Here is a 72,089-nt window from a genome sequence, read left to right on the forward strand (position 1 = left end):
TTTATTTATTTATTTATTTATTTATTTTTTGAGACAGAGTCTCGCTCTGTCACCCAGGCTGGAGTGTGGTGGCACAATATCTGCTCATTGCAAGCTCCGCCTCCTGGGTTCACACCATTCTCCTGCCTCAGCCTCCCAAGTAGCTGGTACTACAGGTGCCCACCACCATGCCCAGCTAATTTTTTGTATTTTTTTAGTAGAGACGGGGCTTCACTGTGTTTGCCAGGTTGGTCTCGATCTCCTGACCTCGTGATCCGCCCGCCTTGGCCTCCCAAAGTGCTGGGATTACAGGTGTGAGCCACTGCACCTGGCTTAATTTTTATATAGTCATGCTCATGAGATTTTTTTCCATGGCTTCTGAGGTATTTGATTTTTCTGTAATTTATTTTGGTATAAGGAGGAGTGGCTCTAGCTTTATTATTTATCACTTCTCCAAAAGATTAGCTAGTGGTCTTATCATGATTTTTGTTACCTCTATAGATGGGGAGAAAACCCCAAAGAACATTAAAATTATACCCTACCATGAGATGCTGCAACAGGTTTGAAGGTTAGTTTTGGGGAAAAGAGCAGGAATAACAAAGTGGCACTCCAACTTTCCTCAAAACATCTGCTCATCTTGTATGATTGCTTTTTCTGAACAATATCCAATGCTAATATTTATTTATTTTTATTTTTATTGTTGGCTTTTTTTTTTTTTTTGAGATGGAGTCTCACTCTGTTGAGACGGGGTTTTTCTCTTGTTGCCCAGGCTGGAGTGCAGTGGCTCGATCTTGGCTCATGGCAACCTCTGCCTCCTGGGTTCAAGTGATTCTCCTGCCTCAGCCTCCCAAGTAGCTGGGATGACAGGCATGTGCCACAACGCCTGGCTAATTTTGTATTTTTGGTAGAGACGTGGTTTCTCCATGTTGGTCAGGCTGATCTTGAACTCCTGACCTCAGGTGATCCACCACGCCTGGCAAGCTAATATTTATTAAAATAAGTAATGAAAATTTTCTAATCAATAAGCAACTTAAAAAAGACACTGGTTAGTCCGGGCACGGTGGCTCACACCTGCAATCCCAGCACTTCGGGAGGCTGAGGTGGGTGGATCACGAGGTCAGGAGATCAAGACCATACTGGCTAACATGGTGAAACCCCTCTACTAAAAATACAAAAAATTAGCTGGGTGTGGTAGCACGTGCCTGTAGTCCCAGCTACTCGGGAGGCTGAGGCGGGAGAATCACTTGAACCCAGTAGGCGGAGGTTGCAGTGAGCTGAGATCGCACCACTGCACTCCAGCCTGGGCGACAGAGCAAGACTCCGTATCAAAAAAAAAAAAAAGGGACACTTAAATAAAGTATTGTATTCAGGGTGGAATGCTTTGCAGATGTTGAAAAGAATGAGACAATCAAGTGAAAAGGAAAAAAGAGCACTAAGATTCAGAAGTGTATCGCTATGGTTTGAGTGTGTCCCTCCAAAATTTATGTTGGAATTGAATCCACACTGTGATGGAATTAAGAAGTTGGGTCTTTTGGGAAGTGATTAAGTCACGAGGGCTCTGTGTTCATGATGGGATTAGTGCCCTTATAAAAGGTTGAAGGGAGCTGCCTTGCCCTTTTCGTCATGTCAGGACACAGCAACTAGGTATCATTTACGAAGCAGCGTAAGCCTTACCAGACACTGAATCTGCTGGCAGCTTTATCTTGAACTTCCAAGCCTCCACAATGTATGAAATAAATTTATATTATTATTATTTGCTTTTTTCAGATGGAGCCTCACTCTGTTGCCCAGGCTGGAGTGCAGTGGTGCTATCTCGGCTCACTGCAACCTCCGCCTCCCGGGTTCAAGTGATTCCCCGAGTAGCTGTGATGACAGGTGTGAGCCACCATGCCTGGCTAATTTTTGTATTTTTAGCGGAGAGGGTTTCACCATGTTGGTCAGGTTGGTCTTAAACACCGACCTCATGATCCACCCGCCTCGGCTTCCCGAAGTGCTGGGATTACAGGCGTAAGCCACTGTGCCTGGCTGACCAGACTAATCTTAAAAGTTCTGCGTTTAACATGTTATTCCCGTGCTCAAGAACCTACAACAGGCCGGGCGCGGTGGCTCACGCCTGTAATCCCAGCACTTTGGGAGGCCGAGGTGGGCGGATCACGAGGTCAGGAGATCGAGACCATCCTGGCTAACACGGTGAAACCCCGTCTCTACTAAAAATACAAAAAATTAGCCGGGCGTGGTGGCGGGCGCCTGTAGTCCCAGCTGCTCAGAGGTTGAGGCAGGAGAATGGCGTGAACCCAGGAGGCGGAGCTTGCAGTGAGCCGAGATGGTGCCACTGCACTCCAGCCTGGGCGACAAAGCGAGACTTTGTCTCAAAAAAAAAAAAAAAAAAGAACCTACAACAATTCTTGTTGCATCCATACTCACTCAGTGTCTTCCACCTGATCATCAAGGCTTTCTACATTCTGGCCCAGGTCTTCTGTTCAATCCTAGTATTAAAGGCGTTCTCTCCAACATACCTTGCCATAAGGTCACTTTCCTTACCTTTAACTGAACACACGCAATGGACATTTCCATCTCTGTATGATAGCTTATGTGTTTTGCTCCTTCCTCCTTTTATTTATTTTGTGGGTGCTTCTATGAATTCCTGGGTTAAAATGCTCCTAAAAATCACATTGTCTTAGGCCATACTTGCAGTGCTATAAGGGAATACCTGAACCTGGATAATTTATAAAGAAAATATATATTTTTTTACTTTTAATTGAGACAGGATCTCACTCTGTCACCCAGGCTGGTGTGCAGTGGCATGATTGTGGCTCATTGCAGCCTTGAGCTCCTGGGCTCAAGTGATCTTCCCACCTCGGCCTCTGGAGTAACTGGGACTACAGGCATATGCCACCATGCCCAGCTAATTTTTGTACTTTTTGTAGAGATGGGGTTTTGCCATATTGCCCAGGCTGGTCTCGAACTCCTGGGCTCAAGTGATCCACCCGCCTCGGCCTCCCAAAGTGCTACAACTACAGGCATGAGCTGTGGCACTTGGCCAAGAAAAGAGTTTTACTTGGCTTGTGGTCCTGAAGGCTGTACAAGCATGGAGCCAGCATCTGCTTGGCTACTGGGAAGACCTCAGAGAGCTTTTACTCATGGCAGAAAGCAAAGCAGGAGCAGGAATGTCACATGGCAAGAACAGGAACAAGAGAGTGAGGGGGAAGATGCCATGCCACACACTTTTAAACAGTCAGATCTTACGAGAATTCACTCAGTGTTCTGAGCACAGCACCAAGAGGATGGCACTAAACCATTCATGAGAAATCTGGCCCCATGATCCTATCTCCTCCTACCAGGCCCTACCTCTAGCATTGGGGATTACAATTTAACATGAGATTTAGAGGGGACAACGTCTAAACTGCATCATTTTACCTTGACCCCTCAAATCTCATATTCTTCTCACATTGCTGATTACAATTATCTCCTGCCCATAGTTCCCCAAAGTCTTAATTCATTCTAGCATTAACTCAAAAGTCCCAAGTCCAAAGTTTTATCTGAGACTCAAGCCAAGTTCCTTCCACCTATGAACTTGTAAAATCAAAGACAAGTTATTTACTTCCAAGATACATGGAGATACAGGTATTGGGTAAACATTCCCTTTCCAAAAGGAAGAAATCAGCTAAAAGAAAGGAGCAACAAGCTAGGTGCTGTGGCTCATGCCTGTAATCCCAGCACTTTGGGAGGCTGAGGAGGATGGATCACCTGAGGTCAGGAGTTGGAAACCAGCCTGGCCGACATGGCGAAACCCTGTCTCTACTAAAAATACAAAAATTAGCCGGGCATGGTGGCACATGCCTGTAATCCCAGCTACTCAGGGAGGATGAGGCAGGGGAATAGCTTGAACCTGGGAGATGCAGGTTGCAGTGAGCCGAGATTGCGCCACTGCACTTCAGCCTGGGCAACAGAGCATGACTCCATCTCAAAACAAGTCCCAAGCAAGCCTGAAACCCAGCTGTACACTCATTAAATCTGAAAGCTCCAGAATAATTCTTGACTCCATGTCTCACATCCTTGGCACACTGCTGTGAGGGGCGAGCTCCCAAGCCCTTGGGCAGCCCTGACCTTGTGGCTTGCAGGCTGCTCTCTTGGGTTGGAGTTGAGTGCCTGTGACTTTTCCAAGTGCAGGGTGTGAGCTGCCAGTGGATCTACCACTCTGGGCCTGGAAGGTGGGGGCCCTATTCCCACAGCTTCACTAGGCGGTGCCCCAGTGGGGACTTTGTGTGGGGGTTTGTATTAGGTCATTCCCACATTTTTATAATGAAATACCCAAGGCTGGGTGCAGTGGCTCATGTCTGTAATCCCAGCACCTGGGGAGGCCGAGGCAGGTGGATCACGAGGTCAGAAGTTCAAGACCAGCCTTGCCAAGATGGTGAAATCCCATATCTACTAAAAATACAAAAAATTAGCCAGGTGTGGTGGCAGGCGTCTGTAATCCCAGCTACTCAGGAGGCTGAGGCAGAGAATTTCTTGAACCTGGGAGGCCGAGGTTGCAGTGAGCTGACTTTGTGCCATTGCACTCCAGCCTGGGTGACAGAGTGAAACTGTCAAAAAACAAAAAACAACCTGGGACTGGGTAATTTATAAAGAAAAGAGGTTTAATTGGCTTATGGTTCTGCAGGCTGCACAGGGAGCATAACACAGGCATCTGCTTCTGGGGATACCTCAGGAAGCTTCCAATCATGGCAGAACACTGAAGCGGGAGCAGGCATCTCCTATAGTGGGAGCAGGAGCAAGAGAGAGAGAGCGAAGTGATACACACTTTTGAATAGCCAGATCTCAGAGAAGTCACTCGCTTTTGTGAGGACAGAATCAAGAGGATGATGCTCAACCATTCATGAGAAATCCAATCCCATGATCTGATCACTTCCCACCAGGCCTTACCTCCAATACTGAGGATTACAATTCAATGTGAGATTCAGGCAGGGACACTTTCCAAACTATATTAAAGTTCCAACCTCACATTTCCCCTCTGCACTGCCCTAGTAAAGAGGCTCTTGGTGAGGGCTCTGTCCCTGTGGTAGGCTTCTGCTTAGGCTTTCTTACATATTCTCTGAAATCTAGGGGGAAGCTGCCAAACCTCCTTCACTCTTGCATTCTGAACACCTGCAGGTTTAACACCACATGGAAGCCACCAAGGCTTACAGCTTGCACCCTTCAGAGCTGTGGCCTGAGCTGTAGCTGGGCCCCTTTGAGCTGAGGCTGGGGCTGAAGTGGCTGGATGCAGGAAGCAGCCTCCCAGAGTGGTGCAGGGCAGCAGGACCCTGAGCCTGGCCCCCTAAATCATTCTTAGATCTCTGAAATGCCTTTAAGGTTTTTTTTCTCATTGTCTTGGCTATCAGAACCTGACCCCCTTTCATTTATGCAAATCTCTCTAGCAAGTGGTTGCTCTATAGTCTGCTTGGATTCTTGCCCTGAAAATCGGTTTTTCTTTTCTACCACATGGCTAGGTTGCAAATTTTCCAAACTTTTACATTCTGCCTTCCTTTTAAATATAAGTTCCAATTTTAAGTTATTTCTTTGCTCCTGCATCTGAAGATAGGCTGTTAGAAGCAGCCAGGTTACTTCTTGAACACTTTGCTGCCTAGAAATTTCTTCTGCCAGATACCCTAAGTCATCACTCTTAAGTTCAAACTTCCACAGATTCCTAGGGCGTGAATACTATATAGCCATGTTCCTTGCTAAGGCATAACAAGGGTGACCTTTGTTCTAGTTCTCAATAAGTTCCTCATTTCCATCTGAGATCTCATTAGCCTGGACTTCACTGTCCATATCACCATCAGCATTTTGGTCACAACCATATTTAACCAGTCTCGCAGGAGCCCCTTTTCTTCCTGTCTTCTTGTGAGCCCTCCAAAGTCTTCTAGCCTCTGCCCATCATCCAGTTTCAAAGCTGCTCCCACTTTGTCAGGCATCTTTATAGCAAGGCCCCACTCTGGTACCAATTTTTTGCATTAGGCCATTCTTGCATTGCTATGAAGGAATACCTGAGACTTGGTAATTTATACTGAAAAGAGGTTTCATTGGTTCGCAGTTCTGCAGGATGTGGAAGCATGGAGCCAGCATCTGTTCAGCTTCTGGGAAGGCTTCAGGGAGCTTTTACTTATGGCAGAACGTGAAGTGGGAGCAGGCACATTACACGGTGAGAACAGGAGTAAGGGAGCCAGGGGGAAGATACCATACACTTTAAAAACTTTTAAGCCAGGTGCAGTGGCTCACCCCTGTAATCCCAGCACTTTGGGAGGCCAAGGCGGGTGGATCACCTGAGGTCAGGAGTTCGAGACCAGCCTGACCAACATGGAGAAACCCCATCTCTACTAAAAATACAAAATTAGTCAGGCATGGTGGCACATGCCTGTGATCCCAGCTACTCGGGAGGCTAAGGCAGGAGAATCACTTGAACCTGGGAGGTGGAGGTTGCGGTGAGCCAAGATCACATCATTGCACTCCAGCCTGGGCAACAAGAGTGAAACTCTATCTCAAAAAAATTTTTTTTATATTATTAATATAAAAATAGGGACAGAGTCTCGCTATGTTGTCCATTCTGGTTTTGAACTCCTGGGCTCAAACAATCCTCCTGCCTTGGTCTCTCAAAGTGCTGGGATTACAGGCATGAGCCACTGCACCTGGCCAATACTACAATTTTTTGTTTGTTTTAGACAAGATCTTGCTCTGTCACCCAGGCTGGAGTGCAATGATGCGATCTCAGCTCATTGCAGCCTCCACCTCCTGGGTTCAAGCAATTCTCGTGCCTCAGCCTCCTACGTAGCTGAAATAACAGGCATGTGCCACCACACCCAGCTAACTTTTTTGTATTGTCAGTAGAGATGAAGTTTCGCCATGTTGGCCAGGCTGGTCTTGAACTCCTGGCCTCAAGTGATCTGCCTGCCTCAGCCTCCCAAAGTTCTTGGATTACAGGCATGAGCCACCATGCCCAGCTCTAACATTCTATTTGTTTATTCATCCATTGATGGACACTTGCATTGCCTCCACTTTTTGGCTATTGTGACTAATGCCTTGATGAACATGAGTATATAAATATCTTTTCAAATTCCTGCTTTCTTTTTTTTTTTTGATTTAGATTAATTTTATTGACAAGGTTTATAAGAACAAATTAAATATTTAAAATCGAAGGCCAATTATTAGATCTCATTTAGTTGCTTATTTTGTTCACTTCTATTTACCTTTCCCTAGTGTCTGAGTAACTATCAAACAAGTCAAACCTGTGAAAATACCTGTTAACATTCAACATATATATTTCTGTTCTATGATGCAAAGATATTTTTCAACACTTAATTGGTACATCAAATGTGTCATTCTGTCATAAGCAGCATGTTTTAAAATTCAGATTTAATAAACTGATTTAAGACAGTAAATTGAAAGACAAAATTAGTCTCATTCAGGAGTGGTCCGTTGTGTTGATCATCTAGAATCAACACTGATTAGACAAACTTTAAAAGCCAGAGCCCCAACTCCAGAGAAACATTAAATTTCTTTTTTTTTCTTTTTTTTTTTTTTTTTTGAGACTGAGTCTCGCTCTGTCGCCCAGGCTGGAGTGCAGTGGCCGGATCTCAGCTCACTGCAAGCTCTGCCTCCCGGGTTTACGCCATTCTCCTGCCTCAGCCTCCTGAGTAGCTGGGACTACAGGCGTCCGCCACCTCGCCCGGCTAGTTTTTTTTGTATTTTTAGTAGAGACGGGGTTTCACCATGTTAGCCAGGATGGTCTCGATCTCCTGACCTTGTGATCCGCCCGTCTCGGCCTCCCAAAGTGCTGGGATTACAGGCTTGAGCCACCGCGCCCGGCCCATTAAATTTCTTTAATGTAAAAGTATATTATTTTTGAGACACACTTTGTCAGAGATATCCACGATTACTTGCACATTATATTCTGGCATTATAATCTGGTACTTTAATCGTAATCATGAAGGTGGCTAAGTTTCTGGTAAATATCAGTATTTTATATGGGCAAAAGCAGTTAATAAAAATTGGTTCATTTACTATAAGCCAAATGTGCTTGTACTTAATCCCACCCTTTCCCAAAGTTTTTGAAGCTTTGATATGTTGATTTTTGGTCTGTCCTTAATATAAAACGTACCTACAGACACTTTTACAGAGTTAATACTAAAATTACAAATTGATGACACTTTCGAGCAAAGCAGGATAACTGTCTGTTCCTTCAGTGTTCCATCACTGAATTGACTTTCCATGCTCCATCATACTGTCTGGCTGAACACTGACATTCCATAGTCTACAACTGTAAAGATACCTACCTATGTGAGTTTAAAAAGTGGTCTGCACAAAAGAAATAAAAAAACTTTATATACAACAAATTGTTTTTTAAAAATACAAAAATAACATCTGTCACTTTTGTCATGCTAACAATCTGACATATATACACATGCGAGAAAAGTTCCAATTCAGTCATCTGGACAACTGTAGCTTGTATATTTTTAATATGATGGACACACTGCTGCTGAATTTTCACACTGACAGAGATGTGTATTCAAAATATTTCATATACTAAATACCCAATCTCTGTGTGTATAAATCCCAGTCATAATAGTTTCTGTTCTACTTGATTAAAAGTATGCCTTAAGCTAATATTAAGCGCACTAAAAACCACGACAGTTCAAGAATCTATGACCTTATATAAAGAAACCCAAAATATACAAAATACAACTATAAAAGCAAGGAACAATTAATGCCATGCAAGATTTTAAACTAAAAATGGCATAGAAATGCAATTTAAAATAGCAAACTCAAATTCACATAACACTCAAGATAAAAAGGTCAGCAGTAAGTTCTAATGTTGCTTAACAAGGATTTAGAAAAGGAAATACATTCTCTTTGCTGGTATAATGGTATAAATCAGATCTTTGAATCTATGGGAACGAGTCATCTTCTCTGTCCTCTATCTCAAGAAATTAGCTCTTTTACAGTTGTTTTTATGAAATCTTTCCTTTCAGTTAAATCATAAGTAGGATAATTTTCATAGACCTTTTTGCAAATCTGTTTCATTGTGACTTCTTCCAAGTTAGCACTGGCCAGTAATTTCTTTATTGTTTCCTTTAATTCTTCATCTGTAGGGGGTTTCTTCAACTTTTTAATTAAAGGTTCATCATCTGAACTATCCTCAGACTCACTTTCTTTTTTGGAACTGTTTTAATTCTTCTTGGTGGTGCTGCTATCTGCCTTCTTAACATTGGCACTTTTCACAGATTTTTTACTTTTAGAAGTAGCTTTCTGTTTAGGTTTTTCTCTTTTGGCTGTCTTTTTTGGTGGCTCCTCTTCACTTTCTTTATCGTCATCACCTTGTTTTTCTTTTCATCTTCATCACTACTAGATTCATCTGACAGAATTTCAGGACATTTGGTTCGCTTAGCCTTCCTTGCCATTCCAGAACTGTTCCGTTCCTTTTTACTGCCTTTGCGAGAAGTTTTTTTAGATTTTGGCAATGGTTTGCCAGAAGGCTTTGGATGCATTAAGAAATTCAAGATCCTCTTCACTAGTTCACTATTTACACCTGATCTCTCCAAATCAAGAACCTCACAGATGCTCTTTAACATGGCATTTCTAAATTTTTTCAACATTTCTTCCTTCTTTTTATACTGGACACTTCCTTTTTCAAACGGAAAGCCACTGAACTGACCCACATTCTTCTTTAATGAGGACACAGTGCCTGGCCTGTTGTAAAGCGGTTTGTGTAGATTTCTAAGTTCATCGGTTTTCTTCTTACTTAGAAAAAAATGTATCCTCTCAATTTCACAAAGTTTCTGCCCCTTTCCTTGTGCAATTGTAAATGGCTCTCTCTGTAAGGAAGAGACTTGCATTGTCAGCCTCTCTACTTTCTTCTTTTCCCTCTTGCCTTCCACGATGAGACTCTTTTCTTTTTCCTCCTCTTCCTCCTCGTCGTCGTCCTCGTCTTCTTCCTCCTCGCTCTCCTCTCTGGGACCAGGCATTTCGGGTTCTTTCTCGGATGCGGGCTGGGCGGGGGTTCCCTCTCCCTCCGCAGCAGGGGCCGAGGCGGACATGCTGTGAACCGCGGATCCCGGCCACCACGGGCCTGGCACGCGTGGGCACGAGGAGGTTCTGGGAGGCGGCGGCGGCCGACGCCGAGGAGAAGGCGCGCGGGCCGCTGTCTGGCGTGACGCTCGCTGCTGCGCGCTCGGCTCCCCAGAATCAACAAGATTTTCCTGCTTTCAATTCTTTTGTGTATTTACCCAGAAGTGGAATTGTGGGGTCACATGGTCGTTCTATGTTTAATTTTTTGAGGAACCACCATACTGCATTCCACCATGGCAACTTCACATCATTAAAAGGCCATTTATCGGTGATTTAGATCAAGACATTGTGACATACAAATAGAACTTCAAATACCTTAAAGGATGTAGTGAAATTTCCAAAACAAAATTAATTGTACTTTAAAATTCTTTTTTTTTTTTTTTTTTTTTGAGATGGAGACTTGCTCTGTCGCCGAGGCTGGAGTCCACTGGCACGATCTCTGCTTACTGCAACCTCCACCTCCCAGATTCAAACAATTCTCCTGCCTCAGCCTCCTGAGTAGCTGGGACTACAGGTACATGCCACCACGCCTGGCTAATTTTTGTATTTTTAGTAGAGACGGGGTTTCACCATGTTTGTCAGGCTGGTCTCAAACTCCCGACCTCCTGATCCACCTGCCTTGGTCTCCCAAAGTGCTGGGATTATGGTGTGAGCTACCGTGCCTGGCCTTAAAATTCTATATAGAACTTTTAGCAAGATAGCATGTACAATGAAGGATTAGTAAAAATGGTGCTTCAGTACTTTTTCTTGCTTCTCTTCAGAAATAAACCTTTAAAAAGATGTATATAGGTGGGCTAAAAGAAAAACCATTTTTTTCCCCTAAGATGGGGGAATTCAAAGGGTTAATGGCCAGGCATGTTGGCTCACATCTGTAATCGCAGCACTTTGGGTGGCCAAAGTGGGAGGATCACTTGAGTCTAGGATCAATCTGGGCAATACGGCAAGATCCTGTCTCTCTGAAAAAGGAAACAAAAAAAGTGTTAAGGCAGTTAAAATGTTGTGTCCCTGACCACTCACCTTTTTCTCTAAATCCCAGACCTGAGCTGTATTTCTTAGGGCCAAAATGAACTGAAACATAAATTGCTTGGACCCACCTGAGACCAGAGACACTCCTGAGTCTGGAGAACCAACCCAGGAGAGGGGGGCACAGCCATCTGACCTGAGTTATCATATAGTTCTTCTCATTGTCCTATTTTATTTTCTCTACAGTATAAATCACTATTTTATTATTTTATTTTTTGAGACGGAGTCTTGCTCTGTCACCCAGTCTGAAGTGCACTGGCACCATCTTGGCTCACTGCAACCTTCGCCTCCCAAGCAAAGTGAGTCTTTCTGAGTTCAAGCGATTCTTCTGCCTCAGCCTCCCAAGGAGCTGGGATTACAGGTGTGGACCACCATGCCCGGCCTACAAATCGCTATTTTAAATGATCCTGGGTTTTTTTTTTTTTTTTTTTTTTTATGTTTTTCAGTTGTCTTCCTTCATCAGAACGTAAGCTCCATAAAAATCAAGACTGTGTTATTGGCCGGGCGCCGTGGCTCACGCCTGTAATCCTAGCACATTGGGAGGCCGAAGCAGGCAGATCGCTTTGAGCTCATGAGTTCGAGACCAGGCTGGGTAACATGGCAAAACCCCCTTCTCTTAAAACAAAGCAAAACAAAAACCAAAAATTAGCCGGACATGGTGCTATGTGCCTGTGGTCCCAGCTACTCGGGAGGCTGAGGTGTGAGGATCACTTGAGGTGGGGAGACGGGGATTACAGTGAGCTGAGATCGCACCACTGCACTCCAGCCTGGGCGACAGAGTGAGACCTTGTCTGAAAATAAATAAATAAATAAATAAAACGAAATATTTTAAACACTCAGAAAAGCTCCCACTATCCTTATTAACACATCCTAAGATTTTACCACATTGCTTCAAATTTTCTTTTTCTTTTTCTTTTTTTTTAAAGGATAGAGACAAAAATATATAGGAGATGGAGAGGTAGCTAATGTGGCAAGTTTCTGAAAATAGACAGTCTTTATTAACTCATAACACAAATGGTTCAGGTACATCTCTTATATAAACTCAAACTACAGATCCCAGGCAGCACTGCAATAATAGACACGTGGACTGTTCTTTTCTTCTCTGTAAACAGCCAATGAGAGGCAGAGTTTACAAAGGTCTAGGATGACATCTGCTGTATTGACTGTGGCCAGTCTTAAAGCTAGTTGTTGCTATTTGGAACGTGCTGCTCTAATTCAGATTTAAAGAGTTTCTTCCTGTTAATTCGAAGCTCACTGTGCCTCCTGTTTCCGAGGGAAGGAGGACTGATTAAGTCATCTAAATGGATGCAATACTGAATTACAGGTCAGAAGATATTGAAGATTACTACACATTACTGGGATGTGATGAACTATCTTCGGTAAGACAGTGGATAATGTTTTTATCACAACAGTATTCTTTTTCACAATAGTATTTCAAGTTTTTATTTAAGGTTTTAACTTTGAATTTTTGGTCACATTGCCTACAAACCTAACCTTGTATTGTTTTAAAGCACTTTTGGCTCAGAGAAAGTTAAGAATTTAAATGTATGTTGGGTTTTTACTTGAATAGTGTCCTATGGGAATTTTATGGAAGCTTCTGATTAAATGTGTATATTCTGGCACGTGGCCATATGCTCTGTTTCACAATATAGTATATTAAAAATAAATATTTAAAATTTTATTGTAATTTCTGATGGCAGTGTTTCACAGTATACATAAGCTATACCTTTATTATGGTGACTCATAATTGAGGTGAAACGAAATTTCTTATAAAATTAGGGATTTAAATATATTTTATTAAAATGTGTACTCCTATGTGAGCAGTCAAAATATAAACCAAGAAGCATCCTTTTATGTTAATATTTCAAATTGTGTGACAGAAATTGCTTCTTGAAAGGGTGGCTTCTGAAACAAAATGTGTGCAAACTCTGTAGCTGTTCACTGGATCTGTAAGAAAACAAAATTTTTAACGTTCCCAATAAACAATTATAAAGGTTGTAGAGGTTTTTAAAATTATGGAAAAATAATTTATAATTCCCTCTCCCAAGGATAACACTATTGATATTTTGGCATATTAATCTCCAGTCTTCTTTCTATGTATATTCTTTAAAGACATGTTTGGGAGGATATTATATGTACTTGTTGATTCCTGCTTTTTACCCATTTATATTATAACAAGGACTTTTCCATGCTATTAAACTTCCCTTGTACACTTCTTTTTTTTTTTTTTTTTGAGACGGAGTCTCGCTCTGTAGCCCAGGCTGGAGTGCAGTGGCCGGATCTCAGCTCACTGCAAGCTCCGCCTCCCGGGTTTACTCCATTCTCCTGCCTCAGCCTCCCAAGTAGCTGGGACTACAGGCGCCCGCCACCTCGCCCGGCTAGTTTTTTATGTATTTTTAGTAGAGACGGGGTTTCACCGTGTTCGCCAGGATGGTCTCGATCTCCTGACCTCGTGATCCGCCTGTCTCGGCCTCCCAAAGTGCTGGGATTACAGGCTTGAGCCACCGCGCCCGGCCTTTTTTTTTTTTTTTTTTTGAGACGGAGTCTCGCTCTGTAGCCCAGGCTGGAGTGCAGTGGCCGGATCTCAGCTCACTGCAAGCTCCGCCTCCCGGGTTCACGCCATTCTCCGGCCTCAGCCTCCCGAGTAGCTGGGACTACAGGCGCCCGCCACCTCGCCCGGCTAGTTTTTTGTATTTCTTAGTAGAGACGGGGTTTCACCGTGTTATCCAGGATGGTCTCGATCTCGTGACCTCGTGATCCACCCGTCTCGGCCTCCCAAAGTGCTGGGATTACAGGCTTGAGCCACCGCGCCCGGCCCTTGTACACTTCTTAGTGGTTGCAAAATATTTTATTTTACTGTGTTACCACAGCTGAATTATTCTCTTATTGTTAAATATTTTATTTATTTCAAATTTTTCAATATTTCAAATAATGTTGAGATTAATATAAAATATACTCATTATTAAATTATACATTATTAAATCATGTTATTAGGATATATTTATGTTTTATAATTAATATATTTTATTTATTTTTATTAAAATCTAAGTCGTAAAATTAACATTTTAAAGCAAAATATTTTTATATTTATTGTGTTTCATAAAGGCATAGTTCATTAATAAAATGTACTTAGTTTTGTTTTAAGAATAGAATGCATTATTGGATACAAAGGATTAAAATCTCTATTTTTGCCATGCTGAGGAAGTTATCTTAGACACGTTGAAATTAAAAAACTGCCTCGCCCCCATAATAGCTTATAATGGTCTTTCAGTTGCATAGTTCTTCTCAAGAATGTGTTACCCTTGTTTATGTTGGTGGTGATTTGCTTATAGCAATTGAGAAAGCTTATTACCATTTTTACCATGTGTTTCACAGTTGAAATTATACTATTATCAAACGATTTTTGAAGGAATACTTTAAAATCAAAGGAATATAATTTAACTTGATAAGGCTCACGATTTGGATTTAAAAAAATACATGCTAGCCTATAAAGTAAGGGTCATTATATCTCCATTATCTTGTGACCTATTTAGTCAGTCTTTTTTTTTTTTTTTTTTTTTTTAATTTTACTTTAAGTTCTGGGATACATGTGCAGAATGTGCAGGTTTGTTACACAGGTATACATGTGCCATGGTGGTTTGTTGCACCTATCAACCCATCATCTAGGTTTTAAGCCTCGCATACATTAGGTATTTGTCCTAATACTGTCCTTTCCCTTGCCCCCCACCCCCCGACAGGCCCTGGTGTGTGATGTTCCCCTCCCTGTGTCCATGTGTTCTCATTGTTCAACTCCCACTTATGAGACAGAACATGTGGTGTTTGGTTTTCTGTTCCTGTGTTAGTTTGCTGAGAATGATGGTTTCCAGCTTCATCCATGTCCCTGCAAAGGACATGAACTCATTCTTTTTTATGGCTGCATAGTCAGTCTTTTGAAGTTTTGCTATTGTCTTTTCAGTCTACATAGAAGGGGGATTCATTCTGGACAGCCTAACAGAAAATAATCTCATTGTTAATGTGTAATATTCAAAATATGGTTACCAGGTGGAGTCATACTTCCTTGTCTCAATTTTCCTTTTACTGGATATATTTTACTAGTCTGTCAATAGCATATCATATTTAGATAACAATTATTTATTTTTAACGAAATGTTTGTCATAATATTGTCACTTCTTTGTATATATATATATCATTTTTTCTCTCTCTTTTTTTTTTTTTTAGACGAAGTCTCGCTCTGTTGCCAGGCTGGAGCGCAGTGGCATAATCTCGGGTCTCTGCAATCTCCACCTCCTGGGTTCAAGCGATTCTCCTGCCTCAGCCTCCTGAGTAGCTGGGACTATAGGCACGTGCCACCATACCTAGCTAATTTTCATATTTTTAGTAGAGACGGGGTTTCACTGTGTTGGCCAGGATGGTCTCAATCTCTTGACCTCCTGATCTGCCTACCTTGGCCTCCTAAAGTGCTGGGATTACAGGTGTGAGCCTCCGCACCTGGCTTTTCTCTTCTTTTTATAGGTATGCTTCTCATTAAAAAAATATTTTTATGACACCTTTTACTAATATGACATTTCCTTTACTTGATTTATATTGGATAAATTGCCTTTATTTCAGGTATTCCTTCATTTGATGCTCTAAAATTAACCAGAACTCATCATGCCCAAAAGCATTTTAGCTGTTATAATTTCAAAACAATTTGATATTTTAATTTTACTTATCACAATTGAATTGAGACACCCATGTAATACTTTTGCTTTGGTATATAGTTCTTACAATTTCAAGTTCGTGCTGGAAATTGATTAAAGTTATATATTTGATTCTCCTGCTTCAGCCTTCTGAGTAGCAGGGATTATAGGTGCATGCCACCACACCCAGCTAATTTTTGTATTTTTGTACAGATGAGCTTTCACCGTGTTGTCCAGGCTGGTCTCAAACTCCTGACCTCAAGTGATCTGCCCACCTTGGCCTCCCAAAGTGTTGGGATTACAGGTGTGAGCCACCGTGCCCAGCCTCTATGCCTCAGTTTTCTAACCTGTAAATGGGAGTAAATAGTACCCACCTCATAGAGTTGTGGGGATTAAATAATATATGATATATAAAGTACTTTGAGCAGTGCCTGGTGCAGAGTGCTAAGTTGTTGTGGTTGTGGTTGTGGCTGTTGTTTTGGCCCCCACAGTGTTACTGTGCACTTGGAACTTAGTACACTTATCCTATCCTTGAGTTTGCATTATTTTAAAGATGTTTTATTTTGCAGTAATTTTTGACTTACATAAAAGTTGTAAAAATAGTACACAGAGTTCCTATATACCCTTAACCCAGCTTCCCTTTATGTTAGCATCATACCTAATGAAAGTACAATGATCAAAATCAGAAATTAAAAAAAAATTGTAGCTCTGAGGCATTTTATTATAAAAACTTCGTACTCATACACATAAACTAAAATGAACTTAAAATTCATCATACATTTACTTCATTTTTTAGCTTGACCTTCTAGTAAATCTCTAGCTTCACTGATTTTGACTGCTATGATTTAAGAGTATAATTTATTGCAGGGCGCGGTGGCTCACGCCTGTAATCCCAGCACTTTGGGAGGCCGAGACGGGCGGATCACGAGGTCAGGAGATCGAGACCATCCTGGCTAATGCAGTGAAACCCCGTCTCTACTAAAAATACAAAAAAATTAGCCGGGCGTGGTAGCGGGCGCCTGTAGTCCCAACTACTCGGGAGGCTGAGGCAGGAGAATGGTGTGAACCCGGAAGGCGGAGCTTGCAGTGAGCCGAGATTGCGCCACTGTACTCCAGCCTGGGTAACATTGCAAGACTCTGTCTCAAAAAAAAAAAAAAAAAAAGAGTATAATTTATTAATGAGCATCTCTTATTTTCCCTTTATTGGCAGTAGGGCTTACCCTTGGTATTAATGCTCCTTCTTGTTTTGTCATTTTGGGTTCAAACTCACCTCAGTAATAGCCACCACTGAAGGCAGATTTTGGTAGACTTTGAAAAACTTGTTTTTCTTGAGGCTCCATGTGCTCCATGACTTGCAAAACATAACGGCCTGCAAATCCTGCAGCAGCAATGGTTGGTCCAGCTGCTACCATTGTACTGACCATGGTTCTGACTGGGCTTCCCTGCCTCTACCGAGAGCATGGATCATCCCAGCCCAGAGGTCACGGCCAACAACTGCACATCTTTGCCAGAGAGTGACGCAGCCGCTGACCACATGCACAAACCACCAAAAAATCAGAAAATTAACATTGCTACAATTAACCCTACCACGGTCCAGCAAACATTTTTTTGTAAAGGACCAGATAGAGTCAGGACTAGAATGAGGCAAGTAGGGTGTGTAGGATGCAAAATTTAAGGAGGCACTAACATTTAGGGTTGTACACATACAGAAATTTGAGAGAGAGAGAGAGAGAGAGAGAGAGAGAGAGAAAGACAGAGGTAGAGGGAGAGGAAGAGGGAGAGAGAGAGAGGATATTTCCTTAAACCTAGGTGTCCTGCTTGCCTCACCTGGTGCTGATCCTGAGATAGCAAATATTTTAGGCTTTGCAGGCTTTACAGTCTCTGTCCTAACTGCTCAGCTCTGCCATTGGAGAAAACAGCCATAGACGATATGTAAGTGAATGATCTTGGCTGTCTTCCAATAAAGCTTTAATTAAAAAACAGGTAGCAGCAGGCCAGAGTCAGTTAATCCTTGATCTAAATTATAAGTCTTATCTAATTTCATCAGTTTTCCTACTAATGCCCTTTTTCTATTCTGGGATCCAAGCCAGGATCCCTTATTATGCTTTGTTGTCTTGTTCCCTTAGTGACCTCCAATCTGATGCTTTCGTCTACCTTCTTTGTCTTTCATGACCTGGACACTTTGAAGAATACTGGTCAGTTATTTTGTAGAATGTCCCTTAATTTGACTTTGTTTGATATTTTCTCATGATTAGATTAAGGTTGTGCATTTTTGGAAAGAACTCCTCAGAAGTGATGTTGTGCCTTTCTTAGTATCTCATGTGGGGGTGCATGATATGGATGTGCCTTACTGACCTTGAGCACTTCGTTAAGGTGATATCTGTCAGGTGTTTTCTGCTAGGTTTTTCCAGGTAGGGTTGTTATTTTTCCTTTTGTAATTAACAAATATCTTGGGGAAGATACTTTGAGACTGTACTGTTTCTCCTCAAACTTTTACTCACTAAGTTTAGCATCCTTTGGTGGATCTTGCCTGTAACAATTACTACTATGGTGTTTGCCTAATGGTGACTTTCTTTTTCTCATTAATGTTACATTTATTAGTATTCTACAGTAAGGAAATTCTTCAGTAAGGAAAAGCTATCCCTTCTCCCACATTTATTTGTTTATTCGGCTTAGTTTTTATCACTATCAATTAATAGCTACTGTATTTTAAGTGTTATAACCCAAATATTACCATTATTTATTTTGTGTCTCAAATTGTTTCTATTCCTCATGTCTTAATTAATTATCATTTGATTAGAATGATGTAGGAGGATCTCTCATTCATTTAAGAGATATTGCTAGTATCTGGAATTTTGTGGGAAAAATCTAGTTTTTTTTTTTTTGAGACAGAGTCTTACTCTGTCACCCAGGCTGGAGTGCAGTGGCCGGATCTCAGCTCACTGCAAGCTCCACCTCCCGGGTTCATGCCATTCTCCTGCCTCAGCCTCCCGAGTAGTTGGGACTACAGACGCCCGCCACCGCGCCCGGCTAGTTTTTTGTATTTTTAGTAGAGACGGGGTTTCACCTTGTTAGCCAGGATGGTCTCGATCTCCTGACCTCGTGATCCGCCTGTCTCGGCCTCCCAAAGTGCTGGGATTACAGGCTTGAGCCACCGCGCCCGGCCGAAAAATCTAGTTTTAAACCGAGTGAATTAAAATAATATATATCAATTAAATCAGTATTAAAAAGGTGAGACATGGTGCTAGTGTATAAAGAACCTGGTATCCAATTGAGGAGCCAAAGCTAATACACAGGAAACAATTTGAGAACAATTAAGTATTGTGCTGTGTACTGTTCTATAAGTGCAGCAGAAATTAAAGAAAGTCTATCTGAATAGATTTCAGAAAGAGATGGGGCTTGAAATGGCTTTCCTAGATGGCCATAATTTTAATGCACTGTGGGAGAGACAGGGCATTTGTATGGCTAGGAAATCTTGGAGAAGATTCATCCAAGTGGGAATTGGATTAGTCTCCACAGCACACTGGAGTATTTCCTTGCTTAGACAAAAATACTTTGCTGCAGAATATGGAAAAGATAAGTTTCTAAGTTTTAAATTTAAGTTCTAAAATTAATATATGTTCAATGAGGAAATGTGGAATACAAAGAAAGCACAAATAAAAATGTTAACCTACGTGTTTAACATTTTGGAGTATGATTTATACAGGTTAATTATCTGTGCATATATGCTATATCTGTATATGTATATAAATAAGTAAATGCATATGTGTGTATGTATGTATGTATGTATTTTTGAGATGGATTCTTACCCTGTGGTCCAGGCTGGAGTGCAATGGTGCGATCTCAGCTCACTGCAACCTCCACCTCCTGGGTTCAAGCAATCCTCCTATCTCAGCCTCCCAAGTAGCTGGGACTACAGGCATGTGCTACCATGCCCAGCTAATTTTTTGTATCTTTAGTAGAGATGAGGTTTCACCATGTTCGTCAGGGTGGTCTCGAATTCCTGACCTCATGATCCGCCCACCTTGACCTCCCAAAGTGTTGTGATTACAGGCGTGAGCCACCACGCCTGGCCTATGTGTATGTATTTATATGAGTATTTTTGTATGTATTTGGAATCAGACTACATGGGTTCAGTTCCTAGATGTGCTACTTATTAGCTGTGTGACCTTGGGAAAATTCCTTAATTTTTCTATGTCTTGACTTCCTAATCTGCAAAATGAGAATAATGATAGTATTAACCTCATACAGTTGTGGGAATTAAATGAAACACTCTATGTAAAGTGCTTAGAAAAGTGCCTGCCACATATTAAGTTTCAATATTTTTTGAGACAGTCTTGCTCTGTCACTCAGGCTGGAGTGCAGTGGCGCGATCTCAGCTCACTGCAACCTCCGCCTCCCAGGATCAAGCGATTCTTGTGTCTCAGCCTCCCAAGTAGCTGGGACTACAGGCCATGCCAGGCTATTTTTTTATTTTTAGTAGAGACAGGGTTTTGCCATTTGGCAATTGACCAGGCTGGTCTTGAACTCCTGACATCAGGTGATCTGCCCGCCTCAGTATCCCAAAGTGCTGGATTACAGGTGTGAGCCACTGCACCCAGGTCAATAAATTTAAAATAATAATAATTATCATTATTATATACATATATGTTACATAATCCCTTTTGAGATAAGACGTGGATTTAAATTGCACATAATAGTTATATATTATATGCAGTATAACATAATATATTGCACGTAATATCTTACCTTTTCTCATAGAACTATTTAAATTTTCTCAGGTTGTTAAAAATCTTTTATCACAAGATAATTTTTTAAATGACTGAAGTATTCTAACTTACAGTTACATTACAATCAACTCTAACAAATTTCCTATTATTGGACATATAGATTGTAAGAATTAAAGAAAGAGGAGAGAAACACGAAGGGCGGCTCGACAGTCAACAGGGACAGGTTTATTTATTTATTTTTATTTTTTATTTTTTAATTTTTTATTATTTTTTATTTATTTATTTTTTTTTTTTTGAGACGGAGTCTTGCTCTGTCACCCAGGCTGGAGTGCAGTGGCCGGATCTCAGCTCACTGCAAGCTCCGCCTCCCGGGTTTACGCCATTCTCCTGCCTCAGCCTCCCGAGTAGCTGGGACTACAGGCGCCCGCCACCTCGCCCAGCTAGTTTTTTGTATTTTTTAGTAGAGACGGGGTTTCACCGTGTTAGCCAGGATGGTCTCGATCTCCTGACCTCGTGATCCGCCCGTCTCGGCCTCCCAAAGTGCTGGGATTACAGGCTTGAGCCACCGCGCCCGGCTATTTTTTATTTTTTTGAGATGGAGTCTCGCTCTGTCCCCCAGGCTCGAGTGCAGTGGTGCAATCTCGGCTCACTGCAAGCTCCGCCTCCCAGGTTCACGCCATTCTCCTGCCTCAGCCTCCCGAGTAGCTGGGACTACAGGCGCCCGCCACCTCGCCCGGCTAATTTTTTGTATTTTTAGTAGAGACGGGGTTTCACCGTGTTAGCCAGGATGGTCTCAATCTCCTGACCTCGTGATCCACCCGCCTTGACCTCCCAAAGTGCTGGGATTACAGGCGTGAGCCACTGCGCCCGGGCCTGACAGGTTTATTTTGAATAAATCTGAGAGGGGCGGCTGGCTGAGTTAGATTAGAGACGCACTCTCTTACAGACTAAGAGTTTTTAAGGATTCAGGGTGGGAGAGTTTATCAGAGGCTTGGACTGCTTCTCTGTCTCTTTGTTGTGCTTATCTGGGAGGGAGAGTTGTGTGTCTGTTTCCATACATCTTTCTGCAGCTGCAGGCATACCCCTCCAGTCTGCTTTTTGCTTCCCTATCTTGGTACACCTGAAGGGAAAGGAATGTGCTTATTAAGGCCCACTGTTTTACTGGGGTCTATTGTATGAGGGTGAAGTTTGGCAGCTACTCCAGAGACTTTCCCCCACCTCCCTCTGTGCCTGAGCTGTCTTATTTGTGTTTTACTGTCTGCTCTTTCTGGCTGCTTGCAGTTCAAAGAGAAGTGATTTCCTTGAAATGCATGAGGCTAGAAAGGGAGCTGGAATTTAAAGTGGCGGTGTTTGTCTGAGTTAATGGTGCTCCTGCTCTGTCATAGGTTTTTGTTTAAAATTTATATTTTATTCTTGGACCTTCTTACAGCTATTCTTTTCTTACCTCTGATTATCTCCTTAGACAAATTTGTAAAATTGGAATTGTTGAATCAAAGGCTAGGAAATAAATTAAAGGCTCTTCGTATACATGTGTGTATCTATATACAGAGAGATAGAAAATAGAATATTTAACACTTTAAAATTTAAAAACAAGTCTAATTCTCAGTTTTATTTGTTAGATAAGCAGGTTATGGTGACTGATGGTTAAAGACAGCACCCAGAAGGAGGAAACACATAGTTAATTACAGTTCTTAACAGGAAGTCATCTTTTCCTATTATTCGAAGGTGTTCTCAGAAGTTTAACAAAGAAAATAATAGAGTTATTAATCTGGGTTTTATACATATGCCTATCTAATACAGCCTGACTTTGACTGTAAAAGTGAAGACATTTCTTATGAGAGTTGGCTAAGGATGACATGGAGCTGATCTACATATACAGAGATAAATACACACATATATCTATATATATATAGACACACACATATATACACACACACATACAAACATACATGTCTCAATTTTTTTCAAGAAAGTCTTTACCTATTTACGTCCCCACCAGGAGAGCATGAATGTTCATTTCTTTGCACTCTCAGTAACACTGGTCATTACCATCCTTTGGATATTTTGATTTATTTGATTACGAGTAAAGTTGAACATTTTTTGTATGTTTACAGGACAACAGGGTAGGCAGTTTTGCAGACTACTGGACTTGGGTCAGGAAGGCAGGATTTGGTGGACCTTGACATGGAGGGCGTCAGCTCCAACGGACTGTACTTGGCAGTGGGCACATGGAGTAGGGAGACCAGAAGATAAATACAATGTGTTCAAGATAAACTCACCCACTTTACCAGTTTACATAAAGCCAGCTCTGTGGGAGCTTTGTAATAAACTTTATGATAGTAAAGCTATGAAAAATAATATAAGAAAGAAAAAGACTTTCTTATTTTTTTAAAATATGAATTTGTTAAAACCTAGAAAATATAAAGAAGAAAATAACAATCATGCATGTAAACAAACTGAGAATCAACCATTTTGACACATTTGCTTCTATGTACTAAATACTGGAATTTTTTTTTTTTGAGATGGAGTTCCACTCTTGTTGCCCAGGCTGGAGTGCAATGGCATGATCTCGGCTCACTGCACCCTCTGCCTCCTGGGTTCAAGCAATTCTCCAACCTCAGCCTCCTGAGTAGCTGAGATTACAGGCGGCTGTTACCACACCTGGCTAATTTTTATATTTTAGTAGAGATGGGGTTTCTCCATGTTGGTCAGGCTGGTCTCTAACTCCTGACCTCAGGTGATCCACCCACCTCGGCCTCCCAAAGTGCTGGGATTACAGGCATGAGCCACTGTGCCCAGCCCAGAATTTTTTTTTTTTTTTTTTTGAGACAGAGCTCTGCTCTGTCACCCAGGCTAGAGTGCAGTGTCAAAATCTCGGTTCACTGCAATCTCCACCTCCTGGGCTCAAGGAATTCTCCTACCCCAGCCTCCCGAGTAGCTGGGATTACAGGCTCATGCCACCATGCCCAGCTAATTTTTGTATTTTTAGTAGAGACAGAGTTTCACCATGTTGGCCAGGCTGGTTTTGAACTCCTGACCTCAAGTGGTCCACCCACCTCAGCCTCCCAAAGTGCAGGGATTATAGGCATGAGCCACTGCACCCAGCCCAGAATGTTTTCTAGTGGGATAGAAATTAAAAAATAAAACAGCAGCAACAATAAAACCCCAAAACTTTCTACCTTTGATATATAGGTATAATTTTATCTATTTATATTATTTAAAAGCCCTAAGATATATATACATATGCATATATATAAATGCATTAAAAGTGCATCTTTAGGCCAGGTGTGGTGACTCATGCCTGTAATCCCAGCACTTTGGGAAGCCAAGGCAGGCGGATTGCTTGGGCCCAGGAGTGGACAACATGGTAAAACCCCATCTCTACAAAACATACAAAATCAGCTGGGTGTGGTTGCCCATGTCTGTAGTCCCAGCTTTTTGGGAGGCTGAGGTGGGAGGATTGCCTGAGCTCAGGAGGTGGAGGTTGCAGTGAACCAAAATGGCACCACTGCACTCCAGCCTGGGTGACAGAACAAGATGCTGACTCAAAAAAAAAAAAAAAAAAAAAAAAGAAAAAAAGGTATGTCTTCAAGGATATAACGTGTTCTCCTGGGTATATTCCTTGAATGAGGAATAAAAGGATTTTGACTTTTTCACTTTTTTTCTGTAGTGATAGAATGTTTTTCAAAGAGAGTTTGTAAGTATTTATAAATGACTTACTAATTTAAAAATGCTTACTACTACACTCTATAGAATATTTAATAATTTAAAATTTAAAAACAAGTCTAATTCTCAGTTTTATTTGTTATATAAGCAGGTTATGGTGACTGATGGTTAAAGACAGCACCCAGAAAGAGGAAACACATAGTTAATTATAGTTCCTAACAGGAAGTCATCTTTTCCTATTATTCATAGGTGTTCTCAGAAGTTTAACAAAGAAAATAATAGAGTTATTAGTCTGGGTTTTATACATATGCCTATCTAATACAGTCTGACTTTGGTTGTAAAAGTGAAGACATTCCTTATGCGAGTTGACTAATGATGACATGGAACTGATAAAAATATGTTTCTACCATGAATCCTTTGACAATATTCAGCTAAGGTGCTTGAGATTTAATTTCTCAAACAAGAGCTAATTTGTTTTCACTAATTAGTGGTTAGTAAATATGGAACCCCATGATAATTTCCTAAGCCTGATGAATTTGGCCATAGGGCATGGTGACACATGCCCGTAATCCCAGCTCCTTGGGAGGCTGAACCAAGAGGATCACTTGAGCCCAGGAGTTCTGGGCTGTCATGCTGCGCCAACGGGCTGTCCACACTAAGTTCAGCATCAATATGGTGACCTCCTGGGAGTGGGGGACCACTAGGTTGCTTAAGGAGGGGTGAACCAGCCCAGGTTGGAAATGGAGCAGGTCAAAACACCTGTGTTGATCAGTAGTGGGATCGTGCCTGTGGATAGCCACTGCACTCCAGCCTGGGTGACATAGCGAGACTGTCTCTGAAAAGAAAAAAAAAAGAAAGAAAAAACAAAGTTTGACTGTTAAGTTAACAAAAAACTCAGCTCTTTTTAGTAACTATCTGAATGACTTTAGACTTTAACCGCCTATATTTAATAATAGCCACTATTATTGAGTTCTTATGATGATCAGGTTTTGTGTTAAGTGCTCTACTTATATTATTCATCTGATGTAAAGATGAGTAAACCTAGACACATGGATGTTATGTAACTTGCCTAAAGCCTTGTGGCAGAACTGGGATTTCAAACCAAGCCATCTGCCCAGGTGTGGTGGCGCACGCCTATAATCCCAGCACTTTGAGAGGCTGAGGCGGGGGATCACCTAAGGTCAGGAGTTCGAGACCAGCCTGGCCAACATGGTGAAACCCCTACGAAATCTCTAGTAAGTCTCTACTAAAAATACAAAAACTAGCCAGGTGTGGTGGTGGGCACCTGTAATCCCAGCTACTCGGGAGGCTGAGGCAGGAGAATCACTTGAAGCCAGGAGGTGGAGGTTGCAGTGAGCCGAGATCGCACCACTGCACTCCAGACTGGGTGACAGAGCGAGACTCTGTCTCAAAAATAAATAAATAAATAAATAAGTAAATAAATAAATAAAATAAAAATAAATAAAATAAAACCAAGCAGTCAGATTCTAGAGCCACATAACCACTATTGTTTCCCGCTGCTGTCATTGCAATTATAATTAATAAACCCAAGTCTTAATAATTCATGATAATAGGGATTAGATGGGTAAGTGAAATCAAATCAAATCATTGATGCTGCTCAAATCTCATTTTAGTTTGGGCTGGAGTTTCTGTTTTCCAAATCAAAATCTCTAATGAAGCTCCTAATTGGTAATAAAATTATCACGTTTAGATTATGTTCTTTTTCATTTAATTCTGAAATTATTAATATAAAAGAGACCAAAAGACGGGAAGAAGGAGCTTTGTAATAGATAATTTGTAAATTATAACTTATAATTCAGAGACAGTTATCCTTGAGTAATGGTGGCTAAGCATCTTTGAAGAATTTGGATATTTTATATATTCCTAGGAGAAACCTACCTGACCATTTTGGGTATGTATGTATGTATGTATGTATGTATGTATGTATGTATTCATTTATTTATTTAGAGACAGAGTTTCACTGTGTCGTCCAGGCTGGAGTGCAGTGGTGTGATCTTGGCTCACTGTAACCTCTGCCTCCCAGGTTCAAGCGATTCTCCTGCCTCAGCCTCCCGAGTAGCTGCGATTACAGGCACCTGCTACCACATCTGGCTAATTTTTGTAGTTTTAGTAGAGACAGGGTTTCACCATGTTGGCTAGGCTGGCCTCGAACTCCTGACCTTGTGATCTGCCCGCCTCAGCCTCCCAAAGTGCTGGGATGACAGGTGTGAGCCACCATGTCTGGCCTGGATATTTAAATATTTTGAGCTCATAGATCTCTTGGGCCATCATTTAAATTAAGTAGTTAAATTGTCATCACAACAACTATTTCAGTAGGAGCGTTTATTGGATGCTTTCTGAATTTCGTTATTGAGGAAATTATTTCTTAGAGGAAAAAGTCAAAATAGAAATATAGGGATCAAAAAAAGTTGGGTCGATCATGGCTGTTTTGGGGAGGATTGATGCCCCAACTTCTTCCTTTATGACATTTAAGTTTGACCTTTTTTTTTTTTTGAGATAGGGTCTTGCTGTGTTACCCAGGCAGGAGTGCAGTGGTGCCATCATAGCTCACTGCAGCCTTGAACTTCTGGGCTCAAGGGGTCCTCCTGCCTTAGCCTTCCAAGTAAATGGGACTACTGGCATGTGTCACCATGCCCAGCTAATTATTTTATATTTTGTAGAGACTGGATCTCGCTTTGTTGTCCAGGCTGGTCTTATTCCTGGCGATCTGCTTGCCTCAGTCTCCCAAAGTGTTGAGATTACAGGCGTGAGCCACTGCGCCTGGCATGACACCTTATTTTAAACACTGATTTTTGTTTTAGGTTGAACAAATCCTGGCAGAATTTAAAGTCAGAGCTCTGGAATGTCACCCAGACAAGCATCCTGAAAACCCCAAAGCTGGTAAGAATTTAATAAAGGCTATTTCTCAAGAAAATGAGTAGTATATAGAACCAAAAGCCAGTGAATAGTAACTTAATTTTTTCTTGTCTATTTTGCTGAAACGTATTCTTTCTTTGCATTATTGGATGATAGAAAGGGAGAAGGCTGTGCAGGATCTTTTCTAACAGTAGTCGTTTAAGATCCATTTTTCTTTCTGCTATAATGTGTTGCTTTGTGGTTTAAAATTCTTCTAGTTCATGCTTTATTTCACCAGTTATTGAGTGTTAACATAACTTAAGTATATTTGTAACCAGGTGGTTGTCTTTGTTTTGTTTTGTTTTGTTTTTGAGACAGAGTCTCTGTCACCCAGGCTGGAGTGCTATAGTGCGATCATGGCTCACTGCAACCTCTGGCTCCCGGGCTCAAGCGATTCCCCTGCCTCAGCCTCCCGAGTAGCTGGGACTACGGGTGCGCACCACCATGCCCAGCTAATTTTTTTTTTCCTTGTATTTTTTTAGTAGACAGGGTTTCACTATGTTGGGCAGGCTGGTCTCGAACTCCTGACTTCAAGTGATCCGCCCGCCTCGGCCTCCCAGTGCTGGGATTACAGGTGTGTATCCGGCTAGGCGGTTGTCTTGATGAGAAACTTGTGATTTCTTCGTTATTGGGAACCCGAATATATCCATATAGTCATACTTTTGTTTCTTTCCTTCACTATCACTTAAATATGCTTATGCCTATCCAGGCTTGTGAAAAATGTGAACAAACCAATAATCCTTCGGCAATCTGTCTCTCTTCTCTACTTCCCTGCCTCTCTTCTTCTCTTCAGACCCAGACTTCCTGAAAAAGAAGTCCACAGTTGATGTCCCTATTTCCCTTCTCCCTATTTTTCCATTTATTCCACTCTGACTTCCCTAGTTTCTCAGAAATAAACCAAGGACTGCCTGAGTATCAAATCTAGTGGTTACCTTTTGGTACTTATCTCTCCTGAACTTGCATCAAAATTTGGCCCTGGTGACCATACCTTCCTCCTTGAAAGAAAGTTTTTTTCTCCTAGCTGTCAGGATACTATGCACTCGTGGTTCTCCCCCAGCCTCTTTGGGCTGCTTTCTCTCAGTCTCCTTTGTGACTCCTCTGTTGCCCCAAGGTTCCCTCCTAAGCTCTCTTCTGAGCCCACTCCCCATTTTCTCCTGAAGCCTTGTCCAGGTCTGTAGCTTAAATCACCAGCTCTTTTGATGGCCCCCAAATCTATCCTTAACCTAGTTCTCACTCCCCATGTTAAGACTGTAGTTTTGACTGTTTCTGGGAAATTTCCATTTGGAAACATTTCAAAGTCACCCTGTCAAAAATTAGACTCATTATTGTCTTATCACCCCCTCTGAAATCTTGTTTATTTTTCTGTTATCCCATCTCTATGAATGACACCACCATCCATTCAGGTGGTGTCATGGAAGCCTTGTCTCCTTCCTCTCCCTCATGTCCATATCTGGGCAATTGCCAAACACTGTTGCTTTACCTTCCGGGTCTCTTTCCACTGTGTCCTCCTCCCTTCATCCTGGGTGCCATTGCTGTAGGTAAGCCCTCATCATTTCGTGCCTGGATTGCTACAGCATTCTTTAAGTGCTTCTCATTGCAGATTTTTCTTTTTAATTATGGAAGAAAATAATATGCACAAAAAGGAATAAAGAATACTCTAACAGATGTCCACATATGTTCCACCCAGCTTAAAACTTTACCAGTGCAGTTGAAGTCTCTTGTGTTTCCTTACTCTGATTTTATCCTCAGGGTAGGTAATATTATATCTTAATTTTTTTTTTGGAGACGGAGTTTTGCTCTTATTGCCCAGGCTGGAGTGCAATGGCACGATATTGGCTCACTGTAACCTCTGGCTCTTGGGTTCAAGCGATTCTCCTGCCTCAGCCTCCAGAGTAGCTGGTATTACAGGCATGCACCACCATGCCCAGATAATTTTGTATTTTTAATAGAGACGGCATTTCTCCATGTTAGTCAGGCTGGTCTCGAACTCCCGACCTCAGGTGATCTGCCCACCTTGGCCTCCCAAAGTGCTGGGATTACAGGTGTGAGCCACTGCGCCTGGCCTTATATCTTAAATTTGATGGTTATGTTTACTATATGCATATAGCATGTGAGCATATGTGATTTTTCTACAAGGATAATATCATACTAAGACCTATCTATAATTCCACATGGCACAAATCCAAACTCTTCTTTATTTAGAAAATGTTTTCTTTGAGTGGGCACGGTGGCTCACGCCTGTAATTCCAGCACTTTGGGAGGCCGAGGTAGGCGGATCACCTGAGGTCGGGAGTTCAAGACCAGCCTGACCAACATGGAGAAACCCTGACTCTACTAAAAATACAAAATTAGCCAGGTGTAGTGGCGCATGCCTGTAATCCCAGCTACTCGGGAGGCTGAGGCAGGGGAACTGCTTGAACCCAGGAGGTGGAGGTTGTGGTGAGCAGAGGTTGCGCCATTGCACTCCAGCCTGGGCAACAAGAGCGAAACTTCATCTCAAAAAAAAGAAAAGAAAAAAAAAAAAGAAAATGTTTTCCTTGTCTTCAAGTTCTTTATTTATTTTCTCTAGAAATCATTGATTCCTTTGATTTGCAAAAACAGATCATTTTTCTATATGTGAGGTAATCTTTTGTTCGATATTTAACTATTGCTTCTGCTCATTTGTTTTTTTTTATCCTTTTTATTAACTTGTTTAAGGTACCATGAGCAAATAATAAGTGTGAGCTTGATAAATTTGTGCATATGTATAACCGGGTTAACCACTGCCCAGACAGATGTGGAACATCTTCGCACCCCAGAAATTCCTTTCACTTCTTGTTCAAAGTCAGCACCCTCTCTCATTTTTTGATCTCTATCACCATTGACTAGTTTTGCAGTTTTGGATTTCATATAAATCAAATCATACGGTATGTACTCTTTTGTGTGTAGCTTCTTTTGCTTCGCATTATGTCTGTGATGTACTGTGCGGTAGTTCATCCTTTGTCATTGTTGATAATTTAGGCACAAATCCCTTCATGCTGTGTACCTTAATTCTCCATCCCCTTTTGCTTTCCTTTGCTGTGCCTAGAATTTCATGTTTCAGCCACTCAGAACTACAATAGTTCCTTCATGTGCCCTGCTCTTTCTATACCCCAGCCCTCTATGCTTGATGCTTTCTGCCTGGAACACTCTGTGGCTCACACATGTCCCTGACTACTTGGCCAGGTTGTGTTTCTGTGTCAGGTCTCAGCTGACCATCAGTTGGGAAGTCCCGTGTGTCCCACCTACCAAGAGCACCCTGTACGTCAGGCAGCAGACTGTGTGTCACACTGTCTCCTTATTGCATGTTTACTTATTAGTCATTCTGGAAGCTCAGTAAGGCAGACGCCCTGCTTGTCTTGTTCACAGTTGTGTGCCCCTAGTGTGCCACTTACTGAAGAGGACATCTATTCTGCACAATTTCTTGAATAAGTGAATGCATAAACATTTCTCTCTCTCTCTCTCTTTTTTTTTTTTTTTTGCATCAGTCTCACTCTGTTGCCCAGGCTGGAGTGCCGTGGCACAATCTCGGCTCACTGCAACCTCCGCTTCCCAGGTTCAAACAATTCTTGTCCCTCAGCCTCCTGAGAAGCTGGGATTACAGGCATGAGCCATCACACCTGGCTAATTTTTGTATTTTTGGTGCAAAAGGGGTTTCACCATGTTTGCCAGGCTGGTCTTGATTTCCCAACCACCGGTGATCCGCCTGCCTCAGCCTCCCAAAGGGCTGGGATTATAGGCATGAGCCACCCAGCTGGGCCTGAACATTTCTTTCTTTTTTTTTTTTTTTTTGAGACAGAGTCTCACTCTGTCGCCCAGTCTGGAGTACAGTGGCGCTATCTCCGCTCATTGCAAGCTCCGCCTCCCGTATTCATGCCATTCTCCTGCCTCAGCCTCCTGAGTAGCTGGGACTACAGGCGCCCACCACCACGCTCGGCTAATTTTTTTGTATTTTTAGTAGAGATGGAGTTTCACCGTGTTAGCCAGGATGGTCTTGATCTCCTGACCTCATGATCCACCCGCCTCGGCCTCCCAAAGTGCTGGGATTACAGGCATGAGCCACCGCGCCCGGCCCCTGGCACAAACATTTCTTTAGAGGACATATTAACTACCTGTCTGAACTGGAGTTAATATTAAGATAGGTGTCCTAGCATAAACTTACAAAAATTGAGGTCAGGTTCGGTGGCTCACGCCTGTAATCCTAGCACTTTGAGAGGCCAAGGTGGGTGGTTCATGTGAGGTCAGGAATTTGAGACCAGCCTAACCAACATGGTGAAACTCTGTCTTTACTAAAAACGCAAAATTAGCTGGGCGTGGTGGCGCATGCCTATAATCCTAGCTACTTGGGAGGCTGAGGCAGGAGAATCGCTTGAACCCGGGAGGCAGATATTGTAGTGAGCCGAGATCATGCCACTGCACTCCAGCCTGGGTAACAAGAGTGAAACTGTGTCTCAAAAAAAAAATTATAAAAATTTGATAAATACTTAAAAACAACCACCACCCAGGTTATTCTTTAACTGGGTTCTTTTCAGTGAAGCATGACTGTGAGTTGTTTCTCTGTCCCTGACAAACAATCTTTATTCAGGATACATGATGAATCACTGTGTAATTATTGCCATTTCTAGTTGCCATAGTGATGGGGGTTTTCATGTATGGGCTGCCTAAGGCGTCTTGTTCAGAGAAACACTGGACTGTGTAAATATTGTTTAAAATGAAAAGGCACACAGACATCAATATCTTCTCTAGTCAGGCATGCATTTGATATATGATTCAACCTTTGGGTAGAGGGTGTTTTTTAATCTATTTAAGCATCCGTTTACTCAGTTTTCATTAATACAACTTTCTGAACATTTATGTGGATCTTTATACACTTGGATGATTAAGGTTACTTAATGATGAAAGTATTTCAAACATACATATGAGACAGGATCTCGCTCTGTCTCCCAGGCTGGAGTGCAGTGGTGCAATCCTGGTTCACTGCAGCCTCAACCTCCCAGGCTCAAGCAATTCTCCCACCTCAGCTTCCCGAGTAGCTGGGACCACACATGCGTGTCACCACACCTGGGTAATTTTTTTGTATTTTTAGTACAGACGGGGTTTGGCCATGTTGCCCAGGCTGGTCTCAAACTCCTGGACTCAAGCAGTCTTCCTTCCTTGGCCTCCCAAAGTGCTGGGATTACAGGAATCAGCTGCTGTGCCTGGCCAGACTATTTCAAAATCTATTTTTTTATTTTCTGGGCAGGACAGAGTCTTGCTCTGTCGCCCAGGCTAGAGTGCAGTGGCACAATCTCAGCTCACTTCAACTTCTGTCTCCTGGGTTTAAGTGATTCTCTTGCCTCAGCCTCCCGAGTAGCTGGAACTATAAGCGTGTGCCACCACGCCCAGCTGATTTTTGTATTTTTAGTGGAAACGGGGTTTCACCATGTTGGCCAGGATGGTCTCAAACACCTGACCTCAAGTGATCCACCTGCGTCAGCCCCCCAAAGTGCCAGGATTACAGGAGTGAGCCACTGCACCCAACCTCAAAATATCTTTAAAAATTCACTTGGATACTGAAGTTTAGCTTGATGGAAATCCAGAATATAGTGGACAGATTGTGAAATGTATCTAATTAAGGTGAAAAGCTAGACAGTAGAGGAACTTTGGGTAGGAGAAATTAAACTCATATCTATACCTTTTTGGTCCGCTAAATATAGCCTGAACTGTTGCCATTGAAATTACTGATGTGGTAGCATGATGGAGTAATGGATATAAACACAGGCTTGTTTGTCTGGATTGCTCCCATTCCACTTACAGTCTAGTTGATCTTGGGCAATCTTTCTGAGCCTCAGCATTCTTGTAGGTAAAGCAGATAGATTAGTAGTATATTACTCCAAGCATCTGCTGTGAAGATTAAATGAAGAGTCCCGCATGTGGGAAGTGCTTAATGGATGCTGGCAATTTTAATTCAGTGGATTGTCTTTCCTTGCTTTTATGTAGCAGCCCGAGGTAGACATTTCACATGATGGGATAGTTTTCTCTTTTTATAAGTAATGATTAGATCATTCTTTTATTCCCTGAAAAAAAAAAAAAAGTAAATCTAAGGCCACTAGAAATCCCTTCCGCTCTGCAGACGTGGGTGCGGCAGACAGGACTGACTTTGCTATAGAAATAGTGTCCCTGATCCCCAGAGCTCCTGGCGGGTGCTCATGCCAGCACTTTGTGTGGGTGACAGTAACTGTTTCAGATTAACACTTTATTAACTTCTCCATGGCTATGAAGAAAGTAGACCTAAGGCTGGGTGTGAAGGCTCACACCTGTAATCCCAGCACTTTGGGAGGCTGAGGTGAGCAGATCATGTGAGGTCAGGAGTTTGAGACAAGCCTGGTCAACATGGTGAAACCTCGTCTCTACTAAAAGTACAAAAAATTAGCTGAGTGTGTTGGTGGGTGCCTGTAATCCCAGCTACTGTGGAGGCTGAGGCAGGAGAATCACATGAACCCAGGAGGCGGTGGTTGCAGTGAGGTGAGATCATGCCACAGTGCTCCAGCCTGGGCTATAGAGAGAGACTCTGTCTCAAAAAAAAAAAAGAAAGAAAGTAAACTTCAGACTAAATTAAGAACCTGTGGAATGGCATTTTTGTTACTGATGTGCAAACTTCAAAGACATTTGGATATTAGAAGAAGGGGAACAATTTATCCTTTGTTAACTAATATCTTTTAATGTCTCAATTTTTTTTTTAACTTTACAGTCTTTACTGTTTTTCCCCATAGAATAAAAGTAATATAATTAATAAATAAATTGGAAGAAAAAGTCTGCTTTTATCTTTCCCTGATAGAGAACTACTATTAACAGTTGGTATATTTTCTTCCAGATTTTTTCAAAGCGTATTTTGATATCATATCATTATTATTTCTCAAGTAATTGTAAATAGCATACATTTAAAATGTGACTGTTATAATGCAAATTCTATTGTGAAATATGAATTTAAAATAACCTCTGTATTTTGAAGGTAGACCCAGGAGTTAAATCAGAATGTCTCGCAAGACTTGCAGCATCATTTGCTCATATAAGCTTACAAAATGAGATCTCTCTTCCCAGAACTGGCACGTGTTTACCTTGTGTGACTCATTTGATTAATTGCTACATTAATGGAAAAATATAAACCCAAACTTACCTTTGTTAAATGTGGTGAAGTGGATGGAACAAGAGAAAGTTCGTGTTATAGGAAAGATAAGGTTTCTTTTTTCTTTCTGCTTATCAACTGTTGTTGAGGGACTTACATCAGAATAATTCTAAGCAGCTTCTTTCATTCTGGGAATTCTGGAAAGTGAAGCCAACAATGACGAAGGTGACTCACAGATAAATACATAAATTTTTACAAGCACCACACGAGTAGCAAGTGGCATGTGCATCCTTGGTGGTAATTTAATAAGCTTTTTATTCCCATTGGAAAAAGTGACATCTCATTTATATAATGGGACATTTACATTGTCGTCAGCAACAGGAAGGATTGCTCTCACTGGACCAAACTGCTATGGCGAGATACTTTTATTCATTCATTTATTTTCCTGTAGCGTTCAATAGCCCCATCTTTTTTTTTTTTTTTGAGACTAAGTATTGTTCTTGTTGCCCAGGCTGGAGTGCAATGGCATGATTATGGCTCACCGAAACCTCCACCTCCTGGGTTCAAGCGATTCTCCTGCCTCAGCCTCCCCAAGTAACTGGGATTACAGGCATGCACCACCATGCCCGGCTTATTTTGTATTTTTAATATAGATGGGGTTTCTCCATGCTGGTCAGGCTGGTCTCGAACTCCTGACCTCAGGTGATCTGCCCATCTCAGCCTCCCAAAGTGCTGGGATTACAGGCATGAGCCACTGCACCCAGCCTCATTTAGCATATTTTCAAGACTCATTCATGTTGTAGCACATATCAACATTTCATTCCTTTTTATGGCTGGAAGATAATTCTTTTATGTGGATATACCATATTTTGTTTATCAATTCACAGTTGATGGACATTTGTGTTATTTTCACTTTTGACTATTATGAATAATGCTGCTATTATATGCTAGTTTTTGTGTGGACATATGTTTTCAATTCTCATGGATATATACCTAGGATTATAAAAGTTGGGTCATATGGCAACTCTGCTTAATATTTTTGAAGAACAGCCAAACTGCTTTTCAAAGTGGCTATACCACTTTACATTCCTACCTGTCACGTGTGACAATTCCAACTTTTTCACATTCTAGACAATTATTATCCTTTAATTTTAGCCATCCTAGTAGGTATAAAGTGGTATCTCACTATGGTTTTGATTTGTATTTCCTCGAGGACTAATTCTGCTCAGGATCTTTTCAGGTGCTTATTGGCTATTTGTATATCTTCTTTGGAGAAATGTTCATTCAAGCCTTTTGTCCATTTTGCATTTGAGTTATTTGTCTTCTTATTGAGTTGTAAATGTTCTTTTTTTTTTTTTTTTTTTTTTTTTTTTGAGACGGAGTCTCGCTCTGTCGCCCAGGCTGGAGTGCAGTGGCGCGATCTCGGCTCACTGCAAGCTCCGCCTCCCGGGTTCACGCCATTCTCCTGCCTCAGCCTCCCGAGTAGCTGGGACTACAGGCACCCACAACCGCGCCCGGCTAATTTTTTGTATTTTTAGTAGAGACGGGGTTTCACCGTGGTCTCGATCTCCTGACCTTGTGATCCGCCCGCCTCGGCCTCCCAAAGTGCTGGGATTACAGGCGTGAGCCACCGCGCCCGGCGTAAATGTTCTTTATAAATTCTAGATATAAGTACCTTATCAGATATATTATTTGCAAATATTTTTTCCCATTCCATGGCTTGTCATTTCACTTTGTTCATGGTATTCTTTGAGACACAAAAGTTTTAATTTTGATGTAGTCCAATTTATCTATTTCTTTTGTTGCTTGTGCTTTTGGTGTCATATCTAAGGAGCTCTTGCCTAAGCTGAGGTCACAAAGATTTATTCCTATGTTTTTTTCTCAGTTTTTTTATGTTTTTAAGTCTTACATTTGGATCTGTGATCCATTTGAGTCAATATTTGTTTATAGCTTAAGGTAGAAATCTAAATTCATGCTTTTTATATATTGATATTCAGTTGTCCTAGCACCATTTGTTGAAAAGACTGATTTTTCTTCATTAAATTGTCTTGGCACTCTTGTTGAAATCAATTGACTGTAAATGTGAGGGGTTTGTTTCTGGATTCTCAATTCTATTCCATTTATAAGTATGTCTATCCTTATGTTAGTACCACACTGTTTTCACTACTGTAGCCTTGTAGTATAAGTTTTGAAATTCAGAGGTGTGAATTCTCCAACTTTGCTCTTATTTTTTTCAAGAGTTATTTTTGGCAATTCTGGGTCCCTTGTATTTGCAAACAGATTTTAGGACTAGATTGTCAATTTCTGCAAAAAAGGCAACTGGGATTTTGATAGCGATTATGTTGAATCTGCAGATCAGTTTGGGGAGTATTATCATTTTAGCAATAGTAAATCTTTATGAACATGGGATGTCTTTTCATTTATTTAGATCTTTTTTAGCGTCTTTTGACAATATTGTGTAGTTCCTTCTTTTGTTCAATTTTTAAAAAATATTATATTCTTCTTGAAGCTTTTTTTTTTTTCTTTTGAGAAAAAGTCTTGCTCTGTCGCCCAGGCAGATTAATGGTGTGGTCTCAGCTCACTGCAACCTCTGCCTCCCAGGTTCAAGTGATTCTCCTGCCTCAGCCTCCTGAGTAGCTGGGATTACAGGCACCTGCCACCATGCCCAACTAATTTTTTTTTTTTTTTTTGTATATTTAGTAGAGACGGGGTGTCACCATGTTGGCCAGGCTGGTCTCGAACTCCTGACCTCATGATCCGCCCGCCTGGGACTCCCAAAGTGCTGGACTACAGGCATGAGCCACCGTGTCTGGCTCTTGATGCTCTTATAAATGGAATTTTCTTAATTTCGCCTTCAGATTGTTCATTGCTAATGTGTAGAGACATCACTGATATTATTTGTATATTGATTTTTTTATTTTTTTGGAGTCTTGCTCTGTCGTCTAGGCTGGAGTGCAGTGGTGTGATCTTGGCTCACTGCAACGTCCACCTCCCAGATTCATGCGATTCTCCTGCCTCAGCCTCCCGAATAGCTGGGATTACAGGCACCTGCCGCCATGCTCAGTTAATTGTCTTCTTGCTGTGTTTTCGCATGGGGGAAACAGAGTGAGCAAGTCATCTGGGTTTCTTTTATGAGGGCACTGATTCCATTCGTGAGGGTTCCACCCTCATGACCTAATCATATCTCAAAAGCCCCATCTCCTAATACTATCATTTTGGGAGTTAGGAATTCAACATGTGAATTTTTGTTTGTTTTGAGATGGAATCTTGCTCTGTCGCACAGGCTGGAGTGCAGTAGTGCGAACTTGGCTGCCTGCAAGCTCCGCCTCACAGGTTTCAATGATTCTCCTGCCTCAGGCTCCTGAGTAGCTGGGATTACAGGCGTGCACTAGCACGCCCGGCTGATTTTTTTTTTTTTTTTTTTTTTTGAGATGGAGTGTACGCTCTGTCACCCAGACTGGAGTCCTGTGGCACAGTCTCGGCTCACTGCAACCTCCACCTCCCAGGTTCAAGCAATTCTCTCCCTCAGCCTCCCGAGTAGCTAGGATTACAGGCGCCTGCCTCCACCTCCAGCTATTTCTTTTTTGTGTGTTTTTAGCAGAGACGGGATTTCACCATCTTGGCCAGGCTGGTCTTGAATTCCTGACCTCGTGATCCACCCACCTCGGCCTCCCAAAGAGCTGGGATTACAGGCGTGAGCCACTGCACCTGGCCTATATATGGATCTTGTATTCTGCTCTGCAGAAGGTTTTTACTTCACTGAGGAGCAGAAGAGATTTTGGAGGTGTTTCTAACAGAGCCATAAAAGGTTTCTATTATATGCCATCTGGTCAAGTAGATTAGTGACAAGCTACCATTTGTCCCAGCATCTACCATGTTATTTATTATACTTAAGGCCTCTCGTTTCTCTTAGGACAAAAAGCAGACCAGCATCCTTAACATGACATCTCAGGCCCTAGTTGATTGAGCTATTGTCTGTCTACTGTATAGCCCCCCATCCCTCATCATTCTGCCCCTAGCATTGTGTCCTCCAGCCACACTGGCAGTTCCTACTTCCTCTAAGTCACCGTGCTCCTTCCTGCTTTAGGGTCTTCAGTTTTACTGTCCTTCTTGCCTAATTACTGCCCTCTCTCACACCCAGCACTAAAAAAGGTAGTTTTCTTCCTACAAGGTAGAACAGTATTTTTTCAATGTTTACAAATGTCTCTTTCCCCTGCTAATAATGTCTATTGTTCACATCTATGTCATCAGCACCAGGAGTAGCATCTGGCACATGACTGAGGCACAATACAGGGAGTGGATAAACTGTGTGCCAAGCACTTTACATCCATGATCTTGCTTGTCCTTTTGATACCCTTTACAAAAGCTTAATGAGGTAAATTGGCCCAAGGTCACATAGCTAGTAAGTGGCAGAGTCATGGTTCTAGTAAGATCAGTTGGATAGTTTTGGAGTTTAAAATATCCCCTCCGAGAAAGAAGTGCTCATTTCTTGATTTGTTTTCCAGTGGAGACTTTTCAGAAACTGCAGAAGGCAAAGGAGATTCTGACCAATGAAGAGAGTCGAGCTCGCTATGACCACTGGCGAAGGAGCCAGATGTCAATGCCGTTCCAGCAGTGGGAAGCTTTGAATGACTCAGTGAAGACGGTGGGTTTCTTGCTGGGGATGACGTGAATTTGTGAAGCTCGGGATGCCCATGGATTAGACTCATGTAGTTGCTTAAAGAGTCATTTGGCAATAGGAGGGAGAAAACCAAGAAGTTAGCAGAGTCTGGATGTAATTTAGTGTCCATAAATCCCATGAAGAGAAACTCACCAGAATAGAAGCAATGAATTTGTGCCAGAAGAGCCTGTGACTACATTTTTTTTTCAGTCTCTTTGGCTGTTTGTTTCAGTATACACACTCCCTGTTATTGCTTACTGTTTTATGAGCTCTAATAAACGTGCTTCTCAAGTTGCTCATGAATTGCTGAGTTTTAACCATTGTAAATTCATATTCTCCATCTTTTTCATTTATGTCAGCTTGTTCTCTTTTTAAGGCTTAGAATTTTCATTAAAAAGGCAGGATCTGATTAGTCAAAGAAAGTCATGAATTATTCCTATTAAACATTCTGGTGAAAGAATTGTTAGACTTTAAAAACATTGTGTTATCTTCTTCATGTCATTAAAAGGCATAAATATCAAAATATTCACTCTAATTACTGTCATATGTTTATTTTGTTCAACATTGACCTTTGTATATTATAGACAAAATGTAATTTTAAATATTTAGGCATGATTTATTACCTAGATTCTCTCCATTGGAACATTTTTCTATGACATGGGACTTATAATACAGAAATTACCTCATAGGTAAGTTTTCAGGGACAGTTATTAGAATTAGTGTATAAAATGATTCACATCTCTTAAATTATAGTCCTTCAGGGTTACATTTAGATTTCCTTCTTCAGAGTTTTTATTTTTGAAGACTTGAGCAAATTGTTGATAAAAGGCCCATAATACTGAAGGGTGTTTTTGAAATAATGGGGAAGAGCAATGAAAAATTCCAAAGTATATAATTAAAGCCACTCTACATAAAGTGTAAGCTGTTTTCTTCTTTGCATTTTGGGAAGAAGTGTGCATTCATGTGGATTTGTTTAAGATGGGCTAATTATTTATGAGAGACTAACCATATGATTATTGTATAAATGCACAAAATTACTAGAGGGAATCTTTCAAAAAATTGTGACTTTATGTATCAAAAAATAAGATTTTTGTCATTTTCGTTGTGTAAATTCAAAATTCCTTTTTGACACTAGCTAAATATTGTTCTACCAACTCTGCATAACCATATTTCCCTGTCTTCTAAGTGTCACACACTGTAACTGCAACTGGATTCCTGACTCTTGCTATTCTATTCTATTCTATTCTATTTATTTATTTATTTATTGAGACAGAGTCTCGCTCTGTCGCCCAGGCTGCAGTGCAGTGGCGCGATCTCGGCTCCCTGCAAGCTCCGCCTCCTGGGTTTGCGCCATTCTCTTGCCTCAGCCTCCCGAGTAACTGGGACTACAGGCACCCGACCCCAAGTCCGGCTAATTTTTTGTATTTTTAGTATTTTCAAAAACTCTTCTCCAAATCCCCACTTGGATTTATATTGCCAACATCTTTCCATTAAATACTAATTTCCTGTCTCCAAACACATCATTTCTGCTTTGAATGTAGCTTAACTGTGAACTGTTTGAGGTTTTACAATAATTACATTTTAGATATTACTGGCTGCATCATTTCTCTTGTCAGCAAAGTTGAAATAGTATGCTGGGCTATATTTGGCTTTAAATTTATTTTTATTAGTGGTACAAAAATGATGAGATGCCTATCTCTCTGCTTCAAATTAGCATTGATTTTTTTTTCTCATATAGTCTTCTTTGTTTGGGCTAAACCTTATTGTTTCTGATATCCTTCTATTTCTCTTCCACAGTGGACTTTGAATCGTATATACCAAGTATTACCTGTTCTATACCTCATTTGATAGACATTCTATAACTTTCCTTTCATTCCTTTTTGTTCTTTTTTTTTTTTTTTTTTGAGACAGAGTCTCACTCTGTCGCCAGGCAGTGGTGCAATATGGACTCACTGCAACCTCCGCCTCCCGAATTCAAGCGATTCTCCTGCCTCAGACTCCTGGGTAGCTGGGACTACAGGCACACAACACCACACCCAGCTAATTTTTTTTGTATTTTTAGTAGAGACAGGGTTTCACCATGTTGACCAGGATGGTCTCCATCTCCTGACCTCGTGATCTGCCTGCCTCGGCCTCCCAAAATGCTGGGATTACAGGTGTGAGCCACCGCCCCCGGCCTCCTTTCTGTCTATGCCTTACAGTAACTTTTGCGTGTGAGAGCCTCACTTCTTTCTATAACATTTTAGTTGTCGCCTTGTCTTTTTGCATATTTCATCTGTTCATCATTTTGCATTTGCTACTCTAGAGACATTAATAACAATGATCATACCTAGTATTGTTCGTCACCTAAGAGATCACGTCTATCATTTTGTAGATAAATGTCACCATTAGGGTGTTTGTGTCAGGTATTCAGTAGTGTCCCCTTTATTCCCAGTTTTGCTTTCCTTGGTTTTAGTTACCTGCAGTCAACCCCAGTGCAAAAATAGGTGAGTATAGTACAATAAAATATTTTGAGAGTGTAAGAGCACATTCACATAACTTTTATGACATATATTGTTATAATTATCCTGGTTTATTATTAGTTATTGTTATTAATCTTTTACTGTGCCTAATTTATAGCTGTGGCCATGCGGGCGTAGTAGGAAGCTTTCCTGATAGGTAGTCTGTGGCCAATTGGACCCACCCCAAAGACACCTTGCCCAGCTGGGAACCAAGAAACAATCAGCAGACAAACAGGCCCACGTGGGGCTGACCCAACCAGCCGTCCCAGAGGCAATCAATTTGTCAAATGATCAGTTCACCAAAAATGTGTTTCCATTAACTCTTTATAAAATTTGTAGCAATTGAAGTGGCATGAGATAGTTTTAACAGCTTATGAGAACTATGCCCATATGGCCACAATTATAAATTAGGCACAGTAAGAGATTAGTAACAATAACTAATAATAAACTAGAACAATGATACCAACATATGTAATAAAAGTTATGTAAATGTGCTCTTACACTCTCTCAAAATATTTTATTGTACTATACTCACCTTGTTTTGGACTGGGGTTGAACTATAAACTTTATCATAGGTGTGTATATATCAGAAAAAGCATAGTATATGTAGAGTTTGGTACTACCCAAGGTTCAGGCATCCACATGGGGTCTTGGAATACCCCTTGAGGATAAGGGTAGACTATCATATATGCCATTCTGACAATAAAACGATTATAACTTTATTATTTCAACTTCAGTGACATGTATCTAAAACGCATGCCCAGCACATTTATACATTTTTTTTTTCTTTTTTTTTTTTTTTTTGAGACGGAGTTTTGCTCTTGTTGCCCAGGCTGGAGTGCAATGGCGCCATCTTGGCTCACTGCAACCTCTGCCTCCCAGGTTCAAGCAATTCTCCTGCCTCAGCCTCACGAGTAGCTGAGATTACAGGCATACGCCACTACGCCCGGCTAATTTTGTATCTTTAGTAGAGACAGGGTTTCTCCATGTTGGTTAGGCTGGTCTCAAACTCCCGACTTCACGTGATCTGCCCACCTCGGCCTCCCAAAGTGTTGAGATTACAGGTGTGAGCCACCACGCCTGGCTAGATTGTTAAATCTCATAAATTCCCTTTCCTTCACACCATCAACCCTGTGTTTCTGCTTTTTATTTAAACAGTATAATCCCTCTGGAAGGAAAAGCATTGTTTGGGAGCATTATTAGTCCCTGTACCCACAAGGCAGGCCAAATCACAGTATACTTTTGTAGCATCACACACAGGATCATATCTTGGGAATTTCCTTTCGGAAAATTCCTCAAATGAGCCATAGCCTCAGGGGTGCCACATTTTTTTAAATTAAAAACTTTAAAAAATTTTCAGTAGTTTTCGGGGTACAAGTGGTGTTATGGTTTGGATTTGTGTCCCGCCCAAATCTCATATTGAATTGGATGAGGGTCCTGATGGGAGGTGATTGGATCATGAGGGTGGATTTCCCCCTTACTTTTTTCATCATAGTGAGTTCTCATGAGATCTGATGGTTTAAAAGTATGTGGCACTGGGGCCGGGCACGGTGGCTCACGCCTGTAATCCCAGCACTTCGGGAGGCCGAGGCAGGTGGATCACGAGGTCAGATCGAGACCATCCTGGCTAACATGGTGAAACCCTGTCTCTACTAAAAATACAAAAAATTAGCCGGGCGTGGTGGCGGGCGCTTGTATTCCCAGCTACTTGGGAGGCTGAGGCAGGAGAATGGCAGGGACCCAGGAGGTAGAGCTTGCAGTGAGCTGAGATCGCACCACTGCACTGCAGCCTGGGCGACAGAGCAAGACTCCGTCTCAAAAAAAAAAAAAAAAAAAAAAGTGTGTGGCACTTCTCCCTTCTCTCTCTTTCCCGCCACCATGTGAAGAAGACCCTTTCTTCCCCTTCACCTTCCACCATGATTGTAAGTTTCCTGAGGCCTCCCAGTCATGCTTCCTGTTAAGCCTGAGGAACTGTGAGTCAATTAAACCTCTTTCCCTCATAAATTACGCAGTCTCAGGTAGTCCTTTACAGCAGTGTGAAACGGACTAATACAAACGGTTTTTAGTCACATGGATGAATTGTATAGTGGTGAAGTCTGAAATTTTAGTGCACCCATCACCTGAGTAGTATACGTTGTACCCAATATGTAGTTTTTTATCCTTCAGTCTCCCTCCCAGCCTCCTACTTTCTGTATATTATACCACTCTGTATGCTTCTGTGTACCCATAGCTTAGCTCCTATTTGTAACGGAGAACATACAATGTTTGGTTTTCCATTCCTAAGTTACTTCATGTAGAACAATGGCCTCCAGCTCCATCTAAGTTGCTGCAAAAGATATAATTTTGTTCTTTTCTAGGGCTGAGTAATATTCCATGGTGTATATATACCAGATTTCTATCATCCAGGAGTGATGCAGCTGAACTGGTATTTTTTTCCCCACACTGTCTATCACTTTACTACCCACTTATTTATTTCTCTTTTCGTTTTCTAGAAGTTCCTCCTGATAGTTTAATTTGTAAAAATATTTTAAGACCTCACCCAGGTCAATGAATATGTTGGTAGTTTAAATTTAGACATGTAGTATTGGTCTGAAAAAAAGGGTTTGGAGTGAGGATTCAGTAATCCAGGTCTTTGGGATCCTGTGATAACCTGAAGAGTTATCCCAGGATTCCAAAGAATCTTAAGGAAATGTATCTTTGTCATGCTAAATGGTTTTACCCACAGAGACCCAGGGTGTGGATGGCTCTCCCTCTAGCACCAAAATATATGGCAGCATGGATTTAGGATGCCTATGGGAAAAAGAAGCCACAGCAAAGGCACAGTCAAAATGAATGGCTGAGAAAAATTCTCATAAGCCGCTAAAACTATCTCATGCCACTTCAGTTGCTACAAATTTTATAAAGAGTTAATGGAAACACATTTTTGGTGAACTGATCATTTGACAAATTGATTGCCTCTGGGCTGGTTGGGTCAGCCCCACGTGGGCCTGTTTGTCTGCTGATTGTTTCTTGGTTCCCAGCTGGGCAAGGTGTCTCTGGGGTGGGTCCAACTGGCCACAGACTACCTATCAGGAAAGCTTCCTACTACGCCCACATGGCCACGGTTTCACCAGCCAGATGGGAAACAGTGTGCAATTCAACACCTTCTGCTAGTTCAAAAGGCAATCTGTCTTAATTGGATGTTATCCAAAAGCAGGTCAGAAATCACCCTGACAAATAAAAAATTCACTCGTGGTGATCGCTGATCCAGGATAATAATAACCAGTCAATTTTGTATAGCTATTTAGCTGATCTATGGCTCGTCTAAGTCAATGGATTTAAAAAAATTTTGTGCCAATGTTTACTGGAATGTAAACCAAATTTTTTATTTCCCTGTGTGTGTGTGTGTGTTTTAATGAATGCTTCACGAATGTGCCTGTTATCTTTGCGCAGGGACCATGATAATCTTCTTGGTATCATTCCAATTTTGGTATATGTGCTACTGAGGCGAGCTCTATTTCCTAGTATTGACGAAGGTCTAGAATGTAAGAAAATGACTTCCTAGAGAAAAAAACAACTCATTTAAGAAAGCTGGTAAACAAGTTAGTTGTGAAGGCAGAATAACAACATAGCAATTTCATAAACTGTTAAGATTAGTGGCCTTTGCACATAGGTTTGCTGTCTGTTTAGTTTTAGTTCCTTCCATGCATATATAGATTTTCTGTCTTGTGCATTTTATTATCTTGCTCTACAGACTCTCCCCTTTCTAGTCTCTCTCTTAGTCGGTATCAATTGCTGTCATTTGATATCTTTTATTGCTGCTGATTCTATTGAAATGAGTAGCTCCATAATAGACTAGTTTGCTTGATGTTAAATGTTGTTCTGTGCAACTAATACCCTTGTGGAGTTGAGATATATGCTTGTGAACACAGAAATGAGTGATTTGCAGACTATCTAACTGTGTCCCAGCAAACAGTGATGCTTAGCATCACTCTGATGTTAGTCCTTTGATTGAACTACAAAGCATGAGAAGCACTTGTATCTGAGGTTAGATACAGTTTGGATATTTCTTCTGTATATTTCTTTAATGAGGATCAGCAGATGTGGGATTCTGATGATAACATATTTTATTCTGATTTACTCACAAAGGAGATGGATAAGACGACTATTTCAGAACATCTTTTCACTGAAACCTTTAAAGCATTTACTGTGGATTAGACATTAATTCTATCTAAGGCAGACCACAGGTACTTTGATTTCAAGAGAGAAGTACTGAGGCACAGAGATCAACACATCATGTACAGGCCACCTTGCTGGCTTGTGAAGCTCACAGTTTACATTTTCAGCTCTCTGGGCCCTGAATTCTTGAACGTCTTATTCCCTGTTTTTCACTAACCTTCGTAGTATCCTTTTGCAGAGGAAGTCACTGGCAGCCGTTTTTATTTTGTGCATATGCAAAAACCAAATCAAAACAACAAATCTAAACCAACAAAGTCAATTTTTTTAATACCAGCTGAGGCATTGCCTCTTTAAAAAATTAACATTTTTATTTTGAAATAAAATCTACAGAGAAATGGGTAGTACTTGCATTTACAATTTAGCAAATGGTTTTGAAGTGTTTACTCTCTAACTATTCCCTTCCCACACATATTGTTGGCACCAGGAATCTCCCTCCTTAAATGTTTTTGCATCGAAACTTCATCTAATTTTAAAAATAGAATATTGTCTTTTTTTTTTTTTTTTTGAGACAGAGTCTCGTTCTGTCATCCAGACTGGAGTGCAGTGGTGCAATACCAACTCACTGCAACTCCCGCCTCCTGGATTCAAGTGATTCTCGTGCCTCAGTCTCCTGGGTAGCTGGGATTACAGGCACATATTACCTTGCCCAACTAATTTTTGTTTTTTTAAGTAGAGATGGGATTTCACCATGTTTGCCAGGCTGGTTTGGAACTCCTGACCTCGTGATCCACCTGCCTCGGACTCCCAAAGTGCTGGGATTACAGGCGTGAGCCACTGCGCCCAGCCTAAAATAGAATGTTTTCTAATTGTAGATATACATAATCTTCTCATAGAAAATTTGGGAAATACAAAAACAAAAGATGTAATTCTGTTACACATATATAACTACAGTTACATTTTGGTACCTTTCATTCCCATTTCTTTTTCTTTTTCTTTCTTTTTTTTTTTTTTTTTTGAGACCGAGTCTTGCTCTGTTGCCCAGGCTGGAGTGCAATTGTGCAATCTTGGCTCACTGCAACCTCCGCCTCCTGGGTTCAAGCAATTCTCCCGCCTCAGCCTCCTGAGTAGCTGGGATTACAGGTGTGCGCCACCACACCCAGCTAATTTTTGTATTTTTAGTAGAGACGGGGGTTTCACCATGTTGGCCAGGATGGTCTCAAACTCCTTGCCTCAGGGTTGCCTCAAGTGATCCACCCACCTTGGCTTCCCAAAGTGCTGGGATTACAAGCATGAACCACTGCGCCCAGCCTCTATTCTTTTTCTTGTTAGGGTGAGAGCTGATTACATTTATTGGTGGCAATGACTGCTTTATGGGGTGGTTCTTGGATCTTGGGGTTGATTAGCCTGTGGACTGGTTATATTTGAAGAAGAGGATTCAGGATGACACTTCTTTGTAGTTGGGAAGAGATAGGTTGAAGGTGGGAATAAATGACTTCTTTGATTTGAATAGGGCAGAGAGCTAGAATATTTATAATTTTAGGGTGTTAAAAGGCTATGTTTCCCTCTAGTCTTGAGTTTTGGTAATAGAACCAGTATGTCACTGTTTCTTAGTACTTCAGGAATAGCTTCCCATAGTATCCAGATGAGGTTTTAAGAAATAGTTAGACATTATTTTGGTTGATGGTAGGGCTAATGATTCCACTTGAAATATTCTTGACACAGCAAATCAAAAGCGCTCTTTTTCACTGTATTCATTTGTTAATTCGTACATCCATCTCTCCATTCATTCATCCATCTGTCCAATTTTTAGATCTAATAGGAAATACATATACAGAACAGAAAATAAAAAAGGTACAGAAGGGTGTATGGTGAAAAGTAACTATTAATAGTTGGATTAATTACTATTTGGATTAATTTGAGTAACTTGTTAATAGTCAAGTCTAACATGTTGTTAGTTAGCGCTACAGTAGTAGGTCAGGTGTTACTACATATCAAACTTTAAATATAGAAAATCATATAACATCAACTTAATTTTTGTATCTCTGCTTTACATTAATTTAGTCCATGCACTGGGCCGTCAGAGGTAAAAAAGACCTGATGCTGGAAGAATCTGACAAGACTCATATCAACAAGATTGAAAATGAGGAATGGAATGAGCAAAGAGAAAGAAAGAAAGAGGAGCTGGCTTCAACCACAGAGAAAACGGAGAAGAAAGAACCCAAGCCCCTGGAGAAGTCAGTCTCTCCGCAAAATTCCGATTCCTCAAGTAAGTCATGTTATATAACTGCAGAATGGAGAAAGTCTGAAATTAAAGAGCTTTGTTTATAATGTATTTATTCTTAACTTTTCCAATTTGCACAGCAGTGCCAAGTTTAAAGATTGGTTTAGCATCTTAAAAGAAACTTAGTATTGACACCGAAACTGGAAGGCATTCCTCAGAAGGGAAACCTTGAGACAATTCTCAGTGTCTTTGGCTTTACTGAAATAACACTAGCTAACATTGATTGAATGTTTATAATGTGCAGGAACACTCTTTACATATATTAGTTTACATTTATTATCTCATTTAATATTAATTTTACATATATTAACTTATTTAATTCTCACTACAAGCTTGTAGGCTGATGTCAATATTATTCTCATTTTATAGATGAGAAAACCAAAGTCCAGGAGGTTGAGTAATTTGCTTAAAGTCATACAGCTTGTATGGGAAGGGAAAGGGGTCTGAACCAAGGCAGGTTGGCTTCAGAGTCAGTGTTCCAAGGCATTGCCCTATCTTGTGATAATGCCTTATTTAATTTAATTTTTTTTTTTTTTTTTGAGATGGAGTCTCACTCTGTCATCTAGGCTAGAGTGCAGTGGCATAATCTCAGCTCATTGCAACCTCTGCCTCCCGGGTTCAAGCGATTCTTATGCCTCAGACTCCCCTGTAGCTGGGATTACAGGCGCCTGCCACGATGCCTGGCTAATTTTTATGTTTTTAGTAGAGATGGGGTTTCACCATATTGGCCAGGCTGATCTTGAACTCCTGACCTCAGGTGATCCTCCTGTGTGGGCCTCCCAAAGTGCTGGGATTACAGGCGTGAGCCACCACGCCCAGCCCAACAATGCCTTATCTGTAAGTAGCTCTCTAGACATTCTGAATCATTTATAAATCCACTGAAGCAGAGTATTATAGAAGTTTACCTCCTGGCTACCAAGCTACACTACCTGAGTTCACATCCTAGCTCTACTGCTTATCATCTGTATTACTTGGCAAAGTTACTTAACTTCTCTAGACCTCAGTTTCTGCATCTATAAAATAGGGATTATAATAGTACTTGCTCATCCAGGTGCATTGCCATGCACTTGTAGTCCTAGCTACTCAGGAGGCTGAGACGGGAGGCTGGCTTGAGGCCAGGAGTTCAAGGCTGCTGTGTGCGATGATCACTCCTGTGATTAGGTGCTTGCATTCCAACCTGGGTGACATAGTGAGACTCCATCTCTTAAATAAAAAATAGTACCTTCTTATAGAGTTACCATGAGGATTAAATGGGGAGATACATACAAAATGCTTAGCACAGCGGTTCACCTGTAGGAAGCCCTAGGTAAATGTTAGCTGTTTGTATCATTTGTCTATCTGACAATCTATCTAGCCATCTGACTAGTTTAGATGTGTTATATATACACACACATTGTAACTGTCCTTCAAATTATGTGTTGATTCTCAGGGTAGTGATGTAACACCCTATTCGAATTTAGCCTTTAAGCAGAACGTTCCTGAACACCCTAGAACACTTGTATTAAAAAAGAAGATAGTTTGATGGCTTGTGGTGGATTATAGTCTTTTGAGAAATAATCACTTCAAATCTCTTTTTGGGGAGAACTTTTACATGTTCTCTTCTTGCTGGGAATGAAGTTTCATAGTGTTTGATTCAGATGTCTCTGTTGGTTACCCAAGAGATGGCTGTGGAGTCTGCACATTGATTGCATCACCCAGTAACTGGAAATGGTTATAATATAACAAACTGATCAAAGGAGAAGCCCGAAATGTAGAAAAACAGTGTTTTAAGCAAACACAGGAGTAAAATCACTCCTCTGCATGTTAACACGATGAATGTTCAGTTATGTGTGTCTTGAACCCCTGGGGGTTCCCTGAGTCATTCTGTTTTTGTCAGATTTAGACCAAGTCTGTGCACACCAGAATTAGGTGTAATGTGGGTGGGGTGAGAGATACTTCAGAGACTCAGGCATAATGCTGAGGCCTCATGAGCCCCTCTTATAGGAAATTTTCCTTCTTTTTAAAAAAATAGTCATTAGATACTGAATAAAAACAAAAGAAGTATAGACTTGCTGTTAAAAAATTCAAAGAATCGGCCGGGCGCGGTGGCTCACGCCTGTAATCCCTGCACTTTGGGAGGCCGAGGCGGGCGGATCACGAGGTCAGTAGATCGAGACCATCCTGGCTAACACGGTGAAACCCCGTCTCTACTAAAATACAAAAAATTAGCCGGGCGAGGTGGCGGGCTCCTGTAGTCCCAGCTACTCCGGAGGCTGAGGCAGGAGAATGGCGTGAACCCGGGAGGCGGAGCTTGCAGTGTGCCGAGATGGTGCCGCTGCACTCCAGCCTGGGCGACAGAGTGAAGACTCCGTCTCAAAAAAAAAAAAAAAAAAAAAAAAAAAAATTCAAAGAATCATATATAGGCAGTAACTTAGTGTCTACCCCAGGCTGCCAACTTTCTCTGCTTCTATTTCTTTTTTTTCTTTTTTTGAGACGGAGTCTCACCCTGTTGCCAGGCTGGAGTGCAGTGGCATAATCCTGGCTCACTGCAACCTCTGCCTCATGGGTTCAAGCGATTCTCCTGCCTCAGCCTCCTGAGTAGCTGAGATTACAGGCACACGCCACCATGCCCGGCTAATTTTTGCATTTTTAGTAGAGACGGGGTTTCACCATGTTGGCCAGGATGGTGTCGATCTCTTGACCTTGTGATCCACCGCCTTGGCCTCCCAAAGTGCTGGGATTACAGGTGTGCGCCACCGTGCCCGGCCAACTCTGCTTCTATTTCTTGAAGTAACCAAGGCTGACACTCAGATGTGTTTCCTTCCACTACTCTCTATGCTAATACAAGTGTGTATATGTGCACTTATGAGAGCTTTAAAAGTAAAGAATGGGGTTATACTGTACACATTTCTCTGTGTTACATGGTGGTTAAGAATGTGGGTTCAGCTTTTCACTGATGAGTTGTATGACCTTGGGCAAGCTAGTTAACCCCTCTGCATCTATGTCTTCTTAATTATATAATGGTCAAAATATTAGTGTCTACCTCATAAGAATTTTTTTTTTTGAGGAGTAAATAACTTAATTGTCTGGGTGCAGTGGCTCACACCTGCAATCCCAGCAATTAGGGAGGGTGAGGTGGGCGGATTGCTTGAGGCCGGGAGTTTGAGACCAACCTGGGCAACATGGCGAAACCATCTCTAAAAAAAATATGAAAATTAGCCAGGAGTGGTGGTGCGTGCCTGTAATCCCAGTTGCTTGAGCCTGGGTGTGTGGGGGGATGTTGAGGCTGCAGTGAGCTGCAATTGCACCTCTGTACTCCAGCCTGGGTGACAGAATGAGATCCTGTCTCTCACACACACACACACACACACACACACACACACACACGTAAAATATTTAGACCAGTACCAGGCACATCGTAAACACTTTTTTAGTGTTAACTTTTATTATTAGGGACTTCTTTTTAAATCCTTACATTCAGAATGAATTCCTGCTTTTTAACAGCTGATAACATTCCACAGTGTGGATATATATTATGTCAAAGTCAAACAAAAATATAGATTCGAACCTCTATGTAAAACATTTTACTTGGGAAAATATATAAAAACTACATTGCAGGCCGGGCTCGGTGGCTCAAGCCTGTAATCCCAGCACTTTGGGAGGCCGAGGCGGGTGGATCACGAGGTCAGGAGATCGAGACCATCCGTGGCTAACATGGTGAAACCCCGTCTCTACTAAAAATACAAAAAAACTAGCCGGACGTGGTGGCGGGCGCCTGTAGTCCCATCTACTCGGAGGCTGAGGCAGGAGAATGGCGTGAACCCAGGAGGCAGAGCTTGCAGTGAGCCGAGATCGCGCCACTGCACCCCAGCCTGGGCGACACAGCGAGACTCTGTCTCAAAAAAAAAAAAAAAAAAAAAAAAAAAAACAACTACATTGCAATTCAGGGCATACACACAGATGGGTGGTCTTTGGTGTGTCTGAAGAACAAATAAAATGTTGTGTGTTTTATTAGAAAGAGAAATGTTACATACTGTTATGAAAGAAAACTCATTGGCACTAGCAAAGATTTTGGAGCTAGCAAGCTCTAATTGGTGAGTGATGGCAATAGGTAAAACTAGCCTTAGAGGCAAGGCAGGTCATTTCAGCAGCTGGCTTGTGATAGAATTCTTGGGCAGGCATTTGTGTCTTGAGTGCTTTTCTTTTCCTCTCCCTGGTTCTTGACTCTAATTTACTTGGGTAATAACAGATAATGCCAATTCATATAATTAATTTTCACATATAATTTACTCAGAACAAATTGTGATACCAGTTTTGATGTCTTCATATTGTGATATGTATGCTTTTTTTTGAAGTGAAGCCAGCCCTGCAGTCGCTTGGGCCTGTACTCCTAGAATTTTGGGAGGCTGAGGTGGGAGAATCGCTTGAGTCCAGGAGTTTGGGACCAGCTTAAGCAACATAGCAAGAGCCCTGTCTCTACAAAAGTAAAAAAAAAACATTAGCTAGGTATTGTGGCGTGTGCCTGTAGTCCCAGCTACTTGGGAGGCTGAGGCAGGAGGATTGCTTCAGCCTGGGGGTTTGAAGCTGCAGTGAGCTATGATCCTGCCACTGTATTCCAGCCTAGGTGACAGAGCAAGACCCTGTGTCTCCCTGTGTCAAAAAAAAAAAAAAAAAAAAAAAAAAAAAAAAGAATGAAGTAGAGGGGATGGGAATCATTGTTCTTTTTTTCTGAAACAGAGTTTCGCTCTTGTTGCCCAGGCTAGAGTGCAGTGGCACCATCTCAGCTCACTGCAACCTCCACCACCCAGGTTCCAGTGATTCTCCTGCCTCAGCCTCCCAAGTAGCTGGGATTACAGGCACCCACCACCACACCCGGCTAATTTTCATGTTTTTATTAGAGATGGGGTTTTACCATGTTGCCCAGTCTGGTTTAGAACTCCTGACCTCAGGTCATCTGCCCACTTTGGCCTCCCAAAGTGCTGAGATTACAGGCATGAGCCACTGCACCCAACTGGGAATCATTGTTCTAAGAAGCTGTTGTTGGAGAATTATGAAATTCTGCCAAAGGTTGCATTTACAAGTATTTTCTTTATGCTGTTTAAAAGATTATTGGCTTTCTGACTAGTGCCTTAAAGCTGGAGTTGGATATATCAAAGCGCTGTTGCATGATTATTTATGATTTCATTTTACTGCAGTGTAAATTTTTGTAATGTCAGCATTTAAGAAATATTATTCCCGTCAACTTTACCAAGCCCTGAGTGGCTTCTTATATATTACTTTTCAGCATATTTGCTAATTTCCTCAAGCAGTGCTAGATATTCACTTTGGAATTTGCCTTTTGATGTCTCTTCTGTGATGAGCAGCCACCAAACAGCCCCCACCACATTCTAATTCTTTATTGCAAACAGTAAAATATGGAGCACTGCATCTGAAAACCACTGTGCGAGACAATCTCATTTTTACTTTCTTTCTGCTTAAATATGCAATAAATATGCATTCTGATAAGTACAGTTCTAGAATAAGATAGTTTCGTGTAACATCTTGGAGTAAAAAAGAGAAAGAAAAATTTTTTTTTTTTGAGAAGGAGTCTTGCTTTGTTCCCCAGGCTGGAGTGCAGTGGCACCATCTTGGCTCACTGCAACCTCTGCCTCCCAGGTTCAAGCTATTCTCCTGCCTCAGCCTCCCAAGTAGCTGGGATTACAGGTACCTGCCACCATGCCTGGCTAATTTTTTGTGTTTTTAGTAGAGACGGAGTTTCACCATGTTGGCCAGGCTGGTCTCGAACTCCTGACCTCGTGATCTGCCCACCTTGGCCAGCCAAAGCACTGGGATTACAGGTGTGAGCCACCGCGTCCCACCAAGAAAAATTTAAATGTATGCAATTATTTTGGTGTGCTGCCATGTCCCTGGGCACTTGCCTTCCTAGGCATTGCCACTCCTGTGGCTCCAACCACAAACATTGTGACTCTGCCAGAGGGCTTGCTCTGGCAATGGAGCCTGCTTGGCAGCAAATCAGCAGGCGGTAAGTGCCAGGAAGTAAATGCCCTTTGGATGACAATAATGAGTGGGAGTGGGAGGCTAAATTCCCCACATCCTTCACCCCTCACATGAGATAACTCTAAAAAGTTTTATATTGTCTCCCAGGGTTCCCCAGTGGGATCATTTGTAGTTACCCATAGTGGTAACTTGTTTGATAATGTACCTTTTCTAGATTTGGTTCTAATTCTGTTAAGGTGCCACCTAGGATCACCTCCCAAATTAGCCACTTTGTTTCAAATTCTTTTTTTTTTTTTTTTGAGACAGAGTCTCATTCTGTCACCCAGGCTGGAGTACAGTGGTGCGATCATGACTCACTGCAGCCTCGACCTCCTGGGCTCAGACGATCCTCTCACCTCAGCCCCCAAATAGCTGGGACTGTAGGTGTGCACCACCACATCCGGCTAATTTTCTATAGAGATGGGGTTTCGCCATGTTGCCCAGGCTGGTCTCAAACTCATGAGGTCAAGTGATCCATTGGCCTCAGCTTCCCAAAGTGCTGGGATTATAGATGTGGGCCACTGTGCCCAACCTGTTTTAAGTTCTTGTCTGCATGTCTGTTTCTACAGGAACCCAAACTAGAAACTACATCCTTTTTTTTTTGATGGAGTCTCACTCCGTTGCCCAGGCTGGAGTGCAGTGGCGTAATCCGGGCTCACTGCAACCTCCACCTCCTGGGTTCAAGCGGTTCTCCTGCCTCAGCCTCCTGAGTAGCTGGGATTGCTGGTGCGTGCCACCATGCCCAGCTAATTTTTGTGTTTTTAGGAGAGATGGGGTTTCGCCATGTTGGTCAGGCTGGTCTCAAACTCCCAACCTCGTGATCCGCCCGCCTTGGCCTCCCAACGTGCTGGGATCACAGGCGTGAGCCACCATGCCTGGCCATAAACTACATCTTTTTAAACAAAAATGACACTTATTTACTATATAAAACGTGAGAAAATATGATCAAGCAAAAGGAAGAACATATAACTCATAATCTTATCATTTAGAGAAATATGTATTATCGATTTTTTTGGTATATTTTCATTTGTGTTAGTATGTTTAAAAGGATCATACTATACATATTTTGTGAGTAAGTTTTAAGTATAGGAACAATTATAGCAATCAGAAACAATTTCCTTTTTGCTTTTTCCCCAAGTGAAAATTCTTTAGATTTGTTTTCTCCAATAATTCTTTAAAAAGTGTCAGTGTAATCTGTTTTTCTGAGATAACCGTTGTTAACTATTCTGTGTATGCTTTTTCTGACTACATATTTATATACTGTATTAAAATATCATATTTATATACTATATATCATATTTATATACTTTATTAAAATATACATATATCATATTTATATACATATTTATATATCATATTTATATACTATATTAAAATATCAATGGAAGCATATTTTATATATTATTCTGTAACCTGCTTTTTCGTTAGCAATATTATTAACATAAAAAGACAAAAGGTATAGCTGTTTATTGCAGAAAAATAAGAAAGTACAGATAAACAAGAGTATAAAAAATGAAAATTGGCCAGGCACAGTGGCTGATGCCTGTAATCCCAGCACTTTGGGAGGCTGAGGCGGGTGGATCACCTGAGGTCAGGAATTTGAGACCAGCCTGACTAACATGGAGAAACCCTGACTCTACTAAAAATACAAAAATTAGCTGAGTGTGGTGGCTCATGCCTATAATCCCAGCACTTGGGAGGCTGAGGCAGGAGAATCGCTTGAACCCGGGAGGCGGAGGTTGTGGTGAGCTGAGATCGCACCATTGCACTCCAGCCTGGGCAACAAGAGCGAAACTCTGTCTCAGATAAACAAACAAATAAACAAAAAAAGAAAATCACATCTATTGTAACAATCCAGGAGTAAATACTATTAATTTTGGTGTACCTTTTCTTATCTGTTTGTTTGTTTTTTGAGAGAGTCTCACTCTATTACCCAGGCTTGAGTGCAGTGGCACACTCTTGGCTCTGCCTCTGGGGCTCAAGTAATCCTCTTGTCTTAGTCTCCTGAGTAGCTGGGACCACAGGCACATGCTACCATGCCCGTCTAATTTTTTGTATTTTTTTATAGAGGCAGGGTTTTGCCATGTTGCCCATGCTGGTCTCGAACTCCTGAGCTCAAGAGATGCACGTGCCTCGGCCTCCCAAAGTGCTATGATTACAGGTGTGAGCCACCATGCCTGGCCTTCTTTTTTTAGATTTAAAAAAATTTCATATAAATACTCATGTAAATAATGAGTTCAGGAATGAGATCATACTATATAAACAGTTTTTTTTTTAACTGTCACTTAGCAATATGCTATGAGCATTTTTCTATGATGGTAAATATTAAAATATTGTTAATGATGATATCAAAACCTTTTAACCAGCTTTCATTTGCTAAAGTTTAGAATGTTTCCTGGTTTGCAAATAAAATTTATAAATGGTATCATTATAAACATCCTTACAGTTAAATTGTTGGGTGCATACATTATTATTTCCTTAGGATACATTTCAAGAAGTAAAATTATTGGGTCAAAGGTTTATACATTTTAACAAGTTTGATAAATATTGCCAAATTGCCTGCCAGAGGAGTTTTGCCAATTTATACTTCTAGTAGAGAAGGAAAATTACCTTCTTTTCCTCTGGTTTTCAACAATGTTGTTTATTGTAACTAAAAAAGAAAAATCTTATTACCATGGAATTCAATTATAGTACTTGTATTTCCAGGGATCCTTTTACCATTGACTTTTAACTTTTGAAAGGTTTTTGAAAACTGTGAAATTTGTTTCGAATTTCTTTGCATGTGAATTGTCAAAATCCCCACCACCGGAGGCATCTATGTATTTCCTCTTATTAAGTATTTAAGCATGTGAGGTCTTATCATCCATATAAATTGTAATTCCTGTTCATAAGAATTCCAGTCTGCTTAAGTTAATCCATTTCTCTAAGATGTTAATAATTCACACCAAAGTCTTACCCTTACATTGTACCTGTTGCAGTGAAATTTTATCCCCAAGCTGTTTTACTGTAACAAGATTGACTTTTCCTACTTCTGATTTTAAATATTTATTTTTTTTCCTTTAAAGGTTTTTCAGATGCAAATGGTTGGCACCTTCGTTTCCGCTGGTCCAAGGATGCTCCCTCAGAACTCCTGAGGAAGTTCAGAAACTATGAAATATGAAATATCTCTGCTTGAAAAATGAGGAAGAGCAAGACTGTCTTCTATGCTGCCAACATGCAATCTTTGTTTATATATTAAAAATGTCATGTTTATATGTCATGTCTGTGAATTGCTGAGTACTAATTGATTCCTCCATCCTTGAATCAGTTCTCATAATGCTTTTTAAATGAGAAAAATTCAGAAGATGAATTTCTCCCAATATTTGAATAAATTAAAGCTCTTAGATACAGAGTAGATTGTATTATATGCTTTTTCCTGTTAACACTACTTATAGAAATCCATTAAAAAATCAATCTCTGTATAGTGTATTTAAATATTTCATCGACATACTGTGATCTCTATTGTGATGGATGTACAAAAAATGTTTTCTTGCCCTTGACTTACAATGAAATGTGAAATTACTTGTCTAAATCCCATGGAGAAAAATAAATAATTTTCCCAAAGTTCATAATGATTTTATAATTCAATTTTTTTTAGGGTCTTGCTCTGTCACTCAAGCTAGAGTGCTGTGGCATAATCATAGCTCAATACAATCTCAAACTCCTGTGCTCAAATTATCCTCCTACCTCAGCCTTTCAAGTAGCTGGGACTAGAGGCACACACCACCATGTCTGGCTAATTTTTTATTTTCTGTAGAGATGAGGTCTTGCTATGTTGCCCAGGCTAGTCTTGAACTCCTGGCCTCAAGTGATCCTCCCATCTTGGCCTCCCAAAGTGCTCGGAAAACAGGCGTGAGCCACCATGCCCGGCCTTGATGGTATTTAAAAAATAATTTGAATAGATATTTCTAATTTAATTTTAAAAGTTATGATTTATTTGAGGAAATTACATATATGTGTGTATATATGTGTGTATATATATGTGTGTGTGTGTGTGTATGTATATATATATATTTTCTTTTTTTTTTTTTTGAGATGGAGTCTCACTCTGTCACCCAGGCTGGAATCCAGCAGCAAGATCTCAGCTCACTGCAAACTCCGTCCCCCAGGTTCAAGTGATTCTCCTGCCTCAGCCTCCCAAGTAGCTGGGATTACAGGTGCCTGCCACCGTGCTGAGCTAAATTTTGTATTTTTAGTACAGATGGGGCTTCACCATCTTGGCCAGGCTGGTCTTGAACTCACATTGTGATCCACCCACCTCGGCCTCCCAAAGTGCTGGGATTACAGGTGTGAGCCACCGTGCCCGACTGGAAATTATGTTTTTACAAGATTTCTTGTGTTATATAAGCAAGTGATATTTTATTTTATTTTTTTGAGATGGAGTCTCACTATGTCTCCCAGGCTGGAGTTCAGTGTTGTGATCTCATCTCACTGCAACCTCCGCCTCCCAGGTGCAAGTGATCCTCCCGCCTCAGCCTCCCAAGTAGCTAGGCTTACAAGAGTGTGCCACCATGCCCGGCTAATTTTTTTGTGTCTTTAGTAGAGACGGGGTTTCACCATGTTGACCAGTCTGGTATCAAATTCCTGACCTCAAGCGATCTGCCCACCTCAGCCTCCCAAAGTGCTGGAATTACAGGCATGAGCCACTGTGCCTGGCTGCAGATGATAAATTTATAAATTACATTCTAACTATGAAAATGAACCTGTTAGGTAACAGAACTGCTTTAGGTTGGAATTATTGATGAAAACATGTAGTCTGTATTTACTTTTTAGCTTGCAAACAAATGAAAAATAAAGAAAAAAAAGGATTTTGGAGTAGAGGTTCCCTAGTCAGTGACAGAGTTTTCACTGGGCTACAGCACACTGAGAAAGATAAGAGTATAGCAAGTGCTATGGTATGAATGTTTATGTTTCTCCCAAATTCACATGCTGAAATCCTAACACCCAAGGTGATGGTATTAGGAGGTGATGACTTTGGGAGGTGATTACGTCATGCGGGCTCACCCTCACGAATGGGATTAGTGCTCTTATGAAAGAGGATTGAGAGAGACAGACCTCTTGCATTCCTTCCACCGTGTGAGGACACAGCAGGAAGTCACCATCTGTAAACCAGAAAGTGGGGCCTCACCAGATAATGTATCTGCCCTGATCTTGGACTTCCCAGTCTCCAGAAATGTGAGAAACAAAATATAGTTGTTTCTAAGCTACCCAGTTTACGGTATTTTGCTAAGTAGCCCAGTGGACTAAGACAGCAATTTTGTTTTCCATTTTTTTCCCACTCCCCTCTCCCACATACAGTGTCTTTTATTATATTTATTTATTTATTTATTGAGACGGAGTGTCTCTCTGTCGCCCAGGCTGGAGTACAGTGGCACAATCTCGGCTCACTGCATGCAACCTCCACCTCCAGGGTTCAAGCAATTCTCCCTGGCTCAGCCTCCTGAGTAGCTAGGATTAAGGTGCCCACCACCACAACTGGCTAACTTTTGTATTTTTAGTAGTCACTCGAGGTTTCACCATGTTGACCAGTCTGGTCTTGAACTCCTGATCTCAGGTGATCCACCTGCCTCGGCCTCCCAAAATGCTGGGATTACAGGTGTGAGCCACCTCCCTGGGCCACCTGTTTTTTTTTGTTTTGTTTTGTTTTTTTTTTTGTAAATTATTTTATTTCTTCCGTGGTGATTTAGAGGGACTATCTTCAAACCAGTACAAATATTTCATAAACAATATCTGGCTGTTTTGTAACCAACTGAGTAATTTGTTGCACAATAAGCCACCTCACATCTTTCACCAAGAAATACATTAAATTTGAATAGTAAAGATGTTACACAATGAATTTGACACGATTAAATTTGCTGTAAATATTTCTTCGGGGGAAAGGACACCACACTACTCAATGAAAAGGAACATTTTTACAGTTCAGAGGTCTTTTATTATTTTTTACACCTATTATGCCATGAATTCATAGGGAATAGATTCCAGTAGCTCAGGTGCCTTCCCATTAGTTCCCACAAAGTACGCTTCTCTGGGTGGAGCAGGCTGGCGCTTCAGTTGAACCCAGGTACCTTTCTCATCGACTTCCTTATTTTTCGGATCATTTTCCTTCACGCGTTTCAGGAGCTATCTTGGCTCTTAGAGTGTTTAATGTGGTCAGCAAGCACATTGATTCTCCTGGCAAGAATCTTGCCCTTAACTCATGTGTTTATAACAATGCCAACAGCATGCTGGGTAACACTGTAGACTCTTCCGGTTTTGCCCTGGTCACTCTTGTGGGGCATTTCTTTTTGAACAGTATCCATTCCCTTATGTCTACAGTGTCACCTTTCTAATAGATTCGCATATATGGGGTCAAAGGAACAAGTCCACGTTTTCTAAAAGGCCTAGAGAACATCTATGGGTGCCTCTCCTCTTCCTTTCCCTTTGTGTTTGTTATTTTGGCGAATTACCGGAACCCGCCAAACAGCAACAGTTGCCTGTTATAATGCCTGCCTCGCCCTTGTAGGCACCCAAATAAATACTATATTGAATAAGTGAAGTTTTGAACCTAAGAATCAGGGTTTTATTTATTTTTTCTCTTTCCCCCAGACTGTCTGATTTATAACACTGATGACTTTTAATGACTTGTCAAAGGCAAAAACACTTCACTCCCGCGTTCCACTCTATTTTTGCTACAGACTCATTTCCCAATTGTCGACAAGATTGAGCACCAGCTCTTGTTTACTTTTCTTTCCCATAATGCCTGAAGCCTCCAACATGAAAAAGAGACGTTTCTCCACTTTAAGGGAGGTTTATGATGGGGCAGGCTTGTACTAAGCACTTTATATACTTGATCCCATTTAACCTAGTAGCAGACCTTTTACACTCAAACACTTAAAAATACTCCCCTGAACTCAAAGTATGAAAAGGGAGAGGACTGTGCTGTGATAACACAGCCTTTTGAATGGAAAGTAAGAGGAAAACAGGACGTTTCTTCAATAATTCAGTTCAGTTCCCCGGTGTGTCCAGCACAACTATAATCTGGTGTGCTTATATAGAATAGCACACTTTCTTTTTTTTTTATTTTTTATTTTTATTATACTTTAAGTTCTAGGGTACATGTGCATAACGTGCAGGTTTGTTACATATGTATACTTGTGCCATGTTGGTGTGCTGCATCCATCAACTCATCAGCACCCATCAACTCGTCATTTACATCAGGAATAACTCCCAATGCAATCCCTTCCCCCTCCCCCCTCCCCATGATAGGCCCCGGTGTGTGATGTTCCCCTTCCCGAGTCCAAGTGATCTCATTGTTCAGTTCCCAGAATAGCACACTTTCAACCCCACTTACTTTTGCATTGTGGTTCAACTTCATGCCATAGCAAACTCATTATGAAAAGATATTTTTACTTAATGATTATTAACCTCTAAAATCAGCAGCTCTAAATGGTGAAGATATTTTCTCATATTTGATACTGACTGAGACACATCTTGAGAACATTATGTGATAAATAATATACTAGCATTTGTGTAGGATACACACACACACACATATATAAAATACACAATATACATATTTTGTAGAGATGGGGTCTTACTGTATTGGCCAGGCTGGTCTCAAACTCCTGGCCTCAAGTGATCCTCCTGCCTTGGCTTCCCAAATTGCTGGGATTTTAGGTGTGAGCCACAACACCTGGCTTGTGTAGGGTATAAAAAGGCTTATGTCATGTTTATGCCCTCAAGGAGCTGATATTCTAGTGAAGTAAGACAGGTATGTGAATCTCTGTCGGTTTAAAAGGAGTATATCAAATTAGTTTGAATACGTAATGTACTTAGAATACAAGGAGTAAGTGCTATGTGTATTAGTTACCATTCTTACTGCATTACTATGTGTTGAGGCACTATTTCTTGCATACCATTCCTTAGATATTCCATTCATTTACACACATATATGTGTTTCTGTTCTTTACACATATGGTAGCATAGTATATCCGCTGCTGAATAACTCCCATTTACTCAGTTAATACATCTTGGGAGTTTTTTCATTTTATTGTGTGAGTGCTGCTTTATTCTTTTTACCTGCTATGTAGCATTCCACTGTGTGGATGAAACATAGTTTTTTCTTTTCTTTTTTTTTGTTTGAGACAGAGCTTTGCTCTTGTCGCCCAGGCTGGAGTGCAATGGCGCCATATCGGCTCACTGCAACCTACACCTCCCGGTTTCGGGCGATTCTTCTGCCTCAGCCTTCCAAGTAGCTGGGATTACAGGTGCCCGCCACCATGCCCAGCTGTTTTGGAACCATACTCTTTTTTTTTTTTTTTCAACTTGTCCTCTATTGATGCCTTTTCAGGCTATTTACAATTTTTTTTTGCAATCACAAATAGCACTGTAATGAACAGCTTTGTAAAAAGTATTTCTTCTATGTAAAGTATACCTGTAGGATAAATGCTTAGCACTGGAATTTCTGGATTAAAGAGTACGTATGTGCATTTAGAATTTGATTACCATATTCTCAAGAAAGCAATAGGTGCAATTTGACAGGTTTCAGAGATCTTAGGTCCACTGAATTGATAAACCCTGGAAACAATGCTTATTCATTAAGATTCTTGCCTTCAGATTTTTTTTCACTCGAAACTGGACTTTGTTGAGTGGCTCAGTCTGAAGCTCTGTGCTTACGAAATAATTTACCCAGCACCTTCACTAGCACCTAATACCAGGGACTGCCCAAGATATAAAGCAATAATAAAACCAGAGTACACATTTCTTCTGGCACCTTCCACAGAGAGAGAGGAAAACAGGGTTTTTTTGTTTTTGTTTTTGTTTTTTTTCCCCCAGTGCTATGGCTACTTGCCTTCTGGGTATCCTGAAATGTTGAAATACAATTTTAAAACATTTTTGCTTTTTTAGGTAAAGGGCAATTCAACAGAGCAATGCTGGAAAACCTAGGCAGAATTCATAATTTCCAATGAATCCAAATAATTTTCAGTACCTGGACATATTCCCAGCCTGACAAAAATATGCTCCTCGATGAGCAAATTAGAAATACAGAAAAGACTTTGCAGATATTCCTTCTATATCACAGAGCTGGATAAGGAGAAGATAAGGTTGTTTTTCTGCTTATGAATTTTCATATCCTTTCCCTGCCCAGATCTGATGGTTGTTACAAGATCAATCACAGCAGCAAGCGTTGATGACTAATACAGTTATTGAGAGGAGTCTTTAATTTCCTGGAGGCAAACACCATTACTTGCCACTTCTACATCACAGACGGGAGTTGCCAGGACTACTGGGGAGTCAGTGATGGAAGAAATTATAAAACTGATGCAATTACTGAGAAAATGATGAAATGTCTCATAATGAAAGGCTTCAATTCCCTTCAATTTCAGGTTCTGTGATATGCATCAGTGTGGCCTTGTCCACAGTATTACTACTTCTCAGTTCTCTGTGGCAACTCACTCTCATTGTGGGAGATTGTTTTGCATCAGGCAGTTCATTCTTACCGTTTCTCCTCCCACCTGGCCTCTTTTGTTTCTTCCAATATTTTTGCCTTGATTATTTCTTATATTATTTGTGGAATTTAAGAGAGGTTGTGAAGAAATGAATCTTTCTCTAGTTCTAAACTACTGTGGTACTTAGGGCAAATTATTTGTGCCCCCTGACAGTTTCTTCTACCTGTGACTAGATAAAAGGATCTCCCCTTTGTAGAACATAGGATCTTGGCCAAGCACTAGCCCCAAAGTTGGCCAGTTTAGGACATTGAGTGGGAGCCAGGATACTGTGGGAACTGGCAAGGAGTTTGTAGGCCAAAAGTGGAAGTCGAGGATTGTCAGGGACATGGAAGGCGGAGAAAGAGGATGTGTTTTCTCCATCATTCCTTTCTAATAACTCATCCTTTCTTACTAGTCTTTTAAGTAAAAGGACAGAGACAGAAAGGGAAAGATTATACTTAATTAGGTGCATCTATAGACAACTGCCCCAAACACCTCAATTATCTTTTCACATTCAGCTGAATTTGATGCCATTCTAGACAGCATCCCACCTTTAAAGACAAGGGTGCAATTTCTACCCTTGTCTTTAGAGCTAATTTCTCATTAGAGCTGGAAATGAGGCTCTAAACCAGGTCTAATAATAATACCAACAGTAACTACTACCTTTAATATTAATAATTTCCAAAGCATTTCCTGATATAACTTGTTTGAATCTCACAACTAATCTCATTTCGATGTAGCTTTTGTTACATTCCAAAAACCATAATAGAATGGAAAACATTTTTTTTTGTTCTATTTTTTTTTTTTTTTTCCTTAAACCACTGGTTCTCAACGTTGGATTCAATGGGGAATATGAAAACCCTGGTTCTCACCAGTGACATTGTGAAGTATGTATTTGGTCTTTGTTTCTATTTCCTGTCATAGGGCTCTTAAAACCCTTGGAATCTCTTTTGTATGTTAATGAGATGACTGGTGGCAGGATGCAGCTTGGTCACTGGAAAGACCATGGCATGATTAGAAGGTTGGGACTTTCCTTCTTACTCCCCAGGAGAAGGGAGAAGGGCTGAAGGTTGAGTTGATCACCAATGGCCAATGATGTAATCAATGATGCCTAGCTAATGAATCCTGCATAAAAACACAAAAGGACAGGGCTTGGGGAGGGGCTTCTGGATAGCTGAACACATGGAAGTTCTTGAAGGGTGGTGCCTGGAGAGAACACAGAAGCTCCATGCCCCTTCCCACATACCTTGCCCCACCCATCTCTTCCACCTGGCTGCTCATCTTGGGAAAGAAAAGAAACTCCTTTTTTTTTTTTTTTTTTTTTTTTGAGATGGAGTCTTGTTCTGTCCCCAGACTGGAGTGCAGTGGTGCAATCTCGGCTCACTGCAGCCTCTGTCTTCCAGGTTCAAGCAATTCTCCTGCCTCAGCCTCCCAAGTGGCTGAGATTACAGGCGCGCACCACCACATTCAGCTAATTTTTGTATTTTTAGTAGAGACAGGGTTTCACCATGTTGGCCAGGATGGTCTTGATCACCTGACCTTGTGATCCGCCCACCTTGGCCTCCCAAAGTGCTGGGATTACAAGCATGAGCCGCTGTGCCTGGCTGAAAAATAAACTCTTTATATTAATTTTACCTCAGTCTTTTTTTAGGTCGACAATCTGTATTCTTTGTAATATCCTATATAATAAATGAGTGAATGTAAGTAAAGGATTTCTCTTGATTTCTCTGAGCCACTCTAGCAAATTAATGAAACCCAAGGAAGGGGATGGTTGGAACCCTGATTTACTGCCAGTTGGTCAGAACCATAGGACACAAGCTGGGGCTTGCAATTGGCATCTGAAGTGAGGAAGAATCTTGTGGGACTGAGTCCTCGCTTTATGGGATCTCATGCTGTCTCCAGGTAGACAGTGTCACAATTAAATTGAATTTGAGGACACCTTGCTCGAGAATCTGCTGGATAATTGACTAGTTGGTGGTGGGGAGAAATCCCCACACATTTTAGTTACCAGAGATGAAGCATTCTGCATTGTAGAGGAGGGCAGGCAAAGCGGTTTGGTTTTCCTAATATCTCAATACCACCCCATTCCACCAACCCCAGATTTCATGTTTCTGGGTAGGAATTTTACAGCTCTCAGGTAATTCTAACTGCCACTAAGGTTGAGGATCATGGTGGCTTAAACAATACAAACTGTAAATGAAGTGGTTAATGTCTTGGTGGCTCTCCCTCTTCCATGTCATCTGTTATTTCTAGGAGTCGCCATGACCCGAGAGGCACTCTGCTTGGGCTCCCAAGCGAGTCTAGAACCTACGGCGACCCCTGTCTCTGCCCTAACTCTCCGATCCTCGTCTCCATCTTGGAGCGCCCCCTGCTGCTGAATATACCTGCTGGTGGAAGAAAGGCGGCCTCCCCTTCTAGCAGCTTCCTTCTCAGCTGACTTCTCTTGAAGAGTTTCTCAGTGTCCGGGACTCACCCTTTAACCATGCGATCACAGATCCTGACTGTTGGGCCTGGTGGGGAGTACAGTCCTAGCTTTCTCTGACCATCTCCTTCCTCTGTCATCTTGTTCCCATGCAAATGCCTTTCCTCCCCAAGCTTCAAAAAAGAAACACCTGGGCCAGTAAAGGACAAAAGATTTCGCAGTGTGTGCACGTAGAGGGAGGGTGATGTGTCTCCACTAGTAGCAGCTAGCTAAAAATGCTGTTTTAGAAATTCCATTAGTGTTCAAACAAGGTGGGACAGAAAATGTTAGAAATAGAAGCTTTCAATCATTTGATGTGAAGGTTGTTCATCAAACAATACTTAAAGAGAAATAGCTGTGTGGTGTTAGGCAAGTCCCTTCCGAGTCTGTTTCCTCCCTTGTAAAATGAGGAAATATAAAATTAAACTAGGAAAATTGTGAATCAAAATCAGACTGATTTAAAAAGTTATTTTCAGGTTTAAATTCAAGGACTCAGGGAGTTTCTTTGTCATAGCAAGGCCGCTACTGGCAAAACACACATTGTTCATGGTGTAAAGTGTGTTGGTGAAGAAGGTAGCTCTGGGGGTGGCACCAGCAGTGTGATGTTAGGCAAGTTCATTAACCTCCCTGTGCCTCAGTTTCCTTTTCTGTAAATCTGCAAAATGGAGATGGCAACTACCTTTGTGTAGGACACAAAATATTAACTGTTAATAGTAGTGCTATAGTTTTCATTTTTTTTGTTTTTTTTCTTCAAGACGGAGTCTTGCTCTGTCACGCAGGCTGGAGTGCAGTGGCACCATCTTGGCTTACTGCAACCTCTGCGTCCCAGGTTCAAGTGATTTTTCTGCCTCAGTCTCCTAAGTAACTGGGATTACAGGTGTGCAGCACCATGCCTAGCTATTTTTTTTTTTTTTTTTTGAGACAGAGTTTCGCTCTTTTTTGCCCAGGCTGGAGTGCAATGGCGCGATCTCGGCTCACTGTAATCTCTACCTCCTGGATTCAAGGGATTCTCCTTCTTCAGCCTCCCACGTAGCTGGGATTACAGGAGCGGGCCACCACGCCTGGCGAATTTTGTATTTTCAGTAGAGACGGGGTTTCACCGTGTTGGCTAGGCTGGTCTCAAATTCCTGACCTCAGGTGATCCACCCACCTCGGCCTCCCAAAGTGCTGGGATTACAGGCATGAGCCACCGTGGCCAGCTAGTAGTGCTATAGTTTGAATGTGATGTCCTCTCCAAAATTCATGTGGAAATTTAATTTTTGTTGTGGTGATATTAAGAGGTGAGGCCTTTTGAGAAGTGGTTAAGTTGTTGTAGAGCAAGCAATGGGCTTGCTGCCTGACACCCATAGAAGCCAATACTGTAGCACTGGCTTTTGAGAAAAGAAAGGCCCTATTGTAAGTCAACTGGAAAGGACATGGGAGGCAATGCTAAAATATGTCTCTCCAACCTGGGAGCTGGGGCAGATTTTATAGGCAGAGGATAATAAGGCAAGATCTAATTAGATCTTGCCATGAGATGATGCCAGGAGGTGTGATCTGACTTGATCATGCCATGGGGTGATGCCAGGGCTTGATCTGATTGGATCATGGATCATGCCGTGATGTGCTTGCTTCTTAATTCAGTCCCGGTTCCTTGGTCCAAGCGCTTAGGTTCCACCTGTGGTTGCATGCTTGGTTTATCTGAGCATGATCAGGTTACATAACTTGCAACCTCAGAGTCCATGGCAATTGAAAAACAACTCACCATTTTATCACACAAAGTAGAACCAGATTGGATTTGTTCCATGGTTAAGAGTCCTTAAGGCTCTACCCTCACGTATGTATGAATGCCCTTATAAAAGGGACTTCAGAGAGAGTTTGCCTTCTTGCTCTCCCCTTCCTTCAGCCATGCGAGGACACAGTGCTCCTCCTCACCTAAGGATGCAGCAACAAGGCACCATCTTGAAAGCAGAGACCGGGCCCCCATCAAACACCAAACCTATGATGGTGGACTTCCCAGCCTCCAGAACTGTAAGAAATAAATTTCTGTTATTTGTAAACCACCCAGTCTGTGGTATTTTGTCACAGTGGCACCAATGGACCAACACAAGTAGCAACTGGGAAAGAAAATTAGAGAGTCACTAAAACTATTTTTTTCATCACTTTCCCATTTTCTAGAATAGTGCTCCAGCATCACCCAGAAGCTTGTTACAAATGTGAGTTTCTGGGCCCCACCCCAGACCCATTGAATCAGAATCTGTGAGGTCTAAGGCCCATGAACTTTTTTTTTTTTTTTTTTTTGAGTCGGGGTCTTGCTTTGTCACCTAAGCTGGAGTGCAATGGCACGATCTTTGGCTCACTGCAACTTTGCCTCCTGGGTTCAAGCCATTCTCCTGCCTCAGCCTCCCGAGTAGCTGGGATTACAGGAGCCCGCCACTGTGCCTAGCTAAGTTTTGTCTTTTTAGTAGAGATGGGGTTTCACCATATTGACCAGGCTGGTCTCTTGGCCAGGTTGGTCTTGAACTCCTGACCTTGTGATCTGCCTGCCTTGGACTCCCAAAGTGTTGGGATTACAGGTGTGAGCCACCATGCCCGGCCAGAATTTGTTTTAACAGCCTCTCTAGGGGATTCTTTTGCATGCTAAAGTTTGAGCAGAGCTGTTTTAGAATCCTGCTCCTCAAAATGTGGTCCAAAGCTCAGCATCATCAGCATTTGAATTTATTAGACTTGCAGAATCTCGGGCCCCACTTTGGATCTGCTAAACTGTAATCTGTGTTTTAACAAGATCCTGGTGTTTCCATGCTCAATAAACCTTGAGACGCACTACCCTAGTAACGTATCTCTAATATGATAGCCAATAAGCATACATGGCTATGAAAATTAAAATTAATTAAAATTAAATAAAATTCAACATATAGTTCCTTATTCACACTAGCCACATTTCGAGTACTCAATGGTCACATGGAACTAGTGGTTCCCATATTGGACAGTACAGATTATAGAACATTCCCATCATCTCAGGAAGTTCTATAGGACAGTGCAACTTTACAATAATCATTATCATTATATTTTATAACCATGGGGCATCTGGGAGGAGCAGATTGCATGAGACAAAGTTGACAACTAATGTTTATAAGAGCCAGGCGGGTAAAGTAAATGAGTGAAGTAGTGAGAAGTAAATGAGAGAACCAGGAGCACGAACACAATAAGTGACCAATGACACTCAACCCACATGCTGGGGCTACAGTAGGAAGTGGTGGGGACTGTGGTAACCTAGAAAAAGCATGTTTTGATACAGCCAGTGGTTACTAGGGAGGAGGCTAGGCCCAGGATAGGCTGGGCTAGGCAGTTCTATTTTTGTTTGAGAAGCTAGAAATTCGGATTTTTATATGATTCTTAAATTTTGATCACTAAATTAAAAATTAAAAAATGCTGTACTGAGGCCGGATGTGGTGGCTCACACTTGTAATCAATTTGGGAGGCCAAGGAGGGAGGACTGTTTGAGTCCAGGAGTTCAAGACCAGCCTGGGCAACATAGTGAGACCCTCTCTCTATAAAACATTAAAAAAAAATTAGCCAGGCATAGTGGTGCATGACTAGTCTCAGCTGAGGTGGGAGGATCACTTGAACCCAGAGGTTGAGGCTTCAGTGAGCTGTGATCACAACACTGTATTCTGGCCTGGGGGACAGAAGGAGACTCTGTCTAAAAAAAAAAAAACAAAAAAAACCCCCCAAAAAAACACTATACACTATACACTGTACTGGCCAAGGAAACATTCCTGAAGGCCTAATTTCACCTTGGTGTTGCAACCTGGAGTTCACACTGGCCTGTTCTGCCTTGTGATAAAAGAAACACTTCAGCCAGATTACATTTAAAGGAGTTTAATGAGGAATGAATGATTCACGAATTAGGCAGACCCCAGAATCATAGCAGATTCACAGAGACTCCAGTGCAGCCACGTGGAGGAAGAAAATTTATAGACAAAAAAGGGGAAATGACGTACAGAAATTAGAAGTGAGGTACAGAACGGCTGGATTGGTAACAGCTCACATTTTCCCTATTTGAACCCAGTTTGAACACGCAGTAGTCTATGAGTGGCTGAAGTATGGCTGCTGGGATTGGCCAACACTCAACTACTGTTATAGGTACATACTACTAAGTTAGGTTTTCAGTTTTGTCTGCCTATTAAGCTAGGTTACAGTTTGTCCACAAGGACTCAAACATACAAGTACGGAATCCTTTCCAGGCCATGTTTAGTTTGCTTTAACACTTGCCAAGGTCAGCTGTTTGTCTTGTTTATATCTTCCTTTCCTGCCTCCTTTTCTTCTTCCTCCTCTTGTTTTGATCTTGTCTTTGCTTTCCCTTCCCTTTTCTTCTTCTCTTCCTCCTCTTCTAATTTTCTTTCATTTAGTAAGCATTTATTGAATGTGCCAGGCACTGTGGTAGGGACTCAGGATAGAAAGATGAACCAACATCGCCCCTTCCCTCTAAGAGCCGGTAGTTTAGTGGGGGACTTGGACATACAGGTAGATAATGACAGGGCAATTTGAGAAGTGCTATAGTAGAAGTATATTCAAAGCCTTATTATAGAGCGTAAAGGAGCGAGCCAACTTTGGCGGGGAGGAGTCAGAGAGGTCTTCATGGAGGTATGGATAGCTGCACTGGCTTTTTTTTTTTTTTTTTGCGATGGAATCTCGCTCTGTCGCCCAGGCTGGAGTGCAGTGGCGGTCTCGGCTCACTGCAAGTTCCGCCTCACGGGTTCACACCATTCTCCTGCCTCAGCCTCCCCAGTAGCTGGGACTACAGGTGCCCGCCACCAGGTCTGGCTAATTTTTTGTATTCTTAGTAGAGACGGGGTTTCACCGCGTTAGCCAGGATGGTCTCGATTTCCTGACCTTGTGATCTGTCCGCCTTGGTCTCCTCAAGTGCTGGGATTACAGGCGTGAGCCACCGTGCCCGGCCTGCACTGGCTTTTGAAGAATGCATAGGAATTCTCCAGGATGAGGAGCTAGGATGAGAGGCAAGAGGGTATTTTTAGCGGAAGGAAGAGCGTGGAGGCTTCGCAGCACTTAGCGTGTTTGGAATGAGAAAGTTTCTAGGTGGCTGATGTGTACGGCATGTACAGTTGCATATTAGACTTCCTTGTTCTTGAAAGTCTGCTGGCTAGCCACTCCCCACTGCTGTTTAAGCCACCTCACCGCCTTTCTGCAGGTTCCTTTCACCGTGGCCTTGAGGCTTCTGGATCCACCATCTTCCTCTTGGCTCCTCTCTTCACCTTACCTCTGCTGTCTCTTTTTCACTCTTTCCCTCCTGGTAAGATCTCCCTCCATCCACTTTAAATTCTTGTCACTCAGAGCAGTTTAGAGATCCTGAAACCCCCACTCCCTCAGTCAATTTCAGTGAGTGAAGTCATCTAGGGTTCAACTCCACCAGAAGGAGAAAAATGATGCTGAGATTGTTAGCCCACCTCCTAGGAAGATGGTTTAAATATCAGTGATTCTGAGGACCTTATCTGAATCCTGATTCAAACTGTTATAAAACCAAGATAATTTATGAGACAATGCAAATTCTGAATACTGACTGGATATTATTGATCAACATTTTAAGGTGTAATAATGTTATTGTGCTTGTGTTAAAACAGAGTCTTTATCTTTGGAGATAGATCAGATGTTTACAGGTGAAGGGATATAAGGTCTGAGGTTTGCCTCAGAATAATACAGGAGAGGACGGGGATTGGATGGGGATACAGATGAAATGAGATTGGTAGAGAATTGATGATTGTTGAACCTGGGAGATGGATACTTAAGGGTTCATCATACTAGACTCTACTTCTAAATATGTTTGCATATGTGTTATGCTTGAAATACTCCATGTTATTGAATTATGGTCCCCTAAAAGGTAGGTTGAAATTCTAGTCCCCTCTCACTTCTGAATGTAACCTGATTTAGAAATGAGGTCTTTGCAGATTTAATCAAGTTAAGATGAGGTCATTAGTGTGTGCTCTAATCCAGTATAACTAGTATCCTTAGAGGAAAACCCCATGTGAAGACAGAGACACACAGGAGAAGGCCATGTGATGACACAGACAGAGACTGGGGCGATGGAACTGCAAGCCAAGGAATGTCAAAGATTGATGGCTACCACAAGAAGCTGTGACAGGGCAAGGAAGGACTCTCCCTGTGAAGGAGCATGACCCTGCCAACACCTTGAGTTCTAGGCTCCAGAACTAAGACAATAAATTTCTTTTAGTTTAGGCCAGGCACAGTGGCTCACACCTGTAATCCTAGAACTTTGGGAGGCCAAGACA

The 72,089-nt window shown here is 41.5% G+C and overlaps 1 protein-coding gene, 1 non-coding gene and 2 pseudogenes across 3 annotated transcripts; 1 reads left to right on the plus strand and 3 right to left on the minus strand.

Moving 5' to 3' along the window:
* Positions 1-7,975: 7,975 nt before the first annotated feature.
* On the minus strand, positions 7,976-10,213 carry LOC695602 (protein DEK pseudogene; annotated as a pseudogene). The gene has a single exon (XR_001447181.3). The product of XR_001447181.3 is annotated as a protein DEK pseudogene (transcript).
* A 2,049-nt stretch (positions 10,214-12,262) lies between these two features.
* DNAJC12 (DnaJ heat shock protein family (Hsp40) member C12) lies at positions 12,263-57,443 on the plus strand. Its single transcript, XM_015147519.3, has 5 exons — positions 12,263-12,485; positions 27,004-27,082; positions 38,726-38,865; positions 47,601-47,805; positions 56,901-57,443. Exons 1-5 carry the CDS (start codon positions 12,408-12,410, stop codon positions 56,993-56,995), a joined length of 597 nt encoding a protein of 198 aa, XP_015003005.1. The 5' UTR covers positions 12,263-12,407; the 3' UTR covers positions 56,996-57,443.
* On the minus strand, positions 16,571-18,619 carry LOC144331398 (mitochondrial import inner membrane translocase subunit TIM14-like; annotated as a pseudogene).
* On the minus strand, positions 44,769-44,875 carry LOC114670192 (U6 spliceosomal RNA). Its single transcript, XR_003719676.1, has one exon. It is a non-coding gene; the product is annotated as a U6 spliceosomal RNA (small nuclear RNA).
* Positions 57,444-72,089: the final 14,646 nt, after the last annotated feature.

Source organism: Macaca mulatta, chromosome 9 (assembly GCF_049350105.2).
Source record: "Macaca mulatta isolate MMU2019108-1 chromosome 9, T2T-MMU8v2.0, whole genome shotgun sequence".
NCBI lineage: Eukaryota > Metazoa > Chordata > Mammalia > Primates > Cercopithecidae > Macaca > Macaca mulatta.

What these genes read in the sequence shown, in the direction of transcription:
- DNAJC12 (XM_015147519.3), top strand. Translation starts at nt 12,408, where the DNA reads ATGGATGCAATACTGAATTACAGGTCAGAAGATATTGAAGATTACTAC. An exon ending in GATGTGATGAACTATCTTCG is followed by an intron (nt 12,486 to 27,003) that starts GTAAGACAGTGG and finishes TTTTTGTTTTAG; the next exon opens with GTTGAACAAATCCTGGCAGA. An exon ending in TGAATGACTCAGTGAAGACG is followed by an intron (nt 38,866 to 47,600) that starts GTGGGTTTCTTG and finishes ACATTAATTTAG; the next exon opens with TCCATGCACTGGGCCGTCAG.